The sequence below is a fragment of the Primulina tabacum genome, unplaced genomic scaffold (genome assembly GCF_025594145.1).
Source record: "Primulina tabacum isolate GXHZ01 unplaced genomic scaffold, ASM2559414v2 Contig557, whole genome shotgun sequence".
Lineage (NCBI taxonomy): Eukaryota > Viridiplantae > Streptophyta > Magnoliopsida > Lamiales > Gesneriaceae > Primulina > Primulina tabacum.
The window spans coordinates 1-71,025 of NW_027459785.1; the positions used below are offsets into that span (position 1 = coordinate 1).

General features: G+C 33.2%; 8 protein-coding genes, 1 long non-coding RNA gene and 2 pseudogenes across 12 annotated transcripts in view; 4 read left to right on the plus strand and 7 right to left on the minus strand.

The window, feature by feature from the left end:
- Positions 1–911: 911 nt before the first annotated feature.
- LOC142534514 (la-related protein 1C-like) lies at positions 912–5,247 on the minus strand (the record flags this gene model as incomplete). The annotated part of the gene is made up of 8 exons (XM_075641378.1): positions 4,858–5,247; positions 4,105–4,669; positions 3,878–4,028; positions 3,693–3,783; positions 2,950–3,021; positions 2,651–2,659; positions 1,081–1,174; positions 912–920 (listed from the first exon to the last, which is right to left on the minus strand). Coding segments are annotated over exons 1-8 (1,381 nt in total), but the record flags the coding sequence as incomplete, so codon positions are not given.
- A 4,333-nt stretch (positions 5,248–9,580) lies between these two features.
- LOC142534513 (uncharacterized) lies at positions 9,581–10,113 on the plus strand. Its single transcript, XR_012817076.1, has 3 exons — positions 9,581–9,642; positions 9,787–9,870; positions 9,958–10,113. It is a non-coding gene; the product is annotated as an uncharacterized LOC142534513 (long non-coding RNA).
- Positions 10,114–11,517: 1,404 nt separating this feature from the next.
- Positions 11,518–16,731, minus strand: LOC142534508 (la-related protein 1C-like). The gene is made up of 8 exons (XM_075641375.1): positions 16,342–16,731; positions 15,629–16,079; positions 15,372–15,517; positions 15,183–15,254; positions 14,441–14,512; positions 14,143–14,151; positions 11,828–11,897; positions 11,518–11,543 (listed from the first exon to the last, which is right to left on the minus strand). Exons 1-8 carry the CDS (start codon positions 16,729–16,731, stop codon positions 11,518–11,520), a joined length of 1,236 nt encoding a protein of 411 aa, XP_075497490.1.
- Positions 16,732–20,658: 3,927 nt separating this feature from the next.
- Positions 20,659–21,780, plus strand: LOC142534509 (NEP1-interacting protein-like 1; annotated as a pseudogene).
- Positions 21,781–32,863: 11,083 nt separating this feature from the next.
- On the plus strand, positions 32,864–34,846 carry LOC142534519 (NEP1-interacting protein 1-like). The gene is made up of 4 exons (XM_075641389.1): positions 32,864–33,232; positions 33,907–34,085; positions 34,230–34,313; positions 34,401–34,846. The coding sequence occupies exons 2-4, from the start codon at positions 33,927–33,929 to the stop codon at positions 34,512–34,514; spliced, it is 357 nt and encodes a 118-aa protein (XP_075497504.1). The 5' UTR covers positions 32,864–33,232; positions 33,907–33,926; the 3' UTR covers positions 34,515–34,846.
- Positions 34,847–38,582: 3,736 nt separating this feature from the next.
- Positions 38,583–41,238, minus strand: LOC142534510 (la-related protein 1C-like). Its single transcript, XM_075641376.1, has 7 exons — positions 41,150–41,238; positions 40,848–41,073; positions 40,097–40,631; positions 39,873–40,020; positions 39,684–39,774; positions 38,940–39,011; positions 38,583–38,651 (listed from the first exon to the last, which is right to left on the minus strand). Exons 1-7 carry the CDS (start codon positions 41,236–41,238, stop codon positions 38,583–38,585), a joined length of 1,230 nt encoding a protein of 409 aa, XP_075497491.1.
- A 3,937-nt stretch (positions 41,239–45,175) lies between these two features.
- On the plus strand, positions 45,176–46,310 carry LOC142534511 (NEP1-interacting protein-like 1; annotated as a pseudogene).
- A 10,222-nt stretch (positions 46,311–56,532) lies between these two features.
- On the minus strand, positions 56,533–59,320 carry LOC142534518 (F-box protein At4g35930-like). 2 transcript variants are annotated; one of them, XM_075641387.1, is made up of 5 exons: positions 59,174–59,320; positions 58,387–58,813; positions 57,466–57,540; positions 57,262–57,371; positions 56,533–57,135 (listed from the first exon to the last, which is right to left on the minus strand). In XM_075641387.1, the coding sequence occupies exons 2-5, from the start codon at positions 58,777–58,779 to the stop codon at positions 56,874–56,876; spliced, it is 840 nt and encodes a 279-aa protein (XP_075497502.1). In that variant the 5' UTR covers positions 58,780–58,813; positions 59,174–59,320; the 3' UTR covers positions 56,533–56,873. The 2 variants fall into 2 exon arrangements, with proteins under 2 accessions (XP_075497502.1, XP_075497501.1); XM_075641386.1 differs by having other exon boundaries at positions 56,536–57,135; positions 58,387–58,865; positions 59,174–59,319.
- A 1,299-nt stretch (positions 59,321–60,619) lies between these two features.
- LOC142534517 (rac-like GTP-binding protein ARAC6) lies at positions 60,620–63,495 on the minus strand. 2 transcript variants are annotated; one of them, XM_075641384.1, is made up of 8 exons: positions 63,389–63,495; positions 62,934–63,201; positions 62,515–62,602; positions 62,264–62,373; positions 62,082–62,145; positions 61,278–61,342; positions 61,081–61,146; positions 60,620–60,978 (listed from the first exon to the last, which is right to left on the minus strand). In XM_075641384.1, the coding sequence occupies exons 2-8, from the start codon at positions 63,030–63,032 to the stop codon at positions 60,877–60,879; spliced, it is 594 nt and encodes a 197-aa protein (XP_075497499.1). In that variant the 5' UTR covers positions 63,033–63,201; positions 63,389–63,495; the 3' UTR covers positions 60,620–60,876. The 2 variants fall into 2 exon arrangements, with proteins under 2 accessions (XP_075497499.1, XP_075497500.1); XM_075641385.1 differs by having other exon boundaries at positions 63,394–63,436.
- Positions 63,496–64,908: 1,413 nt separating this feature from the next.
- Positions 64,909–68,845, minus strand: LOC142534516 (3-dehydroquinate synthase, chloroplastic-like). Its single transcript, XM_075641381.1, has 8 exons — positions 68,334–68,845; positions 66,900–67,050; positions 66,641–66,808; positions 66,320–66,546; positions 65,886–66,009; positions 65,670–65,732; positions 65,308–65,451; positions 64,909–65,221 (listed from the first exon to the last, which is right to left on the minus strand). Exons 1-8 carry the CDS (start codon positions 68,678–68,680, stop codon positions 65,090–65,092), a joined length of 1,356 nt encoding a protein of 451 aa, XP_075497496.1. The 5' UTR covers positions 68,681–68,845; the 3' UTR covers positions 64,909–65,089.
- Positions 68,846–69,943: 1,098 nt separating this feature from the next.
- Positions 69,944–71,025, minus strand: part of LOC142534515 (protein ALTERED PHOSPHATE STARVATION RESPONSE 1-like) — a 4,081-nt gene continuing 2,999 nt past the window's right edge. For both annotated transcript variants that reach the window (XM_075641380.1, XM_075641379.1), the window contains exon 5: positions 69,944–70,978. In XM_075641380.1, coding sequence (XP_075497495.1) covers positions 70,198–70,978 — 781 coding nt within the window. In that variant the 3' untranslated portion in view covers positions 69,944–70,197. The remainder of the gene's footprint in view (positions 70,979–71,025) is intronic.

Consider the following 71,025-nt stretch of genomic DNA (forward strand, 5'->3'; position numbering starts at 1 on the left):
ATTCATGGTATTTTTCGATTTCAAGAAAATTCATGTTAAGTTTGTACAATTATTCCAAGGAAATGGGAATCATGCTGGCTGCGGATCAACTTTTGAAAACTAGATAGATATCGAGCACGTAATTAAACAGAATAAATGTTATAAAATATTTTGAAATATATTTGTACAGATGGATTTTATATATTTCGAGCATGTTTTAGTTTGATATTGAGCTTGAATAATGTTGGAGCTTGTTTTAGTTTGATATTTCGGAGTATATATCACCAAATAAATCATTTACTCTTGCTAATATACTATCCTCCAAAAATTAGATTTACTAGTGTTGATCCATTATATATATAATTTCAAAAATCATACTCGGCTCAAAACCAAAACGTACGTAGTAAACTAATTTTGAGTATGATTCAAACTATTTTCACCGTAACAATTTATATTATAACAAAAAATATATTATTTAATGCTCGTGGCCACACATTAATCGCTATGTGGGTTAGATGAAATATTTTCTTTAGTCTTACTTTATAGATTTTCAAATATATTTTATTGAAAATATCTATAATTTTCGCAGTGATAAAGATGCAATTAGTAAAAATAAATCACATAAAAACCAAACAGAAAATATTCATATCCAATATTTCAATATTATAAGATGTTTCTGGGGAAAAAAAATAAAAAAAAGAGAGGCAATAGACTCTGGACAATCACGAATCCAACTAAATTACCAACGACTATAAGAAATAAGTGGAAGTAAACCAATATCTTCCGACGGTGGCTAAAATATAGCTAGAAATTGTGTTAGTCTTTTTATCATGTATATGCAGATTAGAAATATTGAGAGATTGAGGACTTGATCCTGTAGAATACAGGATAGTTGGCATTATCCATTTTCTCCAGTAACCCTTCCTACTCACCTATTCTACCTGCAAGAGTAAGAAAAAAATCGCCTAGATGAGTTAGAGACCACCACAAACTCTGAAAAGCAGCCTAAAATATAGAGTTGTTGTGTGTTCAAAGTCCCCACCTATGATAATAGTATCGCTAGAAACTACGTGTTTGTCTTTTCATCATGTATATGCAGACTAGAAATATTGAGAGAATGAGGACTTGATCCGTAGGAAACATGATGGTTGGAATTATCCATTTTCCAGTTACCCTTCCTCCTCACCTTTCCTCCCTGCAAGAGTAAGAAAAAAATCGCCTAGATAAGTTAGAAAGCACCGATGCTCTATCTAAAGTGCATGTTGTGGGATGAAATGTCTACAAAATACCCAAAGGATATAGATATATAGAACAAGACGGATGAGAAAGCTGAAAAGGGGATATTAACAGATTTTGCTCATAAGTTAATCTAATTTTTGGAGGATAGTATATAATGGATAAATACTAGTAAATCTAATTTTTGGAGGATAGTATATTAGCAAGTATATGATTTATTTGGGTGATATATTCTCCGAAATATCAAACTAAAACATGCTCCCACATTATTCTTATACTCAAAAATATCAAACTAAAACATGCTCGAAATATATAAATAAATCCATCTGTATAAATATATTTCAAAATATTTTATAACATTTTATTCTTGTTTAATTATGTGCTCGATATCTATCTAGTTTTCAAAAGTTGATCCGCAGCCAGCATGATTCCCATTTCCTTGGCATAATTGTACAACACTTAACATTGAATTATCTAGAAATCGAAAAATACCATGGATTGCCCCAATTTAGGCTATCTTCGATTAGTTTCAATTTGAGTAAAAAAATAAAAAACATATAATACATAATTATTTGAATTAATACAAAAATTAAATAAATTCAAAATTGAATTAAATGAATTGATATAATCAATGCAAACAATAATTAAAGTGATCATTTATTACAGTACACACACATATAATTAATTTTGATATCCTGCACACCTACCGTACACACTTTTGTGAGCACCGACGAGGTGTCACTCATCTATTGGATGTGATGAAATATAGAAAAATTACACATCGAATGGATGAGTGACACCTCATCGGTGCTCACAGAGGTGTGCACGTAGGTGTGCAGGATATCAAAATATATATATATATATATATATATATACATTATATATCATTTGTGTTTAAAATTTATTTATACAGTTTGTAATAAAAATTAAATAATCATAGTAACACAAATCATATCACAAATTAAATTGATTGATATAATCAATGTAAAAATTTTTAATTTAGTTTATATTTTCAATAAAGTTTAGTTTCAATTTGAATAAAAATATATAATATATAAATTATATTTGAATTAATATAAAAATGAATTAAATTCAAATTTGAACTAAATGAATTGATATAATCAATACAAACAATAATTGAAATTATCATTTATTGTAGTACATATATTTCAATATTAATGATATATCTTTTCTTTTTTAGAAATAACATTTTGACGGAAAATTAATATTTTTGGCAAAATATTAGTACTTGGTAAAAGGACATCGTAAAATGCACAATTGTATTTTAAAAAAACCACTAAAGAACCAGTTGTTTCCTCGTTCAATGATTTTACTTCTTAACCTATATTGCTCATTAAAGAAATTGAGGACTTGATCATGTAGAATACAAGAAGGTTGGCATTATCCATTTTCTCCAATTACCCTTCCTCCTCACCTTTTCTCCCTGCAAGAGTAAGAAAAAAAATCGCCTAGATGAGTTAGAAACCACCAATACTCTATCTAAAGTGCATGTCGTGGGATGAAATGTCTACAAAATACCCAAAGGATAACAAGTCTATAGATATATAGAACAAGTCGCATGAGAAAGCTGAAAAGGGGATATTAACAGATTTTGCTCATAAGTTAATCGCATATTCACTTGTTTTTTCAGTAAAATTTTGGACTACACTACTAGTAAAAGATTTACTATAAGAAAAGTGGTATTGCGAAGATCAAATATGCGATACATTTCACCTGTATTTCCACCACATTCGAAGCTCGCAAAGCATCCAATATAAGTTGGACATTGTCTGTCAGCTCCCTAATCTGAAAAATTGAGAATGTATAATATTAGTATTCATAGTTAAGTCTCATCGTAATAGGTGGCAAATCATTTAAAAAGTTTGATATGATCAGCCATAAAATATCCAGCTGCCTCTGTGACTATGATAAGAGGTTAAATGGCAGCACTAACAGTCGATTTGGTGTTTCAAATCATGGCAGGCAAGATTTTCAGCCAGAGATTTTGATCCGATCAGGCATCTCCAAATTCCACTCCAAAGACAACTTACATGAATAACTAACCCGTCCAAGCTACTTCATTCTCAAAATAGTATCATTGTTACCTAATGAAACCAACTAAAAAGAGTGTACCATGATTCTAATGTGCATTCTTGGTCATACAAATTTACCATTTCCATATCAATATAAATCTTCTGATAAACTCAAGCGTATTACAGTTAGATATCAATTGTCATTTTATTTCATCCAAGAATAATCTAACAAAACCGAAACATTTCAAAATTCTTAACCTATATTGCTCACTAAATTCCAATTAAAGAATCAAGCTTTTGATATTTTCAACTTTCTGATCTAGAGCCTCAAAATTTCTCTTCTATGTACCAACAATCAAAAAAGAATCGCAAGTTTAAGTTTAGATAAAATGGATAAAGAAATAAGCATAAGCAGGAAATTTTTCATTAATTTGACCGACTTACTTTCTTAAAGCTTGCTATTAAGTTTATGGGAACCCATCCATCCACATCCATTTTCTGGCGCAAATATGTGTCCTTCACCAAATTATCATCACTGCAAGATACATGTGAAAATCCAAGCGTTGATACCATGCGCAAATAGACAGCAATGAGCGGATGAATCATTTAGTATGCATAACAAAAATAACATACCAAAAATAATATCTATCTGTTTCACAATTTTGGAAGGCAAGTGAGGATCAGGTATGGGAGACGACATTGGTGCATATGGAAACATAGGCATGTGCCCGGGTGAACCTGGGTGGGGTCCAAGAGCAAAATACGTAAAAGATGAAGCATCTGCAAATTGAAACAAAATATAATTAGCACGCAAGATAATCTACAGAAGCAAGTATCTCAAAGCAGCAAACCTCACCATTGTAGAACACTGGGGGACCATAGGGCCGCGCACCCACAGGGGGAGGTGGAGGAATAAAAGGAGCACTTGAAACTGGACCACGTATGAAGGGCCGAGAGGCGACACTCTGCTGGGGTGCAAGGTTTACTCTGCTGCCAAAAGATTGATGGTTATAGCTCCAATCATCAATCCAACGTTCCTGGTATCGTTTGCTACCATGGCCATGATTAGAAGAACCATTCCCTTGAAGTTGCGGTCCACTGTTGTTCCTTCTAAAAGGACCACGCGGATGGTGTGGCTCATGCCCACTGTGAGATCCTCCTCTCTGTCCAACATCCCAACGTGTGTTGTCCCTAGGAGATACCCCCGAAGAGATGCTGGACTTCACTGGCTTAAAAGGAGACGCTTCAACCACAGAACTGTGTGAATTTGGTGCTTGAGAAAAGCTGCCGTTGGCTGTTATGTTTCTGTGACTTGTCCTGTCACCACCTAGCTCCGGAGAACACTGGCGGATAGGAGATTCATGGTTCGAAGCTGAATTTGTTGCTACTTCCTGTGAAGACCAAGAGTCAACTGACGTCCCCTATTATTCACAAAAAGAAAATTTCGTAAGGAAAGCAGTCTAACTTGTACGAAAACTTGATCATCGAGTTCATAATAGCACTAGAAGCATATATAATAAAACCCAAGCAACTAAGAACATCAGATAAATTGAACAGGTAGATTAAAAGGGCCAAAATATAGAGAACAACAATGACAGAAATAATAAACCTGTGACAGAATGATTGGTTCGTGAGAGAGTTCTTCAAGAGAATCAGTCGAACTCGAAGAAGCCTTCGTGGAAGCACGAGCTGATTTGGAGAAATCAGGCCAAGATGCTGTCCCCATCAAAGCACCAACCTGCGGAGCAACACCATTAGCAGGATTGTTCCAAACACACTTCTTGGTTACACCAACATTCTCACTTCCCTCAGCCTGACCATCCTCGGCCAAGAAACTAGCAGGTGGTGCGATTAATTGGTTTAGGAAAATTTCAGAAGGCAAAACGTGCTTCTGATCAGAGATACTCGAACATGAACAAGGCGACGCGAGCCGTGAATGGCGATCAATAACAGAATTTACAGATTGAACAGAGGCGGAGGAGTCAGAAGCAGTAGCCATTGCAGAAAACAAAAAAATAGGTCAGGCAACTGAACATCAAACCCACCAACACAATCGAATCGATTAAAGAAAACCCAAAAATTCCCACTCGAAATCGAAATCGCCTATCTCCGCCCGTTTTCTTGTTCGGAAGCAAATAAAAGTGCAGTGTTCTAGTCTCCCCGTATATATAGCAATGAAGCGGGGAATTAGTTTCCTACGACAAATATAATTACAGCTCGGATTTAATTAGGATATACGTATTTAGTATCAAGATAAAAAGATAAAGGTTAATTTTATTTATTTTATATCGGAACAAATAATATTTTATATCTCGAAAAAAAAAAAACAAGAAGTAAAATAATCGATATTTAAAATCCGATATCTTTTATTTATAAAACAAAGCCTATGTTTTTAAAAATCGAAAAATCTTTAATGATTTATAAGGTGATTTATATCAAGTTTTACTTTTAAAATTTTGACATATGGTGATGATATAATTTATCTCCAAATTATCATTAAGAAGATCTTATCTTTGTATTTCAAATTGTTTCACATTAACTTTTTGCTAGAAAATTTTGATAGAATTAAATAAAACTCAAATACAAGATTAGATAAGAAAACAAAAAACTTACTCTAAAATTACTAAAAAATAAATAATCTAAATAAGAATAAAATTTACTATTGTCATATTAATTTTTCCTAAAAAAATAGCCGATTTATCTTTAATACCATACTTTAAATAAATAATAATTAATGTATAACATAACTATACTTTCAAAAATATAGATAAGGATTGGATGTTCAAAATTTGAAAATATGGTGAGAATAAGAACATGAGTGTTACTTCTGTTCTTAGATAATATAGAGATTATAATTTGCTTTAATCATTCTAAATCAATTGACAAAAATATTCTTTTAATTAAATAAAAATCATGATAGAAATCTACGTTAAACTAAATAGATTTTTTTTGTCAATTGACATGTAATAATTGTTCTAAATAATTTATGTACTAATTGATTCAAGCCCAAAAAATTATTAGAAAAATTGGCTCTACAAGTATTTGTCACTAGTTCAACCCTAAGAATTATTATTATGGTCTGATTCATCTATGCACTGCTATCTAGAATATAGAGGTGATTTCAACATGTTCAAGAGTTGATTTTTGTCGTATAAGATTATTCATGGTACACACGTAGCATTTTGTTCTAAATATCACTTATTTTTTTGTGTTCCTGTTGATGATTGTATCTAATATTATTCTATCACATCTCATGCACATGTAAACGCCACAACATAACGAACTCTTATATCAACTAACAAATACTTCGTATTTGCTCTTATTTTATGAAAATGGCAAAACCGATTTTTTATAAGAGTGCATTTTATGTCATTATAAACTCATTTAAGTGTTCAATTTTCTATATAAGAAGAAATATCAAAGACATGTTTTCAGAAGTCCTCAATAAGCTCATCCATTTAAAAATTTAGCGGTGGTAATATTTTTATTAAATATTGTATATTTGTCCCGGAATCATGAAATACAAAACCTAAAGTGCCTCTTAAAACAAAATATAAACCGTACCGTTATCATAGCACAATTTTAGTACAAGGAAATGAATCCCTCTCTCTGTATTCTTAGGTAAATGAAAATGTTCTTTGTTTATGGAAAATCAATTTAAAATAGGAAAGGTTCAAAGTATATTCTAAGGGTGTGTTTGGTTGAGTGGATTAAACAATGATAGATTAATAGTCAAACACTTATCCAATATTTGGTTAAAATTTTAAGATGTTTTAATAATCATTTTGATCCGATTTAAGATCCAATTTTTTAGATAACTATTTGATTATTAATCTAACAAATCAAGTGAGATACACTATCAAAACTTAATAAATTACATTTTTCTCCTCTTATTTCTTAGAGTGTTAAGTTATTTATTGAATAAAGTGAGTCTTATGTGAGACCGTCTCACGGATCTTAATCTGTGAGACGGGTCAACCCTACTCATATTCACAATAAAAGTAATACTCTTAGCATAAAAATAATACTTTTTCATGGATGACCCAAATAGAGATCCGTCTCAAAAAACGACCCATGAGACCGTCTCACACAAGTTTTTGCCTTGAATAAAAAATTTATTTTAGAATGTTGTACGTTAGATGTCGATCCTGATATTTAATATATATTATTATTTAATTTGATTTAAACTTTAAAAAATATAAAGATATATTTTTATTTTGAAAAAAATAATTTATTTGATATATTTTAATAAAATTAAAAACTAAATTTTAATGTTGGTTATGCTTATCAATAATATTTTTATTTTTATTATATTTAATTTTATGATATTTACACATATTAATTCAAGATTATTAATATCGTCATTATTAACATTATTATTATTATTATCTAATATTATGTATTGCTTTGAGCACAACAAATAAGTAAACTTAACAAGGGTATAATATTAAATTTATTAATACGCAAAAACTTGTGTGAGACGGTCTCACGGGTCGTATTTGTGAGACGGATCTCTTATTTGGGTTACCCATGAAAAAGTATTACTTTTTATGCTAAGAGTATTACTTTTTATTGTGAATATGGGTAGAGTTGACCCGTCTCACGGATTATGATCCGTGGGACGGTCTCACATGAGACTCACTCAATATTTAAAAGCTAATCACATATTCAAAATGTTGAACCAAACAATCTTAATAGTATCACATAATGTTTGATTATCTATAGCATAATTAATCATTTATTTATCTCATCACTTGTACCAAACACACCCTAATAGAATAAGAAAACATGAAATGAAATAAATATTTTAAAGATTCGTCTTGTCTTATTAACCAGTTGAAATCGACTACTGTGTTAGATCTATTGTCCCTACTAATGCACTAGCACATTATAATCGGTTGGGAGAATTCAGAATCGATTGGGCAATATCTTTGTTAGATGACTTCCGAAGAAGTTTTTTTTTTGAAAACCTCTTTCTCCAAATCCACTAAGATTGGACGTTGATGCAGGATTTGATGTATCCTGGAACCAGTTCGACGTTGGTGCAGTAGTTGGTGATCCACAGGATGTTTTAGACTGTTCAAACAGTAATTCAACGATCAAGATGATATTTAAGTTCTAGAAGTTCAACCACTTATTGATTCGGCGGATTTCCTATGACAACAGAATCTTTAGGCCCCAAAATTCACAAGCACCTAAACTGACTAGAAAAATTTCACCAGGCGGGCCTACTCCAAATCTCCAGAAACTATACCAAAAGCAATCATGCCAATGTTCTAGCTATACACATATATGGAACAAAAATAATACCAGAAAACAGCAAAAATCAACGAAGATTGTTTTGCGCAACCGCTTGGCACAGTTCATCCTCGTAGAATAGGGCTCTATTAGAAGCCAAGGATTTGCAGACAGGTTTCGGCAAAAAGGATGGCACCAAACATTTTGAAGAAAATGGGGATTCTTGGAAGAGAACAGCTGCAATTTGGCGCATCTCAGTGCATTTTAGACGAGAAGGGGGACGAGGGCCATGCTTAGGTGCCTTGGGTGAGTGAGGACTGCCAATCCACACTCCTTTTCCACCTCCCTTGCTGCAAATGGTTCCAATATGTTTCAACATTTTTTGTTTGCAGTAGACTTCTTAAGTACAAACACATATTGGAACCATTTGGTTTGAGTGGTTGTAGATTCAATTTCTTGATTTTGGTTTGATCGTACGCTTCTAATGCAGGTGGGTTATCACGATTCAAGGGGTTTGGTGGTTTCACCCACCCCATAATTATAATGTGTTTTTTCCTTAACATTGATTTGTTCTCCCGTGGTTTTTATTGTTTTAGGGTTTAGGTTTTTGCTATGTCCCGCAAATTGGGGGTTTTCAGCATATTTGGGGATTTAGAACATTTAAAGAAATTATAATTTTAGGCTATGTTTGGACCTTGGGTGACAGAGAATGTGAAGAAAACCATCATTCATACTGAGAACCCCAAGGATGCAGTTTTCATTTTCTTTGTGATTGTGTGGTGTAGGATTTTGGATGTGAATTTTGTGCTGTATAGGTTTTTGGAGTTGATTAAAGGTGATTTTTCAATCACCTTATGATTATTTTTTTCAGAAACGTCTCACGCAGCGACTACCGAATTTTAGAGGGATGTTGATCTTTAGTAGTACTTTCTCTCGAATTATTCTTTATGCTAATGAAGGAGCTGTCCCTGCTATGCAGTTGGTACCATATTGGGAGCAATGACTGGAGCGCTTATTGGCCAAGAGACAGAAAGTGGATTTGTTAGAGGGGCTTCGGTTGGTGCCATATCCGGTGCTGTTTACTCCATCGAAGTCTTTGAATCATCACTTTTTGTGGCAGTCCGATGAATCTGGGATACAGTGTCTCCTGTATTTGGTAAGTCTTATCTATTGAATGGATTAATAATCTTGAGTCAATACTATTCAATTGCAGACGTGATAATTCTGGCATTCAATCTTCGAGATTTATAGCATGTTTAGTAATCTGATTGAGTTTGGAGCTAATAATCTGACTGTACAGATTGATGTGATAGTGAGCCTTCTAAGTGGCAGACTTGTCCGCGAGCGTATTGGTCCAGCTATGCTAAGTGCCGTGCAAAGTCAGGTATTATGCTGCTCGATTGCTTTTCTTTGAAATAGGGATGACAGTATTTTTACTTTTTTGACTTTAGAATTTTTCTTCGTTAATCAGATGGAACATGTAGAAACAACATTTGAAGACGTTCCCGACATTTTTGACACCGGTGGGGCAAATGGTTTGTTAGTAGACACAGTTGAAAAGTTCCCAGATATATACTCTTGCTAATATACTATCCTCCAAAAATTAGATTTACTAGTGTTTATCCATTATATATATAACTTCAAAATATCGTACTCAGCTCAAAATCAAAACGTAGTAAACTAATTTTAAGTATGATTCAAACTATTTCATCGTAACAATTTATTTATAACAAAAAATATTATTTAATGCTTGTGGCAACACATTAAACGGTATATCGGTTAGATTAAATATTTTCTTTAGTCTTACTTTATAGATTTTCAAAGATATTTTATTGAAAATGTCTATAATTTTTGCAGTGATAAAGATGCAATTAGTAAAAATAATCACATTAAAAACACATTTTTTCATACTGCAATTCAATTTTTATAATATATATATATATATATATATATATCAAAACATTTTTTCATACGCATAAAGTCTCAACTAAAATAAAACATTATCCTGTCATCAAATATTAAGTATCAACCAAAAACCAAACAGAAAATATTCATCCAATATTTCAATATAATATAAGATGTTTCTGGGGAAAAAAAAGAGAGAGAGGTAATAGACTCGAGACAATCACGAATCCAACTAAATTACCAACGACTATAAGAAATAAGTGGAAGTTAACCAAAATCTTCAGACGGTGACTAAATGAAGAAAGGAAGAACAGAAAAACTTTTAGCAAACCAAATCTAGTAAACATTCTCTATCCAAAAATCCATGATTAGGGGGACTAAAATGTAGAAAACAAAAAAAATGTGCCGATGTTTCAAGATAGCCGTTGATGACTTCACCGCACAAGCTCGGAAAAGCAGCCTAAAATATAGAGTTGTTGTATGTTCAAAGTCCCCACCTATGTATCGTTAAAAACTATGTGTTTGTCTTTTCATCATGTATATGCAGACTAGAAATATTGAGAGATTGAGAACTTGATCATGTAGGATACAAGATGGTTAACATTATCTATTTTCTACAGTTACCCTTCCTCCTCACCTTTTCTCCCTGCAAGAGTAAGAAAAAAATCGTCTAGATGAGTTAGAGACCACCACAAGCTCGAAAAAAAGCCTAAAATAGAGTTGTTGTGTGTTCAAAGTCCCCACCTATGATAATAGTATCGCTAGAAACTACGTGTTTTCTTTTCATCATGTATATGCAAACTAGAATATTGAGAGATTGAGGACTTGATCCTATAGGATACATGATGGTTGGCATTATCCATTTTCTCCAGTTACCCTTCCTCCTCACCTTTTCTCCCTGCAAGAGTAAGAAAAAAAATCGCCTAGATGAGTTAGAGACCACCACAAGCTCGGAAAAGCAGCCTAATAGAGTTGTTGTGTGTTCAAAGTCCCCACCTATGATAATAATATCACTAGAAACTACGTGTTTGTCTTTTCATCATTAATATGCATACTAGAAATATTGAGAGATCGAGGACTTGATCCTGTAGGATACATGATGGTTGGCATTATCCATTTTCTCCGGTTACCCTTCCTTCTCACTTTTTCTCCCTGCAAGAGTAAGAAACAAAATCACCTAGATGAGTTAGAGACCACCAATACTCTATCTAAAGTGCATGTCGTGGGCTGAAATGTCTACAAAATACCCAAAGGATAACAAGTATATATATATAGATAAGGCGCGTGAGAAAACTGAAAAGGGGACATTAACAGATTTTGCTCGTAAGTTAATAGCATATTCACTTGTTTTTTCAGTAAAATTTTGGACTACACTACGTAAAAGATTAACTATTAGAAAAGTGGTATTACGAAGATCAAACATGTTAATCATTCACCTGTATTTCCACCACATTCGAAGCTCGCAAAGCATCCAGTATAAGTTGGACATTCTGTCAGCTCCCTAATCTGAAAAATTAAGAATGTATAATATTAGTATTCATAGCTAAGTCTCATCTTAATAGGTGGCAAATCATTTAAACAGTTCGATATGATCAGCCATAAAATATCCAGCTGCCTCTGTCACTATGATAAGAGGTTAAATGGCAGCACAACCATCCTGTATCCTACAGGATCAGGTTCTCAATCTCTCAATATTTCTAGTCTGCATATACATGATGAAAACAAACATAGTTTCTAGCGATACATAAGTGAGGACTTTGAACATACAAAAACTCTATATTTTAGGCTGCTTTTCCGAGCTTGTGCGGTGAAGTCATCAACGGCTATCTTGGCACATCGGCACAGTTTTTTTGTTTTCTACATTTTAGTCCCCCTAATAATGGATTTTTAGATAGAGAAGGTTTACTAGATTTGGTTTGCTAAAAGTTTTTCTATTCTTCTTTTCTTCATATAGCCACCGTCTGAAAATTTTGGTTAACTTCGACTTATTTCTAGTCGTTGCTAATTTAGTTGGATTCGTGATTGTCCCGAGTTTATTACCTCTCTTTTTTTTTTTCAGAAACATCTTATATTATATTGAAATATTGGATATGAATTTTTTCTGTTGGGTTTTTGGTTGATACTTAATATTCTGATAACATGATAAGGTTCTTTATTTTAGTTGAGACTTTATGCTTAGAGAAAAATGCTTGGATATATTATAGATATATAGATATATATATATATATATTATAAAAATTGAATTGTGGTATGAATAAAATATGTTTTTTATGTGATTTATTTTTACTAATTGCATCATTACCACTGCAAAAATTATAGATATTTTCAATAAAATATCTTTGAAAATCTATAAAGTAAGACTAAAGAAAATATTTCATCTAACCCATATAGTGTTTAATGTGTGGACACGAGCATTTGAATAATATTTTTTTGTTATAATATAAATTGTTACGTTGAAAATAATTTGAATCATACTTAAAATTAGTTTACTACGTTTTGGTTTTAAGATGAGTATGATATTTTTGAAATTATATATATAATGGATAAATACTAGTAAATCTAATTTTTGGAGGAGTATATTAGCAAGAGTATATGATTTATTGGGTGATATTCTCCGAAATATCAAACAATAAACATGCTCCCATTATTCTTATACTCAAAAATCAAACTAAAACATGCTCGAAATATATAAATAAATCCATCTGTATAAATATATTTCAAAATATTTTATAACATTTTATTCTTGTTTAATTATGTGCTCGATATCTATCTAGTTTTCAAAAGTTGATCCACAGCCAGCATGATTCCCATTTCCTTGGAATAATTGTACAACACTTAACATTGAATTATCTAGAAATCGAAAAATACCATGGATTGCCCCAATTTAGGCTATATTCGATTAGTTTCAATTTGAGTAAAAAAATAAAAAACATATAATACATAAATTACATTTGAATTAATACAAAAATTAAATAAATTCAAAATTGAATTAAATGAATTGATATAATCAATGCAAACAATAATTAAAGTGGTCATTTATTACAGTACACACACACATATAATTAATTTTGATATCCTGCACACCTACCGTACACACTTTTCTGAGCACCGATGGTGTCACTCATCTATTGGATGTGATGAAATATAGAAAATTACGCATCGAATGGATGATGATATATATATATATATAAATTGCAATCATTTTGTTTAAAATTTATTTATACAGTTTGTAATAAAAATTAAATATCATAGTAACACAAATCATATCACAAATTAAATTGATTGATATAATCAATGTAAAAAATTTTTAATTTAGTTTATATTTTCAATAAAGTTTTTTCAATTTGAATAAAAAAATAATAAAAATATATAATATAATTATATTTTAATTAATATAAAATGAATTAAATTCAAATTTGAACTAAATGATTGATATAATCAATACAAACAATAATTGAAATTATCATTTATTGTAGTACATATATTTCAATATTAATGATATATCTTTTCTTTTTTAGAAAAACATTTTGACGGGAAATTAATATTTTTGGCAAAATATTAGAGTACTTGGTAAAAGGACATCGTAAAATGCACAATTGTATTTTAAAAAACCACTAAAGAACCAGTTGTTTCCTCGTTCAATGATTTTCTTCTTAACCTATATTGCTCATTAAAGAAATTGAGGACTTGATCATGTAGAATACAAGAAGGTTGGCATTATCCATTTTCTCCAATTACCCTTCCTCCTCACCTTTTCTCCCTGCAAGAGTAAGAAAAAAAATCGCCTAGATGAGTTAGAAACCACCAATACTCTATCTAAAGTGCATGTCGTGGGATGAAATGTCTACAAAATACCCAAAGGATAACAAGTCTATAGATTATAGAACAAGTCGCATGAGAAAGCTGAAAAGGGGATATTAACAGATTTTGCTCATAAGTTAATCGCATATTCACTTGTTTTTTCAGTAAAATTTTGGACTACACTACTAGTAAAAGATTTACTATAAGAAAAGTGGTATTGCGAAGATCAAATATGCGATACATTTCACCTGTATTTCCACCACATTCGAAGCTCGCAAAGCATCCAATATAAGTTGGACATTGTCTGTCAGCTCCCTAATCTGAAAAATTGAGAATGTATAATATTAGTATTCATAGTTAAGTCTCATCGTAATAGGTGGCAAATCATTTAAAAAGTTTGATATGATCAGCCATAAAATATCCAGCTGCCTCTGTGACTATGATAAGAGGTTAAATGGCAGCACTAACAGTTTTGGTGTTTCAAATCATGGCAGGCAAGATTTTCAGCCAGAGATGATTTTGATCCGATCAGGCATCTCCAAATTCCACTCCAAAGACAACTTACATGAATAACTAACCCGTCCAAGCTACTTCATTCTCAAAATAGTATCATTGTTACCTAATGAAACCAACTAAAAAGAGTGTACCATGATTCTAATGTGCATTCTTGGTCATACAAATTTACCATTTCCATATCAATATAAATCTTCTGATAAACTCAAGCGTATTACAGTTAGATATCAATTGTCATTTTATTTCATCCAAGAATATCTAACAAAACCGAAACATTTCAAAATTCTTAACCTATATTGCTCACTAAATTCCAATTAAAGAATCAAGCTTTTGATATTTTCAACTTTCTGATCTAGAGCCTCAAAATTTCTCTTCTATGTACCAACAATCAAAAAAGAATCGCAAGTTTAAGTTTAGATAAAATGGATAAAGAAATAAGCATAAGCAGGAAATTTTTCATTAATTTGACCGACTTACTTTCTTAAAGCTTGCTATTAAGTTTATGGGAACCCATCCATCCACATCCATTTTCTGGCGCAAATATGTGTCCTTCACCAAATTATCATCACTGCAAGATACATGTGAAAATCCAAGCGTTGATACCATGCGCAAATAGACAGCAATGAGCGGATGAATCATTTAGTATGCATAACAAAAATAACATACCAAATAATAATCTATCTGTTTCACAATTTTGGAAGGCAAGTGAGGATCAGGTATGGGAGACGACATTGGTGCATATGGAAACATAGGCATGTGCCCGGGTGAACCTGGGTGGGGTCCAAGAGCAAAATACGTAAAAGATGAAGCATCTGCAAATTGAAACAAAATATAATTAGCACGCAAGATAATCTACAGAAGCAAGTATCTCAAAGCAGCAAACCTCACCATTGTAGAACACTGGGGACCATAGGGCCGCGCACCCACAGGGGGAGGTGGAGGAATAAAAGGAGCACTTGAAACTGGACCACGTATGAAGGGCCGAGAGGCGACACTCTGCTGGGGTGCAAGGTTTACTCTGCTGCCAAAAGATTGATGGTTATAGCTCCAATCATCAATCCAACGTTCCTGGTATCGTTTGCTACCATGGCCATGATTAGAAGAACCATTCCCTTGAAGTTGCGGTCCACTGTTGTTCCTTCTAAAAGGACCACGCGGATGGTGTGGCTCATGCCCACTGTGAGATCCTCCTCTCTGTCCAACATCCCAACGTGTGTTGTCCCTAGGAGATACCCCCGAAGAGATGCTGGACTTCACTGGCTTAAAAGGAGACGCTTCAACCACAGAACTGTGTGAATTTGGTGCTTGAGAAAAGCTGCCGTTGGCTGTTATGTTTCTGTGACTTGTCCTGTCACCACCTAGCTCCGGAGAACACTGGCGGATAGGAATTCATGGTTCGAAGCTGAATTTGTTGCTACTTCCTGTGAAGACCAAGAGTCAACTGACGTCCCCTATTATTCACAAAAAGAAAATTTCGTAAGGAAAGCAGTCTAACTTGTACGAAAACTTGATCATCGAGTTCATAATAGCACTAGAAGCATATATAATAAACCCAAGCAACTAAGAACATCAGATAAATTGAACAGGTAGATTAAAAGGGCCAAAATATAGAGAACAACAATGACAGAAATAAAACCTGTGACAGAATGATTGGTTCGTGAGAGAGTTCTTCAAGAGAATCAGTCGAACTCGAAGAAGCCTTCGTGGAAGCACGAGCTGATTTGGAGAAATCAGGCCAAGATGCTGTCCCCATCAAAGCACCAACCTGCGGAGCAACACCATTAGCAGGATTGTTCCAAACACACTTCTTGGTTACACCAACATTCTCACTTCCCTCAGCCTGACCATCCTCGGCCAAGAAACTAGCAGGTGGTGCGATTAATTGGTTTAGGAAAATTTCAGAAGGCAAAACGTGCTTCTGATCAGAGATACTCGAACATGAACAAGGCGACGCGAGCCGTGAATGGCGATCAATAACAGAATTTACAGATTGAACAGAGGCGGAGGAGTCAGAAGCAGTAGCCATTGCAGAAACAAAAAAATAGGTCAGGCAACTGAACATCAAACCCACCAACACAATCGAATCGATTAAAGAAAACCCAAAAATTCCCACTCGAAATCGAAATCGCCTATCTCCGCCCGTTTTCTTGTTCGGAAGCAAATAAAAGTGCAGTGTTCTAGTCTCCCCGCATATATATAGAGCAATGAAGCGGGGAATTAGTTTCCTACGACAAATATAATTACAGCTCGGATTTAATTAGGATATACGTATTTAGTATCAAGATAAAAAATAAAGGTTAATTTTATTTATTTATATCGGAACAAATAATATTTTATATCTCGAAAAAAAAAAACAAAGAAGTAAAATAATCGATATTTAAAATCCGATATCTTTTTTATAAAAACAAAGCCTATGTTTTTAAAAATCGAAAAATCTTTAATGATTTATAAGGTGATTTATATCAAGTTTTACTTTTAAAATTTTGACATATGGTGATGATATAATTTATCTCCAAATTATCATTAAGAAGATCTTATCTTTGTATTTCAAATTGTTTCACATTAACTTTTTGCTAGAAAATTTTGATAGAATTAAATAAAACTCAAATACAAGATTAGATAAAAACAAAAAACTTACTCTAAAATTACTAAAAAAATAATAATCTAAATAAGAATAAAATATTTACTATTGTCATATTAATTTTTTCCTAAAAAAATAGCCGATTTATCTTTAATACCATACTTTAAATATAATAATTAATGTATAACATAACTATACTTTCAAAAATATAGATAAGGATTGGATGTTCAAAATTTGAAAATATGGTGAGAATAAGAACATGAGTGTTACTTCTGTTCTTAGATAATATAGAGATTATAATTTGCTTTAATCATTCTAAATCAATTGACAAAAATATTCTTTTAATTAAATAAAAATCATGATAGAAATCTACGTTAAACTAAATAGATTTTTTTTCAATTGACATGTAATAATTGTTCTAAATAATTTATGTACTAATTGATTCAAGCCCAAAAAATTATTAGAAAAAATTGGCTCTACAAGTATTTGTCACTAGTTCAACCCTAAGAATTATTATTATGGTCTGATTCATCTATGCACTGCTATCTAGAATATAGAGGTGATTTCAACATGTTCAAGAGTTGATTTTTGTCGTATAAGATTATTCATGGTACACACGTAGCATTTTGTTCTAAATATCACTTATTTTTTTGTTCCTGTTGATGATTGTATCTAATATTATTCTATCACATCTCATGCACATGTAAACGCCACAACATAACGAACTCTTATATCAACTAACAAATACTTCGTATTTGCTCTTATTTTATGAAAATGGCAAAACCGATTTTTATAAGAGTGCATTTTATGTCATTATAAACTCATTTAAGTGTTCAATTTTCTATATAAGAAAATATCAAAGACATGTTTTCAGAAGTCCTCAATAAGCTCATCCATTTAAAAATTAGCGGTGGTAATATTTTTATTAAATATTGTATATTTGTCCCGGAATCATGAAATACAAAACCTAAAGTGCCTCTTAAAACAAAATATAAACCGTACCGTTATCATAGCACAATTTTAGTACAAGGAAATGAATCCCTCTCTCTGTATTCTTAGGTAAATGAAAATGTTCTTTGTTTATGGAAAATCAATTTAAAATAGGAAAGGTTCAAAGTATATTCTAAGGGTGTGTTTGGTTGAGTGGATTAAACAATGATAGATTAATAGTCAAACACTTATCCAATATTTTTAAAATTTTAAGATGTTTTAATAATCATTTTGATCCGATTTAAGATCCAATTTTTTAGATAACTATTTGATTATTAATCTAACAATCAAGTGAGATACACTATCAAAACTTAATAAATTACATTTTTCTCCTCTTATTTCTTAGAGTGTTAATTATTTATTGAATAAAGAGTGAGTCTTATGTGAGACCGTCTCACGGATCTTAATCTGTGAGACGGGTCAACCCTACTCATATTCACAATAAAAGTAATACTCTTAGCATAAAAAATAATACTTTTTCATGGATGACCCAAATAGAGATCCGTCTCAAAAATACGACCCATGAGACCGTCTCACACAAGTTTTTGCCTTGAATAAAAATTTATTTTAGAATGTTGTACGTTAGATGTCGATCCTGATATTTAATATATATCATTATTATTTAATTTGATTTAAACTTTAAAAAATATAAAGATATATTTTTATTTTGAAAAAATAATTTATTTGATATATTTTAATAAATAATAAAAACTAAATTTTAATGTTGGTTATGCTTATCAATAATATTTTTATTTTTATTATATTTAATTTTATGATATTTACACATATAATTCAAAGATTATTAATATCGTCATTATTAACATTATTATTATTATTATCTAATATTATGTATTGCTTTGAGCACAACAAATAAGTAAACTTAACAAGGGTATAATATTAAATTTATTAATACGCAAAAACTTGTGTGAGACGGTCTCACGGGTCGTATTTGTGAGACGGATCTCTTATTTGGGTTACCCATGAAAAGTATTACTTTTATGCTAAGAGTATTACTTTTTATGCTAAGAGTATACTTTTTATTGTGAAATGGAGAGTTGACCCGTCTCACGGATTATGATCCGTGGGACGGTCTCACATGAGACTCACTCAATATTTAAAAGCTAATCACATATTCAAAATGTTGAACCAAACAATCTTAATAGTATCACATAATGTTTGATTATCTATAGCATAATTAATCATTTATTCTCATCACTTGTACCAAACACCCCTAATAGAATAAGAAAACATGAAATGAAATAAATATTTTAAAGATTCGTCTTGTCTTATTAACCAGTTGAAATCGACTACTGTGTTAGATCTATTGTCCCTACTAATGCACTAGCACATTATAATCGGTTGGGAGAATTCAGAATCGATTGGGCAATATCTTTGTTAGATGACTTCCGAAGAAGTTTTTTTGTTTGAAAACCTCTTTCTCCAAATCCACTAAGATTGGACGTTGATGCAGGATTTGATGTATCCTGGAACCAGTTCGACGTTGGTGCAGTAGTTGGTGATCCACAGGGTGTTTTAGACTGTTCAAACAGTAATTCAACGGTCAAGATATATTTAAGTTCTAGAAGTTCAACCACTTATTGATTCGGCGGATTTCCTATGACAACAGAATCTTTAGGCCCCAAAATTCACAAGCACCTAAACTGACTAGAAAAATTTCACCAGGCGGGCCTACTCCAAATCTCCAGAAACTATACCAAAAGCAATCATGCCAATGTTCTAGCTATACACATATATGGAACAAAAATAATACCAGAAAACAGCAAAAATCAACGAAGATTGTTTTGCGCAACCGCTTGGCACAGTTCATCCTCGTAGAATAGGGCTCTATTAGAAGCCAAGGATTTGCAGACAGGTTTCGGCAAAAAGGATGGCACCAAACATTTTGAAGAAAATGGGGATTCTTGGAAGAGACAGCTGCAATTTGGCGCATCTCAGTGCATTTTAGACGAGAAGGGGGACGAGGGCCATGCTTAGGTGCCTTGGGTGAGTGAGGACTGCCAATCCACACTCCTTTTCCACCTCCCTTGCTGCAAATGGTTCCAATATGTTTCAACATTTTTTGTTTGCAGTAGACTTCTTAAGTACAAACAACATATTGGAACCATTTGGTTTGAGTGGTTGTAGATTCAATTTCTTGATTTTGGTTTGATCGTACGCTTCTAATGCAGGTGGGTTATCACGATTCAAGGGGTTTGGTGGTTTCACCCCCCCATAATTATAATGTGTTTTTTCCTTAACATTGATTTGTTCTCCCGTGGTTTTTATTGTTTTAGGGTTTAGGTTTTTGCTATGTCCCGCAAATTGGGGGTTTTCAGCATATTTGGGGATTTAGAACATTTAAAGAAATTATAATTTTAGGCTATGTTTGGACCTTGGGTGACAGAGAATGTGAAGAAAACCATCATTCATACTGAGAACCCCAAGGATGCAGTTTTCATTTTCTTTGTGATTGTGTGGTGTAGGATTTTGGATGTGAATTTTGTGCTGTATAGGTTTTTGGAGTTGATTAAAGGTGATTTTTCAATCACCTTATGATTATTTTTTTCAGAAACGTCTCACGCAGCGACTACCGAATTTTAGAGGGATTTGATCTTTAGTAGTACTTTCTCTCGAATTATTCTTTATGCTAATGAAGGAGCTGTCCCTGCTATGCAGTTGGTACCATATTGGGAGCAATGACTGGAGCGCTTATTGGCCAAGAGACAGAAAGTGGATTTGTTAGAGGGGCTTCGGTTGGTGCCATATCCGGTGCTGTTTACTCCATCGAAGTCTTTGAATCATCACTTATTTTGTGGCAGTCCGATGAATCTGGGATACAGTGTCTCCTGTATTTGGTAAGTCTTATCTATTGAATGGATTAATAATCTTGAGTCAATACTATTCAATTGCAGACGTGATAATTCTGGCATTCAATCTTCGAGATTTAGCATGTTTAGTAATCTGATTGAGTTTGGAGCTAATAATCTGACTGTACAGATTGATGTGTAGTGAGCCTTCTAAGTGGCAGACTTGTCCGCGAGCGTATTGGTCCAGCTATGCTAAGTGCCGTGCAAAGTCAGGTATTATGCTGCTCGATTGCTTTTCTTTGAAATAGGGATGACAGTATTTTTACTTTTTTGACTTACGAAATTTTCTTCGTTAATCAGATGGGAGCTGTAGAAACAACATTTGAAGACGTTCCCGACATTTTCTTCGTTAATCAGATGGGAGCTGTAGAAACAACATTTGAAGACGTTCCCAACATTTGAGCTCTTTGTATATAGACTTCTTTTATCGACAAGTTGAACTGATTTAGAAGAATCTGTCCCATGCTTTAAATATACGCAGGACTTTCAGCTAGGGGAGACCGTGCGAAGTTTACCTCATTGTCACCACTTGTTTCATCTACCTTGCATCGACTCTTGGCTGGGGAGACACGGTTCTTGCCCGTTGTGTAGAAGAGTATTTGATGCTCTTTTTGTACGGCGAGAAACACCAGCTTGATGAATCCTCTTACTCGTATACGGCCTCTCTATTTGTTCAAATAAATCCGTAGTTTTAGATTGGCTAGTGCAGCTCTATGTATGTAGTTTCTGAGCAACATCTTTCGTGTTCGGTCCTCTGCGTTGATCACGATTTTTGTAAAGAAAATTTTGAGGTGTGGTTTGTATTCCTCACAGATCCTACGTACACACAATGTTTGTTTGCTATTAGTATTTTCTTATCACTCTACTAGTTGTGTTGTTACATGGCATTGTATCGTATCCAGCTTGTATGACGTGGATAATTTGACTATTCCTATAAATCATCGTAAATTAGGCAAATTAGTACAGGCGCTAATATATTTTCATTACTTATTCATTTAAATATTGTTGCCATAGTTTATTTATCAATAAAGTTCAATTTTTCTTGCTTGATTTTTCACTTCATTCACACCATGCTTTGCAATTTCTAACCATTTTAATTTTAACGCTCATCTGGTGTAACTCTTTGTTCTTGTTTTTTTTTAAAAAAAAAATCTATTAAGTGTAAGTATTTTAATTTATAACATCGGATTTCAGCTATCTTTTTATGACAATCGAAATCACCTGTTTACCATGTAATGAAAAAAATCTTCTCACACTCCAATGGCTAACAAGAAAGTGAGCAATCAAACTACCATTTCAATTCAATCAATGAAAATTGAGAATTCTAAATTGGCTACAAGTCCGTGAGAAAGCTAGTTTTTTTAAAGAACTTTCCTAAGCTAAAGAGATAAAATGAAAGTACTTTTTATGATTATCAATGAGAATGGAGAGTCCTCCTCCCAATCCATACATACATGATCGATAGAATACTACGTAAGTAGGACAGTCAACTTTATACTGTTTACTTTTTGGATTTGAAAAAATGCATTATCATTCATTTTGCAATAATTTCTTTAAAAAAAGTATATTCATCTTATTAGCGGTTCTTTTTTTTTTTTTTTTTCAAGGAATCGAAAATAAAAATTAGGAGAAAATTATCTCAACTACATTTTCTGAACCAAAACAAATTAAGGCTCGGCTGAGCAAATATTTTTAGTATTTTACAAATAAAAAATAAAAGCATGTGTTTGGATAAATTTTTTGTGAAATATTTTAAAAAGGTGTTCTACAAAGAACAATTGAGAGTTTTTTTTTATATTTTTAGAAATAAAGGTAACGATAAAAAGAAACATACTACTTTTTAATTATAAAAACGATTTTAAAATATATGTCCAAATGCATATTTGTTCTTAAAACAACTTCAAATCTTTATGGTATCGAGACGTTGAAATTATTTTTTACTTTCACAAAATATGCATAGTACGCAATTACTTCTGTATGAAGGTCCAAAATACATGTCATTGATAAGACCAAAACTAATTCAATCTTTTCAAAAAAAAATAATAATAATAATTCAATCTTTACAAAAAAAATTCGGTATTGTTAGCAATTTATTTGAAGTTATACTAAAGTAAAATTTTAAATATTTAGTCGATCAAAACTCAAAATGTAACAAGTTAATAGATCGAAAAGTTTATTTTTTTCCCTACAAAAAAAATGACCGATTTCAAACTTTAAAATCTTTCTTGATTCAAATTTCAGTTCCATACTGAAATATGAACTAAGAACCACCGTGAAATCCAAAACAAACGTGTTTAGCAAGGGCAATATAGGTATTTCGCGAGAGATACACGACAAAAGACCCAAACAATCATCCATGCACGATGATAGAAGAACATGCTACCCACTCAACTCATTCCCCTCTCTACTCTTGAATAGTCCCAACATTTAACAATTCTTAAATCTCAAAGCCGACAGCCAAAATGGGTTTCATTACAGGAAACGAAAAAAACCTCTATCTCGAATCGTCGTGAAAAAACTTTTCCAACGATCATCATCCGATCACGAAAGCGATTCTAGTATTGTGATTGTGCACAACACAACAAAAGGAAGATTCAGCAATGAAATAAGCAACATCTTGTATGAAGAGACTATGGGTACAGATTTCTTGTCAAGAGAAGATATGGTTGTCTTACTTATTCGCGGCAAACATATATATATAGAGAGAATTTTGTTAGAAAAGACGAAAATGATCTTGTAATTGGCTTGAATTGAAATTTGATTATTTTATGAGTCAAATTTGTTCTTAATGTAATAACTTGTCTTCCTTTGTATCTCATAACATAGTATTGAATATTATCCATACGTTTGAAAACATGGCAGCACTCAGGCGAAAAAATATGATTCCAAATACGGACAATGACAAATTATTTTAGTAATTCCTACTTTTAATAAACAGATAATCAAATCTATTTTTGGTCAGACTTATTGGACAAACATGCCCTAAACCATATATTACTTATGATAACATAATGCATGTTTGCATATATTTATACAGGCTCGAAAGGCATTCAGAAAAGTCTGGTGAAGTTGCAAGCCCTCGTTCGAGGGGTTATCGTCCGAAGACAAGCACGCTTAGCCTTGCAATGCACGCACGCACGCACGCACTTGCCCAGTGCACCTCACTGTTCACGCTCGAAAGCTTCTCGTTAAACCGACTAGTCGAATATAGCCTAAATGGGAGCAATTCATGGTATTTTTTCGATTTTCATAGAAAATTCAATGTTAAGTGTTGTACAATTATTCCAAGGAAATGGGAATTCCTGTTGGCTGCGGATCAACTTTGAAAACTAGATAGATATCGAGCACGTAATTAAACAAGAATAAATGTTATAAAATATTTTGAAATATATTTGTACAGATGGATTTATTATATATTTCGAGCATGTTTTAGTTTGATATTGAGCTTGAATAATGTTGGAGCTTGTTTTAGTTTGATATTTCGGAGTATATATCACCAAATAAATCATTTACTCTTGCTAATATACTATCCTCCAAAAATTAGATTTACTAGTGTTGATCCATTATATATATAATTTCAAAAATATCATACTCGGCTCAAAACCAAAACGTACGTAGTAAACTAATTTTGAGTATGATTCAAACTATTTTCACCGTAACAATTTATATTATAACAAAAAATATATTATTTAATGCTCGTGGCCACACATTAATCGCTATGTGGGTTAGATGAAATATTTTTCTTTAGTCTTACTTTATAAATTTTCAAATATATTTTATTGAAAATATCTATAATTTTCGCAGTGATAAGATGCAATTAGTAAAAATAAATTACATAAAAACCAACAGAAAATATTCATATCCAATATTTCAATATAATATAAGATGTTTCTGGGGAAAAAAAATAAAAAAAAGAGAGGCAATAGACTCTGGACAATCACGAATCCAACTAAATTACCAACGACTATAAGAAATAAGTGGAAGTAAACCAATATCTTCCGACGGTGGCTAAAATATAGCTAGAATTGTGTTAGTGTCTTTTTATCATAGTATATGCAGATTAGAAATATTGAGAGATTGAGGACTTGATCCTGTAGAATACAGGATAGTTTGGCATTATCCATTTTGCTCCCAGGAACCCTTCCTACTCACCTATTCTACCTGTGCAAGAGTAAAGAAAAAAAATCGCCTAGATGAGTTAGAGACCACCACAAACTCTGAAAAGCAGCCTAAAATATAGAGTTGTTGTGTTCAAAGTCCCCACCTATGATAATAGTATCGCTAGAAACTACGTGTTTGTCTTGTCATCATGTATATGCAGACTAGAAATATTGAGAGAATGAGGACTTGATCCGGTAGGAAACATGATGGTTGGAATTATCCATTTTCTCCAGTTACCCTTCCTCCTCACCTTCCTCCCCTGCAAGAGTAAGAAAAAAATCGCCTAGATAAGTTAGAAAGCACCGATGCTCTATCTAAAGTGCATGTTGTGGGATGAAATGTCTACAAAATACCCAAAGGATATATAGATATATAGAACAAGACGGATGAGAAAGCTGAAAAGGGGATATTAACAGATTTTGCTCATAAGTTAATCTAATTTTTGGAGGATAGTATATAATGGATAAATACTAGTAAATCTAATTTTTGGAGGATAGTATATTAGCAAGAGTATATGATTTATTTGGGTGATATATTCTCCGAAATATCAAACTAAAACATGCTCCCACATTATTCTTATACTCAAAAATATCAAACTAAAAACATGCTCGAAATATATAAATAAATCCATCTGTATAAATATATTTCAAAATATTTTATAACATTTTATTCTTGTTTAATTATGTGCTCGATATCTATCTAGTTTTCAAAAGTTGATCGCAGCCAGCATGATTCCATTTCCTTGGCATAATTGTACAACACTTAACATGAATTATCTAGAAATCGAAAAATACCATGGATTGCCCCAATTTAGGCTATCTTCGATTAGTTTTCAATTTGAGGTAAAAAAATAAAAAACATATAATACATAAATTACAATTTGAATTAATACAAAAATTAATAAATTCAAAATTGAATTAAATGAATTGATATAATCAATGCAACAATAATATTAAAGTGATCAATTATACAGTACCACACATATAATTAATTTTGATATCCTGCCCCACCTACCGTACACACTTTTGTGGCACCGACGAGGTGTCACTCATCTATTGGGCTGTGAGAAATATAGAAAAATTACACATCGAATGGATGAGTGACACTCATCGGTGCTCACAGAGGTGTGGCACGTAGGTGTGCTGAGGATATCCCAAAATCTATATATAAGATAATATATATATATACTATATATATATATATAACATTTTGTAATCATTTGTGTTTAAAATTTATTTATACAGTTTGTAATAAAAATTAAATATATCATAGTAACACAAATCATATCACAAATTAAATTGATTGATATAATCAATGTAAAAATTTTTAATTTAGTTTATATTTTCAATAAAGTTTAGTTTCAATTTGAATAAAAATATATAATATATAAATTATATTTGAATTAATATAAAAATGAATTAAATTCAAATTTGAACTAAATGAATTGATATAATCAATACAAACAATAATTGAAATTATCATTTATTGTAGTACATATATTTCAATATTAATGATATATCTTTTCTTTTTTAGAAATAACATTTTGACGGAAAGTTAATATTTTTGGCAAAATATTAGAGTACTTGGTAAAAGGACATCGTAAAATGCACAATTGTATTTTAAAAAAACCACTAAAGAACCAGTTGTTTCCTCGTCAATGATTTTACTTCTTAACCTATATTGCTCATTAAAGAAATTGAGGACTTGATCATGTAGAATACAAGAAGGTTGGCATTATCCATTTTCTCCAATTACCCTTCCTCCTCACCTTTTCTCCCTGCAAGAGTAAGAAAAAAAATCGCTTAGATGAGTTAGAAACCACCAATACTCTATCTAAAGTGCATGTCGTGGGATGAAATGTCTACAAAATACCCAAAGGATAACAAGTCTATAGATATATAGAACAAGTCGCATGAGAAAGCTGAAAAGGGGATATTAACAGATTTTGCTCATAAGTTAATCACATATTCACTTGTTTTTTCAGTAAAATTTTGGACTACACTACTAGTAAAAGATTTACTATAAGAAAGTGGTATTGCGAAGATCAAATATGCGATACATTTCACCTGTATTTCCACCACATTCGAAGCTCGCAAAGCATCCAATATAAGTTGGACATTGTCTGTCAGCTCCCTAATCTGAAAAATTGAGAATGTATAATATTAGTATTCATAGTTAAGTCTCATCGTAATAGGTGGCAAATCATTTAAAAAGTTTGATATGATCAGCCATAAAATATCCAGCTGCCTCTGTGACTATGATAAGAGGTTAAATGGCAGCACTAACAGTCGATTTGGTGTTTCAAATCATGGCAGGCAAGATTTTCAGCCAGAGATGATTTTGATCCGATCAGGCATCTCCAAATTCCACTCCAAAGACAACTTACATGAATAACTAACCCGTCCAAGCTACTTCATTCTCAAAATAGTATCATTGTTACCTAATGAAACCAACTAAAAGAGTGTACCATGATTCTAATGTGCATTCTTGGTCATACAAATTTACCATTTCCATATCAATATAAATCTTCTGATAAACTCAAGCGTATTACAGTTAGATATCAATTGTCATTTTATTTCATCCAAGAATAATCTAACAAAACCGAAACATTTCAAAATTCTTAACCTATATTGCTCACTAAATTCCAATTAAAGAATCAAGCTTTTGATATTTTCAACTTTCTGATCTAGAGCCTCAAAATTTCTCTTCTATGTACCAACAATCAAAAAAGAATCGCAAGTTTAAGTTTAGATAAAATGGATAAAGAAATAAGCATAAGCAGGAAATTTTTCATTAATTTGACCGACTTACTTTCTTAAAGCTTGCTATTAAGTTTATGGGAACCCATCCATCCACATCCATTTTCTGGCGCAAATATGTGTCCTTCACCAAATTATCATCACTGCAAGATACATGTGAAAATCCAAGCGTTGATACCATGCGCAAATAGACAGCAATGAGCGGATGAATCATTTAGTATGCATAACAAAAATAACATACCAAAAATAATAATCTATCTGTTTCACAATTTTGGAAGGCAAGTGAGGATCAGGTATGGGAGACGACATTGGTGCATATGGAAACATAGGCATGTGCCCGGGTGAACTGGGTGGGGTCCAAGAGCAAAATACGTAAAAGATGAAGCATCTGCAAATTGAAACAAAATATAATTAGCACGCAAGATAATCTACAGAAGCAAGTATCTCAAAGCAGCAAACCTCACCATTGTAGAACACTGGGGGACCATAGGGCCGCGCACCCACAGGGGAGGTGGAGGAATAAAAGGAGCACTTGAAACTGGACCACGTATGAAGGGCCGAGAGGCGACACTCTGCTGGGGTGCAAGGTTTACTCTGCTGCCAAAAGATTGATGGTTATAGCTCCAATCATCAATCCAACGTTCCTGGTATCGTTTGCTACCATGGCCATGATTAGAAGAACCATTCCCTTGAAGTTGCGGTCCACTGTTGTTCCTTCTAAAAGGACCACGCGGATGGTGTGGCTCATGCCCACTGTGAGATCCTCCTCTCTGTCCAACATCCCAACGTGTGTTGTCCCTAGGAGATACCCCCGAAGAGATGCTGGACTTCACTGGCTTAAAAGGAGACGCTTCAACCACAGAACTGTGTGAATTTGGTGCTTGAGAAAAGCTGCCGTTGGGCTGTTATGTTTCTGTGACTTGTCCTGTCACCACCTAGCTCCGGAGAACACTGGCGGATAGGAGATTCATGGTTCGAAGCTGAATTTGTTGCTACTTCCTGTGAAGACCAAGAGTCAACTGACGTCCCCTATTATTCACAAAAAGAAAATTTCGTAAGGAAAGCAGTCTAACTTGTACGAAAACTTGATCATCGAGTTCATAATAGCACTAGAAGCATATATAATAAAACCCAAGCAACTAAGAACATCAGATAAATTGAACAGGTAGATTAAAAGGGCCAAAATATAGAGAACAACAATGACAGAAATAATAAACCTGTGACAGAATGATTGGTTCGTGAGAGAGTTCTTCAAGAGAATCAGTCGAACTCGAAGAAGCCTTCGTGGAAGCACGAGCTGATTTGGAGAAATCAGGCCAAGATGCTGTCCCCATCAAAGCACCAACCTGCGGAGCAACACCATTAGCAGGATTGTTCCAAACACACTTCTTGGTTACACCAACATTCTCACTTCCCTCAGCCTGACCATCCTCGGCCAAGAAACTAGCAGGTGGTGCGATTAATTGGTTTAGGAAATTTCAGAAGGCAAAACGTGCTTCTGATCAGAGATACTCGAACATGAACAAGGCGACGCGAGCCGTGAATGGCGATCAATAACAGAATTTACAGATTGAACAGAGGCGGAGGAGTCAGAAGCAGTAGCCATTGCAGAAAACAAAAAAATAGGTCAGGCAACTGAACATCAAACCCACCAACACAATCGAATCGATTAAAGAAAACCCAAAAATTCCCACTCGAAATCGAAATCGCCTATCTCCGCCCGTTTTCTTGTTCGGAAGCAAATAAAAGTGCAGTGTTCTAGTCTCCCCGCATATATATAGAGCAATGAAGCGGGGAATTAGTTTCCTACGACAAATATAATTACAGCTCGGATTTAATTAGGATATACGTATTTAGTATCAAGATAAAAAGATAAAGGTTAATTTTATTTATTTATATATCGGAACAAATAATATTTTATATCTCGAAAAAAAAAAAACAAAGAAGTAAAATAATCGATATTTAAAATCCGATATCTTTTATTTATAAAAACAAAGCCTATGTTTTTAAAAATCGAAAAATCTTTAATGATTTATAAGGTGATTTATATCAAGTTTTACTTTTAAAATTTTGACATATGGTGATGATATAATTTATCTCCAAATTATCATTAAGAAGATCTTATCTTTGTATTTCAAATTGTTTCACATTAACTTTTTGCTAGAAAATTTTGATAGAATTAAATAAAACTCAAATACAGATTAGATAAGAAAAACAAAAAACTTACTCTAAAATTACTAAAAAATAAATAATCTAAATAAGAATAAAATATTTACTATTGTCATATTAATTTTTTCCTAAAAAAATAGCCGATTTATCTTTAATACCATACTTTAAATAAATAATAATTAATGTATAACATAACTATACTTTCAAAAATATAGATAAGGATTGGATGTTCAAAATTTGAAAATATGGTGAGAATAAGAACATGAGTGTTACTTCTGTTCTTAGATAATATAGAGATTATAATTTGCTTTAATCATTCTAAATCAATTGACAAAAATATTCTTTTAATTAAATAAAAATCATGATAGAAATCTACGTTAAACTAAATAGATTTTTTTTGTCAATTGACATGTAATAATTGTTCTAAATAATTTATGTTACTAATTGATTCAAGCCCAAAAAATTATTAGAAAAAATTGGCTCTACAAGTATTTGTCACTAGGTTCAACCCTAAGAATTATTATTATGGTCTGATTCATCTATGCACTGCTATCTAGAATATAGAGGTGATTTCAACATGTTCAAGAGTTGATTTTTGTCGTATAAGATTATTCATGGTACACACGTAGCATTTTGTTCTAAATATCACTTATTTTTTGTGTTCCTGTTGATGATTGTATCTAATATTATTCTATCACATCTCATGCACATGTAAACGCCACAACATAACGAACTCTTATATCAACTAACAAATACTTCGTATTTGCTCTTATTTTATGAAAATGGCAAAACCGATTTTTTATAAGAGTGCATTGTATGTCATTATAAACTCATTTAAGTGTTCAATTTTCTATATAAGAAGAAATATCAAAGACATGTTTTCAGAAGTCCTCAATAAGCTCATCCATTTAAAAATTTAGCGGTGGTAATATTTTTATTAAATATTGTATATTTGTCCCGGAATCATGAAATACAAAACCTAAAGTGCCTCTTAAAACAAAATATAAACCGTACCGTTATCATAGCACAATTTTAGTACAAGGAAATGAATCCCTCTCTCTGTATTCTTAGGTAAATGAAAATGTTCTTTGTTTATGGAAAATCAATTTAAAATAGGAAAGGTTCAAAGTATATTCTAAGGGTGTGTTTGGTTGAGTGGATTAAACAATGATAGATTAATAGTCAAACACTTATCCAATATTTGGTTAAAATTTTAAGATGTTTTAATAATCATTTTGATCCGATTTAAGATCCAATTTTTTAGATAACTATTTGATTATTAATCTAACAAATCAAGTGAGATACACTATCAAAACTTAATAAATTACATTTTTCTCCTCTTATTTCTTAGAGTGTTAAGTTATTTATTGAATAAAGAGTGAGTCTTATGTGAGACCGTCTCACGGATCTTAATCTGTGAGACGGGTCAACCCTACTCATATTCACAATAAAAGTAATACTCTTAGCATAAAAAATAATACTTTTTCATGGATGACCCAAATAGAGATCCGTCTCAAAAAATACGACCCATGAGACCGTCTCACACAAGTTTTTGCCTTGAATAAAAATTTATTTTAGAATGTTGTACGTTAGATGTCGATCCTGATATTTAATATATATCATTATTATTTAATTTGATTTAAACTTTAAAAAATATAAAGATATATTTTTATTTTGAAAAAAATAATTTATTTGTATATATTTTAATAAAATAATAAAAACTAAATTTTAATGTTGGTTATGCTTATCAATAATATTTTTATTTTTATTATATTTAATTTTATGATATTTACACATATTAATTCAAAGATTATTAATATCGTCATTATTAACATTATTATTATTATCTAATATTATGTATTGCTTTGAGCACAACAAATAAGTAAACTTAACAAGGGTATAATATTAAATTTATTAATACGCAAAAACTTGTGTGAGACGGTCTCACGGGTCGTATTTGTGAGACGGATCTCTTATTTGGGTTACCCATGAAAAAGTATTACTTTTTATGCTAAGAGTATTACTTTTTATTGTGAATATGGGTAGAGTTGACCGTCTCACGGATTATGATCCGTGGGACGGTCTCACATGAGACTCACTCAATATTTAAAAGCTAATCACCTATTCAAAATGTTGAACCAAACAATCTTAATAGTATCACATAATGTTTGATTATCTATAACATAATTAATCATTTATTTATCTCATCCTTGTACCAAACACACCCTAATAGAATAAGAAAACATGAAATGAAATAAATATTTTAAAGATTCGTCTTGTCTTATTAACCAGTTGAAATCGACTACTGTGTTAGATCTATTGTCCCTACTAATGCACTAGCACATTATAATCGGTTGGGGAGAATTCAGAATCGGTGGGCAATATCTTTGTTAGATGACTTCCGAAGAAGTTTTTTTGTTTGAAAACCTCTTTCTCCAAATCACTAAGATTGGACGTTGATGCAGGATTTGATGTATCCTGGAACCAGTTCGACGTTGGTGCAGTAGTTGGTGATCCACAGAGTGTTTTAGACTGTTCAAACAGTAATTCAACGATCAAGATGATATTTAAGTTCTAGAAGTTCAACCACTTATTGATTCGGCGGATTTCCTATGACAACAGAATCTTTAGGCCCCAAAATTCACAAGCACCTAAACTGACTAGAAAAATTTCACCAGGCGGGCCTACTCCAAATCTCCAGAAACTATACCAAAAGCAATCATGCCAATGTTCTAGCTATACACATATATGGAACAAAAATAATACCAGAAAACAGCAAAAATCAACGAAGATTGTTTTGCGCAACCGCTTGGCACAGTTCATCCTCGTAGAATAGGGCTCTATTAGAAGCCAAGGATTTGCAGACAGGTTTCGGCAAAAAGGATGGCACCAAACATTTTGAAGAAAATGGGGATTCTTGGAAGAGAACAGCTGCAATTTGGCGCATCTCAGTGCATTTTAGACGAGAAGGGGGACGAGGGCCATGCTTAGGTGCCTTGGGTGAGTGAGGACTGCCAATCCACACTCCTTTTCCACCTCCCTTGCTGCAAATGGTTCCAATATGTTTCAACATTTTTTGTTTGCAGTAGACTTCTTATGTACAAACAACATATTGGAACCATTTGGTTTGAGTGGTTGTAGATTCAATTTCTTGATTTTGGTTTGATCGTACGCTTCTAATGCAGGTGGGTTATCACGATTCAAGGGGTTTGGTGGTTTCACCCACCCCATAATTATAATGTGTTTTTTCCTTAACATTGATTTGTTCTCCCGTGGTTTTTATTGTTTTAGGGTTTAGGTTTTTGCTATGTCCCGCAAATTGGGGGGTTTTCAGCATATTTGGGGATTTAGAACATTTAAAGAAATTATAATTTTAGGCTATGTTTGGACCTTGGGTGACAGAGAATGTGAAGAAAACCATCATTCATACTGAGAACCCCAAGGATGCAGTTTTCATTTTCTTTGTGATTGTGTGGTGTAGGATTTTGGATGTGAATTTTGTGCTGTATAGGTTTTTGGAGTTGATTAAAGGTGATTTTTCAATCACCTTATGATTATTTTTTTCAGAAACGTCTCACGCAGCGACTACCGAATTTTAGAGGGATGTTGATCTTTAGTAGTACTTTCTCTCGAATTATTCTTATGCTAATGAAGGAGCTGTCCCTGCTATGCAGTTGGTACCATATTGGGAGCAATGACTGGAGCGCTTATTGGCCAAGAGACAGAAAGTGGATTTGTTAGAGGGGCTTCGGTTGGTGCCATATCCGGTGCTGTTTACTCCATCGAAGTCTTTGAATCATCACTTATTTTGTGGCAGTCCGATGAATCTGGGATACAGTGTCTCCTGTATTTGGTAAGTCTTATCTATTGAATGGATTAATAATCTTGAGTCAATACTATTCAATTGCAGACGTGATAATTCTGGCATTCAATCTTCGAGATTTATAGCATGTTTAGTAATCTGATTGAGTTTGGAGCTAATAATCTGACTGTACAGATTGATGTGATAGTGAGCCTTCTAAGTGGCAGACTTGTCCGCGAGCGTATTGGTCCAGCTATGCTAAGTGCCGTGCAAAGTCAGGTATTATGCTGCTCGATTGCTTTTCTTTGAAATAGGGATGACAGTATTTTTACTTTTTTGACTTTAGAATTTTTCTTCGTTAATCAGATGGAACATGTAGAAACAACATTTGAAGACGTTCCCGACATTTTTGACACCGGTGGGGCAAATGGTTTGTTAGTAGACACAGTTGAAAAGTTCCCAGATATATACTCTTGCTAATATACTATCCTCCAAAAATTAGATTTACTAGTGTTTATCCATTATATATATAACTTCAAAAATATCGTACTCAGCTCAAAATCAAAACGTAGTAAACTAATTTTAAGTATGATTCAAACTATTTTCATCGTAACAATTTATATTATAACAAAAAAATATTATTTAATGCTTGTGGCAACACATTAAACGGTATATCGGTTAGATTAAATATTTTCTTTAGTCTTACTTTATAGATTTTCAAAGATATTTTATTGAAAATGTCTATAATTTTTGCAGTGATAAAGATGCAATTAGTAAAAATAAATCACATTAAAAAACACATTTTTATTCATACTGCAATTCAATTTTTATAATATATATATATATATATATATATATATATATCAAAACATTTTTTCATACGCATAAAGTCTCAACTAAAATAAAGAACATTATCCTGTCATCAAAATATTAAGTATCAACCAAAAACCAAACAGAAAATATTCATATCCAATATTTCAATATAATATAAGATGTTTCTGGGGAAAAAAAAGAGAGAGAGGTAATAGACTCGAGACAATCACGAATCCAACTAAATTACCAACGACTATAAGAAATAAGTGGAAGTTAACCAAAATCTTCAGACGGTGACTAAATGAAGAAAGGAAGAACAGAAAAACTTTTAGCAAACCAAATCTAGTAAACATTCTCTATCCAAAAATCCATGATTAGGGGGACTAAAATGTAGAAAACAAAAAAAATGTGCCGATGTTTCAAGATAGCCGTTGATGACTTCACCGCACAAGCTCGGAAAAGCAGCCTAAAATATAGAGTTGTTGTATGTTCAAAGTCCCCACCTATGTATCGTTAAAAACTATGTGTTTGTCTTTTCATCATGTATATGCAGACTAGAAATATTGAGAGATTGAGAACTTGATCATGTAGGATACAAGATGGTTAACATTATCTATTTTCTACAGTTACCCTTCCTCCTCACCTTTTCTCCCTGCAAGAGTAAGAAAAAAAATCGTCTAGATGAGTTAGAGACCACCACAAGCTCGAAAAAAAGCCTAAAATATAGAGTTGTTGTGTGTTCAAAGTCCCCACCTATGATAATAGTATCGCTAGAAACTACGTGTTTGTCTTTTCATCATGTATATGCAAACTAGAAATATTGAGAGATTGAGGACTTGATCCTATAGGATACATGATGGTTGGCATTATCCATTTTCTCCAGTTACCCTTCCTCCTCACCTTTTCTCCCTGCAAGAGTAAGAAAAAAAATCGCCTAGATGAGTTAGAGACCACCACAAGCTCGGAAAAGCAGCCTAATAGAGTTGTTGTGTGTTCAAAGTCCCCACCTATGATAATAATATCACTAGAAACTACGTGTTTGTCTTTTCATCATTAATATGCATACTAGAAATATTGAGAGATCGAGGACTTGATCCTGTAGGATACATGATGGTTGGCATTATCCATTTTCTCCGGTTACCCTTCCTTCTCACTTTTTCTCCCTGCAAGAGTAAGAAACAAAATCACCTAGATGAGTTAGAGACACCAATACTCTATCTAAAGTGCATGTCGTGGGCTGAAATGTCTACAAAATACCCAAAGGATAACAAGTATATAGATATATAGAATAAGGCGCGTGAGAAAAGACTGAAAGGGGACATTTAACAATTTGCTCGTAAGTTATAGCATATTCACTTGTTTTTTTTCAGTAAAATTTTGGACTACACTACTAGTAAAGATTAACTATTAGAAAAGTGGTATGACGAAGTCAAACATGTTAATCATTCACCTGTATTTCCACCACATTCGAAGGCTCGCAAGCATCCAGTATAAGTTGGACATTCTGTCGCTCCTAATCTGAAAATTAAGAATGTATAATATTAGTATTCATAGCTAAGTCTCATCTTAATAGGTGGCAATCATTTAAACAGTTTCGATATGATCAGCCATAAATATCCAGCTGCCTCTGTCACTAGATAAGAGGTTAAATGGCAGCACTAACCATCCGTATCCTACAGGTCAGGTTCTCAATCTCTCAATATTTCTAGTCTGCATATACATGATGAAAGACAAACACATAGTTTCTAGCGATACATAAGTGAGGACTTTGAACATACAAAAACTCTATATTTTAGGCTGCTTTTCCGAGCTTGTGCGGTGAAGTCATCAACGGCTATCTTGGCACATCGGCACAGTTTTTTTGTTTTCTACATTTTAGTCCCCCTAATAATGGATTTTTAGATAGAGAAGGTTTACTAGATTTGGTTTGCTAAAAGTTTTTCTATTCTTCTTTTCTTCATATAGCCACCGTCTGAAAATTTTGGTTAACTTCGACTTATTTCTTATAGTCGTTGCTAATTTAGTTGGATTCGTGATTGTCCCGAGTTTATTACCTCTCTTTTTTTTTTTCAGAAACATCTTATATTATATTGAAATATTGGATATGAATTTTTTCTGTTGGGTTTTTGGTTGATACTTAATATTCTGATAACATGATAAGGTTCTTTATTTTAGTTGAGACTTTATGCTTAGAGAAAAATGCTTGGATATATATATAGATATATATATATATATATATATATATATTATAAAAATTGAATTGTGGTATGAATAAAAATATGTTTTTTTATGTGATTTATTTTTACTAATTGCATCATTACCACTGCAAAAATTATAGATATTTTCAATAAAATATCTTTGAAAATCTATAAAGTAAGACTAAAGAAAATATTTCATCTAACCCATATAGTGTTTAATGTGTGGACACGAGCATTTGAATAATATTTTTTTGTTATAATATAAATTGTTACGTTGAAAATAATTTGAATCATACTTAAAATTAGTTTACTACGTTTTGGTTTTAAGATGAGTATGATATTTTTGAAATTATATATATAATGGATAAATACTAGTAAATCTAATTTTTGGAGGATAGTATATTAGCAAGAGTATATGATTTATTTGGGTGATATATTCTCCGAAATATCAAACTAAAACATGCTCCCACATTATTCTTATACTCAAAAATATCAAACTAAAACATGCTCGAAATATATAAATAAATCCATCTGTATAATATATTTCAAATATTTTATAACATTTTATTCTTGTTTAATTATGTGCTCGATATCTATCTAGTTTTCAAAAGTTGATCCACAGCCAGCATGATTCCCATTTCCTTGGAATAATTGTACAACACTTAACATTGAATTATCTAGAAATCGAAAATACCATGGATTGCCCCAATTTAGGCTATATTCGATTAGTTTCAATTTGAGTAAAAAAATAAAAAACATATAATACATAAATTACATTTGAATTAATACAAAAATTAAATAAATTCAAAATTGAATTAAATGAATTGATATAATCAATGCAAACAATAATTAAAGTGGTCATTTATTACAGTACACACACACATATAATTAATTTTGATATCCTGCACACCTACCGTACACACTTTTCTGAGCACCGATGAGGTGTCACTCATCTATTGGATGTGATGAAATATAGAAAAATTACGCATCGAATGGATGAGTGATATATATATATATATATAACATTGCAATCATTTGTGTTTAAAATTTATTTATACAGTTTGTAATAAAAATTAAATATATCATAGTAACACAAATCATATCACAAATTAAATTGATTGATATAATCAATGTAAAAAATTTTTAATTTAGTTTATATTTTCAATAAAGTTTAGTTTCAATTTGAATAAAAAAATAATAAAAAATATATAATATATAAATTATATTTTAATTAATATAAAAATGAATTAAATTCAAATTTGAACTAAATGATTTGATATAATCAATACAAACAATAATTGAAATTATCATTTATTGTAGTACATATATTTCAATATTAATGATATATCTTTTCTTTTTTAGAAATAACATTTTGACGGGAAATTAATATTTTTGGCAAATATTAGAGTACTTGGTAAAAGGACATCGTAAAATGCACAATTGTATTTTAAAAAAACCACTAAAGAACCAGTTGTTTCCTCGTTCAATGATTTTGCTTCTTAACCTATATTGCTCATTAAAGAAATTGAGGACTTGATCATGTAGAATACAAGAAGGTTGGCATTATCCATTTTCTCCAATTACCCTTCCTCCTCACCTTTTCTCCCTGCAAGAGTAAGAAAAAAAATCGCCTAGATGAGTTAGAAACCACCAATACTCTATCTAAAGTGCATGTCGTGGGATGAAATGTCTACAAAATACCCAAAGGATAACAAGTCTATAGATATATAGAACAAGTCGCATGAGAAAGCTGAAAGGGGATATTAACAGATTTTGCTCATAAGTTAATCGCATATTCACTTGTTTTTTCAGTAAAATTTTGGACTACACTACTAGTAAAGATTTACTATAAGAAAAGTGGTATTGCGAAGATCAAATATGCGATACATTTCACCTGTATTTCCACCACATTCGAAGCTCGCAAAGCATCCAATATAAGTTGGACATTGTCTGTCAGCTCCCTAATCTGAAAAATTGAGAATGTATAATATTAGTATTCATAGTTAAGTCTCATCGTAATAGGTGGCAAATCATTTAAAAGTTTGATATGATCAGCCATAAAATATCCAGCTGCCTCTGTGACTATGATAAGAGGTTAAATGGCAGCACTAACAGTCGATTTGGTGTTTCAAATCATGGCAGGCAAGATTTTCAGCCAGAGATGATTTTGATCCGATCAGGCATCTCCAAATTCCACTCCAAAGACAACTTACATGAATAACTAACCCGTCCAAGCTACTTCATTCTCAAAATAGTATCATTGTTACCTAATGAAACCAACTAAAAAGAGTGTACCATGATTCTAATGTGCATTCTTTGGTCATACAAATTTACCATTTCCATATCAATATAAATCTTCTGATAAACTCAAGCGTATTACAGTTAGATATCAATTGTCATTTATTTCATCCAAGAATAATCTAACAAAACCGAAACATTTCAAAATTCTTAACTATATTGCTCACTAAATTCCAATTAAAGAATCAAGCTTTTGATATTTTCAACTTTCTGATCTAGAGCCTCAAAATTTCTCTTCTATGTACCAACAATCAAAAAAGAATCGCAAGTTTAAGTTTAGATAAAATGGATAAAGAAATAAGCATAAGCAGGAAATTTTTCATTAATTTGACCGACTTACTTTCTTAAAGCTTGCTATTAAGTTTATGGGAACCCATCCATCCACATCCATTTTCTGGCGCAAATATGTGTCCTTCACCAAATTATCATCACTGCAAGATACATGTGAAAATCCAAGCGTTGATACCATGCGCAAATAGACAGCAATGAGCGGATGAATCATTTAGTATGCATAACAAAAATAACATACCAAAAATAATAATCTATCTGTTTCACAATTTTGGAAGGCAAGTGAGGATCAGGTATGGGAGACGACATTGGTGCATATGGAAACATAGGCATGTGCCCGGGTGAACCTGGGTGGGGTCCAAGAGCAAAATACGTAAAAGATGAAGCATCTGCAAATTGAAACAAAATATAATTAGCACGCAAGATAATCTACAGAAGCAAGTATCTCAAAGCAGCAAACCTCACCATTGTAGAACACTGGGGGACCATAGGGCCGCGCACCCACAGGGGGAGGTGGAGGAATAAAAGGAGCACTTGAAACTGGACCACGTATGAAGGGCCGAGAGGCGACACTCTGCTGGGGTGCAAGGTTTACTCTGCTGCCAAAAGATTGATGGTTATAGCTCCAATCATCAATCCAACGTTCCTGGTATCGTTTGCTACCATGGCCATGATTAGAAGAACCATTCCCTTGAAGTTGCGGTCCACTGTTGTTCCTTCTAAAAGGACCACGCGGATGGTGTGGCTCATGCCCACTGTGAGATCCTCCTCTCTGTCCAACATCCCAACGTGTGTTGTCCCTAGGAGATACCCCCGAAGAGATGCTGGACTTCACTGGCTTAAAAGGAGACGCTTCAACCACAGAACTGTGTGAATTTGGTGCTTGAGAAAAGCTGCCGTTGGCTGTTATGTTTCTGTGACTTGTCCTGTCACCACCTAGCTCCGGAGAACACTGGCGGATAGGAGATTCATGGTTCGAAGCTGAATTTGTTGCTACTTCCTGTGAAGACCAAGAGTCACTGACGTCCCCTATTATTCACAAAAAGAAATTTCGTAAGGAAAGCAGTCTAACTTGTACGAAAACTTGATCATCGAGTTCATAATAGCACTAGAAGCATATATAATAAAACCCAAGCACTAAGAACATCAGGATAAATTGAACAGGTAGATTAAAAGGGCCAAAATATAGAGAACAACAATGACAGAAATAATAAACCTGTGACAGAATGATTGGTTCGTGAGAGAGTTCTTCAAGAGAATCAGTCGAACTCGAAGAAGCCTTCGTGGAAGCACGAGCTGATTTGGAGAAATCAGGCCAAGATGCTGTCCCCATCAAAGCACCAACCTGCGGAGCAACACCATTAGCAGGATTGTTCCAAACACACTTCTTGGTTACACCAACATTCTCACTTCCCTCAGCCTGACCATCCTCGGCCAAGAAACTAGCAGGTGGTGCGATTAATTGGTTTAGGAAAATTTCAGAAGGCAAAACGTGCTTCTGATCAGAGATACTCGAACCATGAACAAGGCGACGCGAGCCGTGAATGGCGATCAATAACAGAATTTACAGATTGAACAGAGGCGGAGGAGTCAGAAGCAGTAGCCATTGCAGAAAACAAAAAAATAGGTCAGGCAACTGAACATCAAACCCACCAACACAATCGAATCGATTAAAGAAAACCCAAAAATTCCCACTCGAAATCGAAATCGCCTATCTCCGCCCGTTTTCTTGTTCGGAAGCAAATAAAAGTGCAGTGTTCTAGTCTCCCCGCATATATATAGAGCAATGAAGCGGGGAATTAGTTTCCTACGACAAATATAATTACAGCTCGGATTTAATTAGGATATACGTATTTAGTATCAAGATAAAAGATAAAGGTTAATTTTATTTATTTATATATCGGAACAAATAATATTTTATATCTCGAAAAAAAAAAACAAAGAAGTAAAATAATCGATATTTAAAATCCGATATCTTTTATTTATAAAAACAAAGCCTATGTTTTTAAAAATCGAAAAATCTTTAATGATTTATAAGGTGATTTATATCAAGTTTTACTTTGTAAAATTTTGACATATGGTGATGATATAATTTATCTCCAAATTATCATTAAGAAGATCTTATCTTTGTATTTCAAATTGTTTCACATTAACTTTTTGCTAGAAAATTTTGATAGAATTAAATAAAACTCAAATACAAGATTAGATAGAAAAACAAAAAACTTACTCTAAAATTACTAAAAAAATAAATAATCTAAATAAGAATAAAATATTTACTATTGTCATATTAATTTTTTCCTAAAAAATAGCCGATTTATCTTTAATACCATACTTTAAATAAATAATAATTAATGTATAACATAACTATACTTTCAAAATAGAGATAAGGATTGGATGTTCAAAATTTGAAAATATGGTGAGAATAAGAACATGAGTGTTACTTCTGTTCTTAGATAATATAGAGATTATAATTTGCTTTAATCATTCTAAATCAATTGACAAAAATATTCTTTTAATTAAATAAAAATCATGATAGAAATCTACGTTAAACTAAATAGATTTTTTTTGTCAATTGACATGTAATAATTGTTCTAAATAATTTATGTACTAATTGATTCAAGCCCAAAAAATTATTAGAAAAAATTGGCTCTACAAGTATTTGTCACTAGTTCAACCCTAAGAATTATTATTATGGTCTGATTCATCTATGCACTGCTATCTAGAATATAGAGGTGATTTCAACATGTTCAAGAGTTGATTTTTGTCGTATAAGATTATTCATGGTACACACGTAGCATTTTGTTCTAAATATCACTTATTTTTTTGTGTTCCTGTTGATGATTGTATCTAATATTATTCTATCACATCTCATGCACATGTAAACGCCACACATAACGAACTCTATATAAACTAACAATACTTCGTATTTGCTCTTATTTTATGAAAATTGCAAAAACCGATTTTTTATAAGAGTGCATTTTATGTCATTATAAACTCATTTAAGTGTTCAATTTTCTATATAAGAAGAAATTAGCAAAGACATGTTTTCAGAAGTCCTCATCAGCTCATCCATTTAAAATTTAGCGAGTGGTAATATTTTTATTAAATATTGTAGATTTGTCCCGGAATCATGAATACAAACCTAAAGTGCCTCTTAAAACAAAATATAAACCGTACCGTTATCATAGCACAATTTTAGTACAAGGAAATGAATCCCTCTCTCTGTATTCTTAGGTAAATGAAAATGTTCTTTGTTTATGGAAAAATCAATTTAAAATAGGAAAGTTCAAAGTATATTCTAAGGGTGTGTTGGTTGAGTGGATTAAACAATGATAGATTAATAGTCAAACACTTATCCAATATTTGGTTAAAATTTAAGATGTTTTAATAATCATTTTGATCCGATTTAAGATCCAATTTTTTAGATACTATTTGATTATTAACTAACAAATCAAGTGAGATACACTATCAAACTTAATAAATTACATTTTTCTCCTCTTATTTCTTAGAGTGTTAAGTTATTTATTGAATAAAGAGTGAGTCTTATGTGAGACCGTCTCACGGATCTTAATCTGTGAGACGGGTCAACCCTACTCATATTCACAATAAAAGTAATACTCTTAGCATAAAAAATAATACTTTTTCATGGATGACCCAAATAGAGATCCGTCTCAAAAATACGACCCGAGACCGTCTCACACAAGTTTTTGCCTTGAATAAAAAATTTATTTTAGAATGTTGTACGTTAGATGTCGATCCTGATATTTAATATATATCATTATTATTTAATTTGATTTAAACTTTAAAAAATATAAAGATATATTTTTATTTTGAAAAAAATAATTTATTTGTATATATTTTAATAAAATAATAAAAACTAAATTTTAATGTTGGTTATGCTTATCAATAATATTTTATTTTTATTATATTTAATTTTATGATATTTACACATATTAATTCAAGATTATTAATATCGTCATTATTAACATTATTATTATTATTACTATTTGTATTGCTTTGAGCACAACAAATAAGTAAACTTAACAAGGGTATAATATTAAATTTATTAATACGCAAAAACTTGTGTGAGACGGTCTCACGGGTCGTATTTGTGAGACGGATCTCTTATTTGGGTTACCCATGAAAAAGTATTACTTTTTGCTAAGTATTACTTTTTATGCTAATATTACTTTTTATTGTGAATATGGTAGAGTTGACCCGTCTCACGGATTATGATCCGTGGGACGGTCTCACATGAGACTCACTCAATATTTAAAAGCTAATCACATATTCAAAATGGAACCAAACAATCTTAATAGTATCACATAATGTTTGATTATCTATAGCATAATTAATCATTTATTTATCTCATCACTTGTACCAAACACCCTAATAGAATAAGAAAACATGAAATGAAATAAATATTTTAAAGATTCGTCTTGTCTTATTAACCAGTTGAAATCGACTACTGTGTTAGATCTATTGTCCCTACTAATGCACTAGCACATTATAATCGGTTGGGAGAATTCAGAATCGATTGGGCAATATCTTTGTTAGATGCTTTCCGAAGAAGTTTTTTGTTTGAAAACCTCTTTCTCCAACATCCACTAAGATTGGACGTTGATGCAGGATTTGATGTATCCTGGAACCAGTTCGACGTGGTGCAGTAAGTTGGTGATCCAGCAGGGTTTTTAGACTGTTTCAAACAGTAATTCAACCGGTCAAGATATATTTAAGTTCTAGAAGTTCAACCACTTATTGATTCGGCGGATTTCCTATGACAACAGAATCTTTAGGCCCCAAAAATCACAAGCACCTAAACTGACTAGAAAAATTTCCCAGGCGGGCCTACTCCAAATCTCCAGAAACTATACCAAAAGCAATCATGCCAATTGTCTAGCTAGTACACATATATGGAACAAAATAATACCAGAAAACAGCAAAAATCAACGAAGATTGTTTTGCGCAACCGCTTGGCACAGTTACATCCTCGTAGAATAGGGCTCTATTAGAAGCCAAGGATTTGCAGACAGGTTTCGGCAAAAAGGATGGCACCAAACATTTTGAAGAAAATGGGGATTCTTGGAAGAGAACAGCTGCCAATTTGGCGCATCTCAGTGCATTTTTAGACGAGAAGGGGGACGAGGGCCATGCTTAGGTGCCTTGGGTGAGTGAGGACTGCCAATCCACACTCCTTTTCCACCTCCCTTGCTGCAAATGGTTCCAATATGTTTCAACATTTTTTTGTTTGCAGTAGACTCTTAAGTACAAACAACATATTGGAACCCATTTGGTTGAGTGGTTGTAGATTCAATTTCTTGATTTTGGTTTGATCGTACGCTTCTAATGCAGGTGGGTTATCACGATTCAAGGGTTTGGTGGTTTCACCCACCCCATAATTATAATGTTTTTTTTCCTTAACATTGATTTGTTCTCCCGTGGTTTTTATTGTTTTAGGTTTAGGTTTTTGCTATGTCCCGCAAATTGGGGGTTTTCAGCATATTTGGGGATTTAGAACATTTAAAGAAATTATAATTTTAGGCTATGTTTGGACCTTGGGTGACAGAGAATGTGAAGAAAACCATCATTCATACTGAGAACCCCAAGGATGCAGTTTTCATTGTCTTTGTGATTGTGTGGTGTAGGATTTTTGGATGTGAATTTGTGCTGTATAGGTTTTTGGAGTTGATTAAAGGTGATTTTTCAATCACCTTATGATTATTTTTTTCAGAAACGTCTCACGCAGCGACTACCGAATTTTAGAGGGATGTTGATCTTTAGTAGTACTTTCTCTCGAATTATTCTTTATGCTAATGAAGGAGCTGTCCCTGCTATGCAGTTGGTACCATATTGGGAGCAATGACTGGAGCGCTTATTGGCCAAGAGACAGAAAGTGGATTTGTTAGAGGGGCTTCGGTTGGTGCCATATCCGGGGCTGTTTACTCCATCGAAGTCTTTGAATCATCACTTATTTTGTGGCAGTCCGATGAATCTGGGATACCAGTGTCTCCTGTATTTGGTAAGTCTTATCTATTGAATGGATTAATAATCTTGAGTCAATACTATTCAATTGCAGACGTGATAATTCTGGCATTCAATCTTCGAGATTTATAGCATGTTTAGTAATCTGATTGAGTTTGGAGCTAATAATCTGACTGTACAGATTGATGTGATAGTGAGCCTTCTAAGTGGCAGACTTGTCCGCGAGCGTATTGGTCCAGCTATGCTAAGTGCCGTGCAAAGTCAGTATTATGCTGCTCGATTGCTTTTCTTTGAAATAGGGATGACAGTATTTTTACTTTTTTGACTTACGAAATTTTCTTCGTTAATCAGATGGGAGCTGTAGAAACAACATTTGAAGACGTTCCCGACATTTTCTTCGTTAATCAGATGGGAGCTGTAGAAACAACATTTGAAGACGTTCCCAACATTTGAGCTCTTTGTATATAGACTTCTTTTATCGACAAGTTGAACTGATTTAGAAGAATCTGTCCCATGCTTTTAAATATACGCAGGACTTTCAGCTAGGGGAGACCGTGCGAAGTTTACCTCATGGTCACCACTTGTTTCATCTACCTTGCATCGACTCTTGGCTGGTGAGACACGGTTCTTGCCCGTTGTGTAGAAGAGTATTTTGATGCTCTTTTTGTACGGCGAGAAACACCAGCTTGATGATATCCTCTTACCTCGTATACGGCCTCTCTATTTGTTCAATAAATCCGTAGTTTTAGATTGGCTAGGTGCAGCTCTATGTATGTAGTTTTCTGAGCAACATCTTCGTGTTCGGTCTCTGCGCTTGATCACGATTTTGTAAAGAAATTTTGAGGTGTGGTTTGTATTCCCTCACAGATCTACGTACACACAATGTTTGTTGTGCTATTAGTATTTTCTTTATCATCACTAGTTGTGTTGTTACATGGCATTGTATCGTATCCATCTTGTATGGACGTGGATAATTTGACTATTCCTATAAATCATCGTAAATTATGCAAATTAGTACAGGCGCATAATATATTTTCATTCTTATCATTTATAAATATTTGTTCCATAGTTTATTTATCACTAAAGTTCAATTTTTCTTGCTTGATTTTCACTTCATTCACACACCATGCTTTGCACTTTCTAACCATTTTAATTTAACGCTCATCTGGTGTAACTCCTTGTTCTGTTTTTTTTTTTTAAAAAAATCTATTAAGTGTAAGTATGTAATTTATAACATCGGATTTCAGATTATCTTTTATGACAATCGAAATCACCTGTTTACCATGTAATGAAAAAAATCTCTCACACTCCAATGGCTAACAAGAAAGTGAGCAATCAAACTACCATTTCAATTCATCATATGAAAAATTTGAGAATTCTAAAATTGGCTACAAGTCCGTGAGAAAGCTAGTTTTTTTAAAGAACTTTTCCTAAGCTAAAGAGATAAATGAAAGTACTTTTTTATGATATATCAATGAGAATGGAGAGTCCTCCTCCCAATCCATACATACATGATCGATAGAATACTACGTAAGTAGGACAGTCAACTTTATACTGTTTACTTTTTGGATTTGAAAAAGAATGCATTATCATTCATTTGCAATAATTTCTTTAAAAAAAGTATATTCATCTTATTAGCGGTTCTTTTTTTTTTTTTGTTTTTTTCAAGGAATCGAAATAAAAATTAGGAGAAAATTATCTCAACTACATTTTCTGAACCAAAACAAATTAAGGCTCGGCTGAGCAAATATTGTTAGTATTTACAAATAAAAAAATAAAAGCATGTGTTTGGATAAATTTTTGTGAAATATTTTTAAAAAGGTGTTCTACAAAGAACAATTGAGAGTTTTTTTTTTATATTTTAGAAATAAAGGTAACGATAAAAATCGAAACATACTACTTTTAATTATAAAAACGATTTTAAAATATATGTCCAAATGCATATTTTGTTCTTAAAACAACTTCAAATCTTTATGGTATCGAGACGTTGAAATTATTTTTACTTTTCACAAATATTGCATAGTTACGCAATTACTTCTGTATGAAGGTCCAAAATACATGTCATTGATAAGACCAAAACTAATTCCATCTTTTCAAAAAAAAATAATAATAATAATTCAATCTTTACAAAAAAAATTCGGTATTGTAGCATTTATTTGAAGTTATACTAAGTAAAATTTTAAATATTTAGTCGATCAAAACTCAACAATGTAACAAGTTAAGTAGATCGAAAAGTTTATTTTTTTCCCTACCAAAAAAAATGACCGATTTCAAACTTTAAAATCTTTCTTGATTCAAATTTCAGTTCCATACCTGAAATATGAACTAAGAACCACCGTGAAATCCAAACAAAACGTGTTTAGCAAGGGCAATATAGGTATTTTGCGAGAGATACACGACAAAAGACCCAAACAATTCATCCATGCACGATGATAGAAGAACATGCTACCCACTCAACTCATTCCCCTCTCTACTCTTGAATAGTCCCAACATTTAACAATTCTTAAATCTCAAAGCCGACAGCCAAAATGGGTTTCATTACAGGAACCGGAAAAAACCTCTATCTCGAATCGTCGTGAAAAAACTTTTCCAACGATCATCATCCGATCACGAAAGCGATTCTAGTATTGTGATTGTGCACAACAACAACAAAAGGAAGATTCAGCAATGAATAAGCAACATCTTGTATGAAGAGACTATGGGTACAGATTTCTTGTCAAGAGAGAAGATATGGTTGTCTTACTTACTTCGCGCGCAAACATATATATATAGAGAGAATTTTGTTAGAAAAGACGAAAATGATCTTGTAAGTTGGCTGAATGAAATTTGATTATTTTATGAGTCAAAATTTGTTCTTAATGTAATAACTTGTCTTCCTTTGTATCTCATAACATAGTATTGAATATTATCCATACTGTTTGAAAACATGGCAGCACTCAGGCGAAAAAATGATTCCAATACGGACAATGACAATTATTTTAGTAATTCCTACTTTTAATAAACAGCATAATCAAATCTATTTTTGGTCAGACTTATTGGACAAACATGCCCTAAACCATATATTACTTATGATAACATATGGCATGTTTGCATATATTTATACAGGCTAGAAAGGCATTCAGAAAAAGTCTGGTGAAGTATGCAAGCCCTCGTTCGAGGGGGTTATCGTCCGAAGACAAGCACGCTTAGCCTTGCAATGCATGCACGCACGCACGCACTTGCCCAGTGCACCTCACTGTTCACGCTCGATAAGCTTCTGTTAAACGACTAGTCGAATATAGCCTAATGGGAGCAATTCATGGTATTTTTCGATTTCAAGAAAATTCAATGTTAAGTGTTGTACAATTATTCCAAGGAAATGGGAATCATGCTGGCTGCGGATCAACTTTTGAAAACTAGATAGATATCGAGCACGTAATTAACAAGAATAAATGTTATAAAATATTTTGAAATATATTTGTACAGATGGATTTATTTATATATTTCGAGCATGTTTTAGTTTGATATTGAGCTTGAATAATGTTGGAGCTTGTTTTAGTTTGATATTTCGGAGTATATATCCACCAAATAAATCATTTACTCTTGCTAATATACTATCCTCCAAAAATTAGATTTACTAGTGTTGATCCATTATATATAATTTCAAAATATCATACTCGGCTCAAAACCAAAACGTACGTAGTAAACTAATTTTGAGTATGATTCAAACTATTTTCACCGTAACAATTTATATATCAAAAATATATTATTTAATGCTCGTGGCCACATTAATCGCTATGTGGGTTAGATGAAATATTTTCTTTAGTCTTACTTTATAGATTTTCAAATATATTTTATTGAAAATATCTATAATTTTCGCAGTGATAAAGATGCAATTAGTAAAAATAAATTACATAAAAACCAAACAGAAAATATTCATATCCAATATTTCAATATATATAAGATGTTTCTGGGGAAAAAAAAAAAAAAAGAGAGGCAATAGACTCTGGACAATCACGAATCCAACTAAATTACCAACGACTATAAGAAATAAGTGGAAGTAAACCAATATCTTCCGACGGTGGCTAAAATATAGCTAGAAATTGTGTTAGTCTTTTTATCATGTATATGCAGATTAGAAATATTGAGAGATTGAGGACTTGATCCTGTAGAATACAGGATAGTTGGCATTATCCATTTTCTCCAGTAACCCTTCCTACTCACCTATTCTACCTGCAAGAGTAAGAAAAAAATCGCCTAGATGAGTTAGAGACCACCACAAACTCTGAAAAGCAGCCTAAAATATAGAGTTGTTGTGTGTTCAAAGTCCCACCTATGATAATAGTATCGCTAGAAACTACGGTTTGTCTTTTCATCATGTATATGCAGACTAGAAATATTGAGAGAATGAGGACTTGATCCGTAGGAAACATGATGGTTGGAATTATCCATTTTCTCCAGTTACCCTTCCTCCTCACCTTTCCTCCCTGCAAGAGTAAGAAAAAAATCGCCTAGATAAGTTAGAAAGCACCGATGCCTATCTAAAGTGCATGTTGTGGGATGAAATGTCTACAAAATACCCAAAGGATATAGATATATAGAACAAGACGGATGAGAAAGCTGAAAAGGGGATATTAACAGATTTTGCTCATAAGTTAATCTAATTTTTGGAGGATAGTATATAATGGATAAATACTAGTAAATCTAATTTTTGGAGGATAGTATATTAGCAAGAGTATATGATTTATTTGGGTGATATATTCTCCGAAATATCAAACTAAAACATGCTCCCACATTATTCTTACTCAAAAATATCAAACTAAAACATGCTCGAAATATAAATAAATCCATCTGTATAAATATATTTCAAAATATTTATAACATTTTATTCTTGTTTAATTATGTGCTCGATATCTATCTAGTTTTCAAAAGTTGATCCGCAGCCAGCATGATTCCCATTTCCTTGGCATAATTGTACAACACTTAACATTGAATTATCTAGAAATCGAAAAATACCATGGATTGCCCCAATTTAGGCTATCTTCGATTAGTTTCAATTTGAGTAAAAAAATAAAAAACATATAATACATAAATTACATTTGAATTAATACAAAAATTAAATAAATTCAAAATTGAATTAAATGAATTGATATAATCAATGCAAACAATAATTAAAGTGATCATTTATTACATACACCACATATAATTAATTTTGATATCCTGCACACCTACCGTACACACTTTTGTGAGCACCGACGAGGTGTCACTCATATTGGATGTGTGATGAAATATAGAAAAATTACACATCGAATGGATGAGTGACACCTCATCGGTGCTCACAGAGGTGGGCACGTAGGTGTGCAGGATATCAAAATTATATATATATATATATACATTGTAATCATTGTGTTTAAAATTTATTTATACAGTTTGTAATAAAATTAAATAATCATAGTAACACAAATATCACAACAAATTAAATTGATTGATATAATCAATGTAAAAATTTTTAATTTAGTTATATTTTCAATAAAGTTTAGTTTCAATTTGAATAAAAAATATATAATATATAAATTATATTTGAATTAATATAAAAATGAATTAAATTCAAATTTGAACTAATGAATTGATATAATCAATACAACAATAATTGAAATTATCATTTATGTAGTACATATATTTCAATATTAATGATATATCTTTTCTTTTTTAGAAATAACATTTTGACGGAAATTAATATTTTTGGCAAAATATTAGAGTACTTGGTAAAAGGACATCGTAAAATGCACAATTGTATTTTAAAAAAACCACTAAAGAACCAGTTGTTTCCTCGTTCAATGATTTTACTTCTTAACCTATATTGCTCATTAAAGAATTGAGGACTTGATCATGTAGAATACAAGAAGGTTGGCATTATCCATTTTCTCCAATTACCCTTCCTCCTCACCTTTTCTCCCTGCAAGAGTAAGAAAAAAATCGCCTAGATGAGTTAGAAACCACCAATACTCTATCTAAAGTGCATGTCGTGGGATGAATGTCTACAAATACCCAAAGGATAACAAGTCTATAGATATATAGAACAAGTCGCATGAGAAAGCTGAAAAGGGGATATTAACAGATTTTGCTCATAAGTTAATCGCATATTCACTTGTTTTTTCAGTAAAATTTTGGACTACACTACTAGTAAAAGATTTACTATAAGAAAGTGTATTGCGAAGATCAAATATGCGATACATTTCCCTGTATTTCCACCACATTCGAAGCTCGCAAAGCATCCAATATAAGTTGGACATTGTCTGTCAGCTCCCTATCTGAAAAATTGAGAATGTATAATATTAGTATTCATAGTTAAGTCTCACGTAATAGGTGGCAAATCATTAAAAGTTTGATATGATCAGCCATAAAATATCCAGCTGCCTCTGTGACTATGATAAGAGGTTAAATGGCAGCACTAACAGTCGATTTGGTGTTTCAAATCATGGCAGGCAAGATTTTCAGCCAGAGATGATTTTGATCCGATCAGGCATCTCCAAATTCCACTCCAAAGACAACTTACATGAATAACTAACCCGTCCAAGCTACTTCATTCTCAAAATAGTACATTGTTACCTAATGAAACCAACTAAAAAGAGTGTACCATGATTCTAATGTGCATTTCTTGGTCATACAAATTTACCATTTCCATATCAATATAAATCTTCTGATAAACTCAAGCGTTATTACAGTTAGATATCAATTGTCATTTTATTTCATCCAAGAATAATCTAACAAAACCGAAACATTTCAAAATTCTTAACCTATATGCTCACTAAATTCCAATTAAAGAATCAAGCCTTTTGATATTTTCAACTTTCTGATCTAGAGCCTCACAAAATTTCTCTTCTATGTACCAACAATCAAAAAAGAATCGCAAGTTTAAGTTTAGATAAAATGGATAAAGAAATAAGCATAAGCAGGAAATTTTTCATTAATTGACCGACTTACTTTCTTAAAGCTGCTATTAAGTTTATGGGAACCCATCCATCCACATCCCATTTTCTGGCCGCAAATATGTGTCCTTCACCAAATTATCATCACTGCAAGATACATGTGAAAATCCAAGCGTTGATACCATGCGCAAATAGACAGCAATGAGCGGATGAATCATTTAGTATGCATAACAAAAATAACATACCAAAAATAATAATCTATCTGTTTCACAATTTGGAAGGCAAGTGAGGATCAGGTATGGGAGACGACATTGGTGCATATGGAAACATAGGCATGTGCCGGGTGACACCTGGGTGGGGTCCAAGAGCAAAATACGTAAAAGATGAAGCATCTGCAAATTGAACAAAATATAATTAGCACGCAAGATAATCTACAGAAGCAAGTATCTCAAAGCAGCAAACCTCACCATTGTAGAACACTGGGGGACCATAGGGCCGCGCACCCACAGGGGGAGGTGGAGGAATAAAAGGAGCACTTGAAACTGGACCACGTATGAAGGGCCGAGAGGCGACACTCTGCTGGGGTGCAAGGTTTACTCTGCTGCCAAAAGATTGATGGTTATAGCTCCAATCATCAATCCAACGTTCCTGGTATCGTTTGCTACCATGGCCATGATTAGAAGAACCATTCCCTTGAAGTTGCGGTCCACTGTTGTTCCTTCTAAAAGGACCACGCGGATGGTGTGGCTCATGCCCACTGTGAGATCCTCCTCTCTGTCCAACATCCCAACGTGTGTTGTCCCTAGGAGATACCCCCGAAGAGATGCTGGACTTCACTGGCTTAAAAGGAGACGCTTCAACCACAGAACTGTGTGAATTTGGTGCTTGAGAAAAGCTGCCGTTGGCTGTTATGTTTCTGTGACTTGTCCTGTCACCACCTAGCTCCGGAGAACACTGGCGGATAGGAGATTCATGGTTCGAAGCTGAATTTGTTGCTACTTCCTGTGAAGACCAAGAGTCAACTGACGTCCCCTATTATTCACAAAAAGAAAATTTCGTAAGGAAAGCAGTCTAACTTGTACGAAAACTTGATCATCGAGTTCATAATAGCACTAGAAGCATATATAATAAACCCAAGCAACTAAGAACATCAGATAAATTGAACAGGTAGATTAAAAGGGCCAAAATATAGAGAACAACAATGACAGAAATAATAAACCTGTGACAGAATGATTGGTTCGTGAGAGAGTTCTTCAAGAGAATCAGTCGAACTCGAAGAAGCCTTCGTGGAAGCACGAGCTGATTTGGAGAAATCAGGCCAAGATGCTGTCCCCATCAAAGCACCAACCTGCGGAGCAACACCATTAGCAGGATTGTTCCAAAACACACTTCTTGGTTACACCAACATTCTCACTTCCCTCAGCCTGACCATCCTCGGCCAAGAAACTAGCAGGTGGTGCGATTAATTGGTTTAGGAAAATTTCAGAAGGCAAAACGTGCTTCTGATCAGAGATACTCGAACATGAACAAGGCGACGCGAGCCGTGAATGGCGATCAATAACAGAATTTACAGATTGAACAGAGGCGGAGGAGTCAGAAGCAGTAGCCATTGCAGAAAACAAAAAATAGGTCAGGCAACTGAACATCAAACCCACCAACACAATCGAATCGATTAAAGAAAACCCAAAAATTCCCACTCGAAATCGAAATCGCCTATCTCCGCCCGTTTTCTTGTTCGGAAGCAATAAAAGTGCAGTGTTCTAGTCTCCCCGCATATATATAGAGCAATGAAGCGGGGAATTAGTTTCCTACGACAAATATAATTACAGCTCGGATTTAATTAGGATATACGTATTTAGTATCAAGATAAAAAGATAAAGGTTAATTTTATTTATTTATATATCGGAACAAATAATATTTTATATCTCGAAAAAAAAAAACAAAGAAGTAAAATAATCGATATTTAAAATCCGATATCTTTTATTTATAAAAACAAAGCCTATGTTTTTAAAAATCGAAAAATCTTTAATGATTTATAAGGTGATTTATATCAAGTTTTACTTTTAAAATTTTGACATATGGTGATGATATAATTTATCTCCAAATTATCATTAAGAAGATCTTATCTTTGTATTTCAAATTGTTTCACATTAACTTTTTGCTAGAAAATTTTGATAGAATTAAATAAAACTCAAATACAAGATTAGATAAGAAAAACAAAAAACTTACTCTAAAATTACTAAAAAAATAAATAATCTAAATAAGAATAAAATATTTACTATTGTCTTATTAATTTTTACCTAAAAAAATAGCCGATTTATCTTTAATACCATACTTTAAATAAATAATAATTAATGTATAACATAACTATACTTTCAAAAATATAGATAAGGATTGGATGTTCAAAATTTGAAAATATGGTGAGAATAAGAACATGAGTGTTACTTCTGTTCTTAGATAATATAGAGATTATAATTTGCTTTAATCATTCTAAATCAATTGACAAAAATATTCTTTTAATTAAATAAAAATCATGATAGAAATCTACGTTAAACTAAATAGGATTTTTTTTGTCAATTGACATGTAATAATTGTTCTAAATAATTTATGTACTAATTGATTCAAGCCCAAAAAATTATTAGAAAAAATTGGCTCTACAAGTATTTGTCACTAGTTCAACCATAAGAATTATTATTATGGTCTGATTCATCTATGCACTGCTATCTAGAATATAGAGGTGATTTCAACATGTTCAAGAGTTGATTTTTGTCGTATAAGATTATTCATGGTACACACGTAGCATTTTGTTCTAAATATCACTTATTTTTTTGTGTTCCTGTTGATGATTGTATCTAATATTATTCCATCACATCTCATGCACATGTAACGCCACAACATAACGAACTCTTATATCAACTAACAAATACTTCGTATTTGCTCTTATTTTATGAAAATGGCAAAACCTATTTTTTATAAGAGTGCATTTTATGTCATTATAAACTCATTTAAGTGTTCAATTTTCTATACAAGAAGAAATATCAAAGACATGTTTTCAGAAGTCCTCAATAAGCTCATCCATTTAAAAATTTAGTGGTGGTAATATTTTTATTAAATATTGTATATTTGTCCCGGAATCATGAAATACAAAACCTAAAGTGCCTCTTAAAACAAAATATAACCGTACCATTATCATAGCACAATTTTAGTACAAGGAAATGAATCCCTCTCTCTTTATTCTTAGGTAAATGAAAATGTTCTTTGTTTATGGAAAATCAATTTAAAATAGGAAAGGTTTAAAGTATATTCTAATAGAATAAGAAAACATGAAATGAAATAAATATTTTAAAGATTCGTCTTGTCTTGTTAACCAGTTGAAATCGACTACTGTGTTAGATCTATCAGTCTCTACTAATGCACTTGCACATTATAATCAGTTGGGAGGATTCAGAATCGATTGGGCAATATCTTTGTTAGATGACTTCCGAAGAAGTTTTTTGGTATGAGACGCACTGAATTCTTCAAAACGACTTATCCCACATTGTGTTTGGAAACCTCTTTCTCCAAATCAGCTAAGATTGGGCGTTGATGCAGTATTTGATGTATCATGATTCATGTAACTAGTTCGACGTTGGTGCATTAGTTCGTGATCCACAAGGTGTTTTAGACTGTTCAAACAGTAACTCAATCGATTGAAAATCATGGTCCAGATGGTATTTTAGTTATAGAAGTTCAATCACTTCTTGATTCGGCAGATTTCCTGTCACTGCGGCAAACGAAGTCAGCATATTGTCTAGCTAGTGAAGCGCTATCTTCTTTATCGAATATTGAATGGTTCAATGGTGGTATTCCACCTTTGCTGTTTGAAGTTGTATCTAATGACTTGCTGAGACAATCTTGATGAATGTTGTATTTTTTTAAAAAAAAAATTCCTAAAAGCCATATTGCTAATAATTAATATGAAAAATTAGAAGTCGATACAAGGCGAGGCCTAATTTTTTATGATTATTATTATTTAAAGACATAGACCACGAGTCTACAAGAATGTATTGATTATAATGTGCATGCTAAGATAGTTGAAAATCCAATACTAAAATATAAAAAAATCCAAAAAAACTGTACATATTGCTAATATGTTACATTATTCACCTCAAGAACCAAATACTACTAACCAATCTAAATCTAACAGAATCTTTAGGCCCCAAAATTCACAAGCACCTAAATTGACTACAAAAATTTCACCAGGCCGGCCTACTCCAAATCTCCAGAAACTATACCAAAAGCAATCATGCCAATGTTCTAGCTATACACATATATGGAACAAAAACAATAACAGAAAACAACCATAGCAAAAATCAACGAAGATTGTTTTGCGCAACTGCTTGACACAGTTCATCCTCGTAGAATAGGGCTCTATTAGAAGCCAAGGATTTGCAGACAGGTTTCGGCAAAAACGATGGCACCAAACATTTTGAAGAAAATGGGGATTCTTGGAAGAGAACAGCTGCAATTTGGCGCATCTCAGTGCATTTTAGACGAGAAGGGGGACGAGGGCCATGCTTCGGTGCCTTGGGTGAGTGTGGACTGCCAATCCACACTCCTTTTCCACCTCCCTTGCTGCAAATGGTTCCAATATGTTTCAACATTTGGTGTTTATAGTAGACTTCTTAAGGGGAAACAAAATATTATCCATTGACCATGACTGATTTAAATTAAAAACAAAAAAGAAACAAACAAAGAAACCTCCGAAAGGGCCAATGATCAGTCGGTAGTGGAGTTGTTATTTTTAGCATCTCTTGCCTTGCTCTATCTGGAGTGGTGTAATTAAAGTGGAATTGCCTCGCTATAACGACCTGGACCAGTCAAATCATTAAATAGATGTCATCGTGTTACTTTAAAAATAAAGTGGCAGGGTAAAATAACAAAGTGTTATGGAATAGAACTTACTGCCTTCCTAATTTTTTCAGAGACATGGAAAACTGCTCTGAGTTGATCATGGTGGAGGTGGCAAAGTATTTTGACCTTCATGATAATATATACTAGTTAAACACAGATCCTTAGAAATTAAGAAACAGATGTTCAGGAACAGTAGATTACAACTAAGCTGATAAAAAAATGCACGGCAAAGGAAAATTCAGGAAATACTGATCCTAAAGAAACATGTATCTACTTGTTTGAGAGTCAAGATATCAATGTGCTTCCACGTCTTTAGAGAGAAGAGTTTCCGTAGTGCTTCGTTCTTTTATTTTGCAATTTCAGATTTTTTATAGAGTCAAGAAACACTTGTGGTAACTAGAAAACACTTTGGAGCAAGAAAGGGGATTCCAAATATGATTTGTTAAACAAATACATAAATTCCTCAAAAGTCGGGGTAACGTGCAATAGCTGTTTTTATTAACCATGCCAACTCAAAACATGTTTTCCGGAAATCTTAAGTATTTTTTAATTAGTGATCAGTCATCAACGACATATAAGCTCTCTCAGAGGAACATTTGCAAGTCTATTTAGTAAATCTGTACATCAGAAGTTTGGGGTTGTAAAACAATAACAAGACAAAGTATTTTGAAAAATGGCATTTAATCCAAAATGACAGAGTTATCCAAGTACAGCATTGTAAAATAGAACCAAAAGAATCAGCAAGTTCACAACTTTTGACTTCAAAGTGAAAATACATGACAAACAGCAATGGTCCAAGGAATCTGTATGCGCCGGTGAAGAAATTGGCAACTACTCTAACAGCCAACAAAGAGACTCTAACACTCCAACAAATAGACAGAAGGAATATGTCAGCAGAAAAACCTACATTGTCGAATATTTGCACAATTCACACATAGCATTGTTAAGCTAAAGAGTGAAGTTAATAGATACCAGTAAATCAATTGGAAGAGACTCCAGCCTTGACTCAAAAACATGTTCTGCGGCACAAGGCGTCTTTGGAGTTCTCTGTAAATTATTCTGATTAAGTACATCACTATGCCCATTTCCTGGAGCGAACTCGAATCTCTCAGGCGACAAAAGTTTGGGGCTTTTATCAATGTTCTTATTTAGAAGAATCTTGACATCATCGCCTGCAGTGTGCTTGGAATCTACAACCCCGACTCTTTTCTTCCCAAGGTCCATCCAAGACTTAGAAGCTGATGCCTTGCTATTTCTAAGCTGGGCAAGAGCCCCCGGCTTCAAATACTTATTGTTTGTATTTTTCGACTTTCTTTTCTGTCTCCCACTTCTGGACTGCCTTTCATTTGACGACACCTTCCCCATTGTTTGAATCTCTTACTTCTCAAGGATGATAACTCTCAAATTTAGATTACCTTTCATCGAACCATTCACAACCAAAATCAGCACCACTGAAATAACCAATTACAAAGCAAATTCTGAGACCCTCTATACAACAAAACTGAGAAACGGTACCCATTTCAGCTAAATCATTTTCTTCATCGCGTAAAAATCAAGCAGTCATAATCAGCAGGAAAAAAAAAAACTACACGTGATAGATACACGATAGGAAAGCCATTGCCACATGACAAACACAATCAAAACATACAACAAACATAACACAATCATCAGAATCCTAAATACATATTTTTGAAAAACACAGAGACCAATCAAATAAACTTAATCAAGCCAAAAAAAATCGAGAATTCAGATGAAAAACCTTCACTAATCCTTCTGAAAACAGAGCCATAAGCAGAAACCGAAGAAAAATTAAGAACAAAAAGAATATTTAAGGAAGAGAGGACGGGGAAAAAGGAGGGAAATGAGAGAGACGTAAGCAGCTTGGTTTTGTCACCCTTTTTGGGGGAAAATTTTTGAAATATATTTGTGCCCGCCAATTCTTTGGGGAACAATTTCGAATAACTGCATAAAGATAAACGTGGCGTGATATTATTGGTGGGACCTGAGCAGCATTTGGCGTAAATTGCGGAGGACAAAATATTAAATATTTTTTTTTATGCAAAATTCATTTATTTTTATTAATTTTTGTTTTTAGAGTTAGTTTCCTTTACTTTATTGGTTTGAATAGTTTTGGATTTTTTAAAATTAAATCTGGGTTTTATATTTCCACAATCTGGGTCAAATGCCCCTGGCTCTATTATTATTTTTATAAGTTCAATATCTCGTTTCAAATATCTTGATTTTTTTTTTTTTTGGATTGACATATGAATTTCAAATCAACACTATAAAATTTTAAATCATTTCAACAATAATTTTAGAAAATTTCAAATGCACCAAGCATAAATTGTTGTTTGAAATATATTCCAAAATATTTATCAAATCAAATATATTCTCCAAATTAAATACATCAATCAAAACACATAATAAGATCATATGAATTTCACATATTTCATGGAATCAGGGGAGATATACTCTATATTTAAAAATCCAAAAATCTTTATTTGAAAATTTTAAAATTACTAAAATAGTTTCTTTATATTTATCCAGAATTTTTGAATTTTTAAATGTGTGAAATTTTTTTATGAGAAGTTATAAAAAATTAAAATAATAATCTAAACAATATCACATTATGCCTGCAACGCATGTTTAGTGGCGCTAGCTAGGAGTACGGATAGAGGTAATTTTTTTTTATTTAAAAAAGTTATCTTTTGAAATCTGTACGGATAGGGTTTTAACCAAAATTGTCAGCAAAAAGTGTAATTAAATATTAAAAGTCAAAGGACTGAAATTGTAAATATAAGGGGCCACATGTGTTTGTTTGGGAATTAAGTATATCTAATATTATTTCGAGGCCTTAAAAGTTAAAACCGATGGAATTGTGACGAAATATAATCTAAAAAGTAGATTTGGACTCTCTCTCTTTTTTATGAAAAAGAAAGTGGTTGTGATCCACCAAGAATCTTATCCGACCAAACTTTATTCTGTTTCTCAAGAAAAGAGACATGTTGGCCAATGAAATGAAATACATAAACTATAAAGTAGTGCAGCCGGTCGGCGTCTTAGTGTGTAGGAAATAATAATAATAACAGATAAAATATATAAGTATGGCCAAAAAAATTGTACTATTTCGTTTCCATTCCCGTGAGTGGATAGCATGTCAAGCATTGGTCAAATAAGTGGTCAGCATGATCATGGTACAAAGGACGGATGCAAGAACAATTAACATTAACCACCAACTCAACAATTTTCTTGGTCCAGTTAACAAGAGAAAACAAATGAAAACACAATGGGCAAGTGACTAGATATGACTTAACAATTCGGGTTTAAGCCATCTATACGAATTGCTAGAACTTGGGGCAAGCGAAGGCAGACTACGGTTCCTACTTTGAGGAGGGAAAAGCACATGAAGTTGATGGAGGAGAAACAATGGTGGGTTATTGTCCTTATTGTGCCTAATGCTGATCACAATATAGAACAGGCCTTTTGAGCCTTATTCTTCTTTTTCTTTTGCTTGGGTGGCTGGAGCACGACTTTGATAGCAGCATCGAAAACTGCTTTGACATTCTGTTGGGAAAACATAATGGGGTAAATGAGTACAGAGCGTTGAAAGAGTGACGGGTACGAATAAAAGAAACTAGAAAGTTGAATATTGAATCTTGAGAATACCTGTTGTGTTTTTGAACTACATTCAATGTAAGCAGGAGAACCAATCATCTTTTTCAGCTCCTCCCCCTGCACGTTTGAGATATGGCATTATAATCATGTTCAGAAATAGGAAGAAGAAAAGATGATTTTAGTCTTTTTTTGTTTAGAATTAATCAGGAAAGTAGATGGCAAAGAGAGCAGCATAGGTGAAGCCTCACCTGTACGGTAGTGATCGGTACAGCGCCTGGATGGTCAACAAAGAACTGCTTGTCATCCCGAAGATCTGAATCCGACAAACTCATTCAATGATCAACAAATAAAATCTTCATTTAAAGTATAAGCAATATTCATTTTTGAACGAGTAACACAATTGTGCCATAAGAGAATCCTACAATTGTTTAACTTACACCATATAAGATCATAAAACACCATATGCAACAACCAAATACTCGCAAAAATACTTCTTATAGAGCTCTACAGACTCATTCAGAAAAGAGAAATCATAAACACAAAAGCATAGCACAAAATTGTCAAAAAACATTAACACAGCATCCAAGGAAGCACTGACAAAGCTCCCATAATTCCAATCAAGCTGTTTGTTTTCTTCTACGTGCAATTTAATCAGAGGGGGAGAATTTTTTTAAAAGTAAACATTATGGATGGAAACATGGTATCTTGAAATTTTTAAAAGAACAAGAGCCTAAAATCTGAGCATCACTTAACTTGAAACTGACATCACAAAAAACAGTAATACAAACAATGAAAAAGGACAGAGCATAACTACTTCCTAATTTTCAGTACATTAATTTCCAAAGAATATAACGTATCACAACTAAAAGAACCTAGCCTACGAGAAATGCCGTAACCTTTTGTGCTATAGCTAAAGCATGGCAGCAACAGATCTACTACTAACTGCACCTACAAATTATGTCCACGACAGCATCTCTGTCCATTTTTATTTATTTGTAACTGTTGGGGTTGTTTGCTGAGGCAGGGAAGAGAGATAAACAAAGAAACCTTACCTAGTTTTGTACCAACGAGAACGATAGGGACACCGGGTGCATAATGCTTCAATTCGGGAATCCACTGGAAAAAAATTAACAGAATGATCTCAGAAAGCCAAGAAAAAGTGAAGCGCATAAAAGTAATGGTAAAGAAGGAAATGGAGTAAAAGAAAATCTTTAGAGAACATTCCATGAATTACCTTTTTGGAAACATTTTCGTAGCTGGCTTTGCTAATGAGAGAAAATGCTAAAATGAAAACATCAGCGCCACGATAACTCAAAGGTCTTAATCTGTTATAGTCTTCCTGTCCTGTTTCATAAAATGAAAATTGCAGGTTCATAAATTATAACAGCTATACTTCAAGATGGAAACATTTCTAAATTTCCGTATTGAACCCCGTGCATAAGAAATTTTGGAAGAATAGTTATCAAGAAAGATATATCTAGTTACCTGCAGTATCCCAGAGGCCTAGGTTAACAGTGCTCCCGTTAACGACCACATTTGCACTAAAATTGTCGAATACGGTGGGCACATAATCCTGTTTGATTTAAATAATAAAATAAAGATGTTAAACAGATTGCAAATCATACATTTAAAAATGTTATTCATTACCTATCTGAAATAATCTACATACGGAAAAAACCAACAAGCAACATTCAATCAAAACTGATCTGAGGTTCTCTTTCGAAGATTTAACAATACACATTCTTCCACAAGATGCAACGTCACAAGTAAGCAGATATCTTTCCTTCCCATCAACAGACAAGAAACGGAAACGCAAGCTCAGATTTTTTCACCTCATTTCACCAACTTCTCAAGATTTACTGAATGTCAAGAAACGATAAGGAACGAGAAAAGGGTGTACATACCGTGGGGAAGGTATTACTGGTGTAGGAAATCAAGAGACAGGTCTTGCCAACGGCACCATCGCCCACCGTCACACACTTGATGAATCTCGACGCACTCATTCTTCAGATGGAAAATCGCACCACCTTCCTTCACACACACACACACACACCGTCCACCTCTCAGATCTTCTCCAGAAGACCTGATGCCGCACGCGATTATCAATTTACACCCAATGACACATAATAAAAGACAACATAGATTCACAAGCTCCCCTTTCAATCGAAAAACCTGTCAACACACCGAGAAAAACTGTCAAATTCAAACCCTAACCCTAAGATCGGAAGAAGAAAACGAGAACCGTCGAGGGGAATGAGAGAACATGGGGGGATCGAGATCCAGAGAGAGAGAGAAAAATGGAGGTTCAATGGAAGTGAGAGAATTGAAAATGCGGGGAGAAATCTAGTGAAATGGCTACCTTACTTTAGCCGGGAAATGCTGTCATTGAATCGTTCTCCATTTTTCTAATTTCTATCCCCGATTTTCCAGCGGGGAAGAAAATATCACTGGGCCGATGGACCCGGAATAAACAGGCCTAAATTTGCCGTCGGGCTTAGGGCATTTGCATCTGCGTTAAGACTTCGTTTTTAGTTGGGCTATGACAATTGGGTCCGAACTTGTTCCAACTTTTATATCTTGGTGAACTGAGTTTTTTATATTTTAAATTTGAAATAGAGACACGTAAAACTACTAAAATATGCATTTCGAGTGAATTATTTTAATTATGTTCACTCTCGTACTTTGTAATAATTTTTAAATTTATGATTATATGAGATTCAAATAATTTGTTGTTAGTGAATTACGATAATATTGCTTTTTTCGATGACTAGTATAAGTAAACAGGGTATAATAAAAAACACATCATAACACCAAATAAATAAATAAGACAAAAAAACCATGTGAGAGAGATCTCCGATCCAATCCAATCTGATTTATGAAAAATATTAAATTTTATGTCCAACCTATTATTTTTCGCTGTAAAAACATTATTTTTTTGGTTAACAAAATTATGAAGAAATATTGCGTGAATTATTATTTTTTTATGTAAAAAATATATTGTATAATATATTTTATTCGAGTTAAAAGTATTACAATTCTATGCACACAAAAATTATTTTTGACTTCATGAAAGCCCCTGAATTCAACAATGCTCATAGAGGCTGAAGCCCAAAAACATTATAAATATCTCTATCATTTTATTATAGGACAAAAACTTGTGTGAGACAATTTCACGGGTCGTATTTTGTTAGACGGATATCTTATTTGGGTTATCCATAGGGATAACTCGTCTCACGGATAAAGATTCGTGAGACCGTATCACAAGAAACTTACTATTATTATAATCATTTGCTCTTCTTTTTTAAAGTTTTCATCGGATAATCGCTAACCTGAGCGTTTGAGAGCTTTCATCAGTATCCTGCATCTCCTAAAGCTTGCTCGTGACGTAGGTGAAGACCCATACAGCTAATTGTTTGGAGTTGTTTGAGTATTAGCTGAAGGCCGGAGATGCCAACTACTGGTCTCCTCAAATCGGATAATATCATTTTTTGACCGTATCAAGCACTAATTCCTCAAAGGACATTCATGCTTGTGATTAAAAATGGTATTAGAAACTGTCAATTTTGTATACGCGTTTCCTATTTTTATTTTCTTTTTTCAGGTATGGCAAATGTACATTTACCCACGGATTAATAGATAATTCATTACGGGGCCAATTTTAGGCAACCAAAATAAAAAGTAAATAGTCTAATGGACTTCCCCAATAGTGTGCGTATCTACATATACATATACATATACATATATGTGTGTATGTGTGCGCATACGCCCGTGCGACTTATAATATTTTGAAATTATTTTAAAAAATGAAAAATGAGATGTCTCAATTGGAATATAAAGTCTCTAGGCGAAAATTGATTGGTAACCATCAGCTAATTAGTCATCAATGAGAACATCTAATATTACAATACGTGAGGTCTTTTACACAAAACTCTCAGTAATGGCACAAGAAACACCTCATAAAGAAACAAGGAAAATGAGTTCACATAGAAGAATAGATGAAGTTGGCAAGCAAAATTACACACACAAGGACAATGGTTAAATAGCTACAAGCAAGATCAAATCAGGACTTGCAAAATGCACGCAACGTGTCGTCGAGGGCCTGCCTGTCGTACTCACCGGTGAAGACACAACTGCCGAGTGGACCTTTCAACAGAATAAGCCTTAACAAACCATCGGCTACCTTCTTATCCACCTGCATTTCATAAAGCAGCATTACACCAAGAACAAAAACGTGAATGTTAACGAGAGTTGTATGTGTTTGACTTTGTCCTTTCTTACCGCCATCACAGATTTAAACATGTCTACACTCATGGATTCTGCGGGGGCTGTGGGTAACTTGGCTCGTTGAAAGATATTATACACCCGTTTTACCAGTGAATCGTCAATCCAGCCGAGTCGGCGAGACATGTCAACTGCCATGACCTGAAATTGTAAAATATGGCATCCTTGAGCATAACCGCATAAATAAATTTGTAACCAACCAGTTAAAGCCAGTGGCGGAAAATTTGTTTTCTTGGGAGTTTCTAGGTTTGTATCATACAGGGGAGTAGGAGTTCATTCATGAGGCTAAAAAAAGAGCGCAAATCAATAATATGAAACTGTCATAGTCTATAGAAATTAGAAAGTAACAACCTACATACCGTGCCAGCAGCAACTGCTTCCCCGTGAAGCCACTGCCCATATCCCACACCAGTCTCAATAGCCTGTGAATATCAGTGGATATCTCATCAGAAAATGACTTAATGCATAAAATTTAGAATTCAGGAGTGTGGTGCATTTCACAAGGAAAATCACATGTCGTGACTGTATTTCTAAAAGTAAATATCATCCGTCAGATATCAAATTATCACACTCACGTGACCAAAAGTGTGACCCAAGTTCAATGTTGCCCTCAATCCACTTTCCTTCTCATCTAGGGACACAACCTCAGCCTTATTTTCGCACGACCGCTTGATAGCATAGGTAAATGCTCTGGAATCCCTGCAGACGAGATAGCCCTTTTATATTACAGGCCAAATCATCACAAAACGAAACCACATACTTACGGACAACAGATAAACAAATCTTCTATACAAAAAAATTATATATATATATATATTCTATACAAAAGCAGTGAGATTTTCATCTTTTTCACTCATTTTATGCAGCTACTCTTTGATTAACGTAGGTCTCAGTAATTTAGCGAGGTTTCATTCAACTATTTTTATTATTTCAACGTCCAACGAACAAATCACATCTTGCCGTTTTAATGGCAACATGAATATGCAACAAACGACTAAATAAATTATACCTTGCCATAAGTGCCTGCATGTTATTTTCCTGCCACTCAAAAAATTCGGCATCTCGAATAAGCCCATATTTAATAACTTCTGCAAGCCCAGATGCTAGTTCTCGATCCGGTAATGTGTTCAAAGTGTCAGTGTCTATGAGCACACATTGTGGTTGGTAGAATGCTCCAATCATATTTTTACCAAGTGGGTGGTTGATTCCAGTTTTACCCCCAACCGAAGAATCTACCTGAGGTGAGAAACATAGCAGAATAACAGTGAAAACTAAATGCTGTAAAATATGATGAACCATCCGAGATGCAATTAGTCTAACAGCGCCATACCTGTGCCATGACAGTGGTAGGAATCTGAATGAAATTTACTCCACGCAGGTAAGAAGCCGCGGCATAGCCACACATGTCACCAATGACTCCACCACCAAGAGCCACAAATGTACAGCGTCGGTCCATTCGTGACTCAATTGCTTTATCAAAAACCTTCATGAGAGTATCCTATGAAAACATAAAATAATGCCAATGCACCTAAGTTGCCGTTGATTAATTGATTCCAGATGACAGTGTCCTAAAAACATAGGATACTTACCATGTTCTTATATTGCTCTCCATCAGGCAAAATTACGCTCTCAACTTTGACATTAGGGTTTCGGTCAGTTAAAGCCCAAATTGTTTTATCAAGATACAACGGAGCGATAGTAGTGTTGGTGACCACCAGGACTTGCTTGCCATGAACATGCCTATAATGTAATAAGTGACTTAACAGTAATCTTATTGTAATGAGATAACAAAGCAAAATCCAAACTCGAATCCTCTTTACATGAGGCGAAAGAAATTGGAAAAAAGTAAAGAATAAAAAAATTGAGAGCAAAACACAAAGAATAGCGATGGAAAAATATTGATATATTATCATAGTGATACAATAGATACTAGATTATCATTTTTTTCACTTTGTCTTTTGGCGTAAGTGAATGCATGGAAGAAGCCATGCCACTAACTAGTGGGCTAGGTCTCTCGTCACAGTGGAACAATCCAGTAGCAAAGGAACTTATTTAGATGCTCAATACATAATTAAGAAGTTCATAATGAATCCCATGAACATAGGCAAATAACAAAGATGCATAAATAACAATCAGAAGGTGGTCTTAAAAGTAAAGGGCCAGTATAAACCAGATACTCTAACAATGAAAATCAATTGGAAGAAGATACAGACATCGAGCACTTTAGTTTTTATTTCTCCCCACTATGCTTCATGAATAAGATATGGACATTTACGGAAAAGAAGACGACAAAAGAAAAAGAATTCCATAATGAAGAGGAATGATATATATCATGGTAAACAGTTAGTTGTATAAAATTAGCAAAAGTTTATGACATTCTAACATATATAATAAAGCTGTTAATAAGTATAACTAAAACATTAAATCTGTGTTTTCACATTAAAATATTCAAAAAAATTCTGTGATATGGAACAAACAAGGGTTTTTTTATATCAAAATAATCACTATAGTTAAGTATTTTTCATGGGTTCATATTTTCCTGTTATTTTTTATATCAATTTTTATATAACATAATATTTACAGATGATATTTGGATTTGGACTGAAAATAAATTATGTCACTTCAAATAATTTATATTTCCTTGAACCAATCACTACAATAATTTTAGAACTCATATGCAGGGAAACTTAAGCAGGGAAATACTCGGGTGAACAGGGTTGAGGTGAATTACTTCAAATATCATCGATAATCCACATTATGCTAAGTTACTTACTAGCACAGCCTTTCAGAAACAATTTGAATCACTAAAAAACTAGTCAGTTCATCAATCAAGGGCCATTTTTCCTATTGTTTTTTCAGAGCTTTCTGACATAAACTAAACAAAAGGAGAAAATTCCACAATCCAAATAGACGGAAGACAAGAAAGAGAGGGAAAAACCCAAATCATGTGAACCAGCATTGATCACAAACCGATCACCCGTACATACGGATAATATCAAAGGAACGAAAGGAGAAGCAATTACTTCTGGAGTAGCTGGGGTTGATCGAGAAGGCCGGAGCCGATGTAAATCGGGTAGCTCCGATCGCCCAAATCTACCTCAACGATTGTAGAAACAGCAGGAGAGGAAGACGAGGTTTGATCCAGGACGGGAACAGCGGGAGTAGCCGAGGCCTTCAATCCAAACATGGCCACACGATTACCACTGCAATAAATATTAGATTCCGAAGATAGACAAGACGAGAAATAGCTTAAAGAACCGGAGGCAGGCAACCGGACGAGCGAATGACGCGAGCTGAGCTTGTTATGGCTGTGAGAAGGGGTTGGCAGAGGAAGCGTGTATTGGGAGCAGATGGAGGAAGAAGCCGCCATCGGATGTGGTTAGAAATGCGGGCGGCAGCACAACGGAGGCGGAGTAATAGGATTTGTAACGTCCGGGTGAAGTTGAATTAGATGGTTAGTTGGAGTTGTGTTTGGTGAGTTCTCCGTGGTGGTAGGTGACACTCACGCTCACCAGAGGAGACTTGGATTCAGACCCAGGCCTTATATATATATATATACACACACACACACACATATATATATTACTTAATAATTATGTAAAGTAATATTCTCAGGTTGATGAATGAATAATTAAAACGTAAAATTTAAAATATATTATCAAGTGGTCAGAAGGCAATTCAACATATAATACTAGGCATTGACTCAAATACAATATTAAGATCGATATTTTGGTCGAGCTCAATTCCAAACCAACTATTATAAATTATTCAAAGCTTAATGAATAGAGTAAATTCCCATAATAAGGACATCTCCAAATATCATTTTGACGCGGTCTTTCTTTTTCTAACGAGGGCTGTGCCAACCCCACTCCCCTGCGCCAAAACCAATTTGGCGCATGGTTTTTATTGTGAATATCGGTATGGTTGACATATCTCAAAGATAAAGATTCGTGAGACCGTCTCATAAGAGACCTACTTTTTATTTAATAATAAAAATTATTATTATAATATCTCACACTATTTAATAAATTAAGAAAATCTTTAAAAATAAAAACTGAATTTGTACACTTAAAGTGGTAGTACAAAATCAATCATCAAACTATGGCAAAAACTTGTGTGAGAAGATCTCACGGGTCATATTTTGTGAGACAGATATCTTATTTGGGTCATCCATGAAAAAATATTACTTTTTATGCTAAAAATATTACTTTTTATTGTGAATATCAGTAGGATTGATCTGTTTCACAAATAAAGATTCGTGGAGCGTCTCAAGAGAGAGCCACTTTCAAACTATATATAATCTTTGATAAAAACTCTTATTAAGTCATCTCATAATTCTATAAAACATATCTCTTACATGATTAAACTCATTAAATATACTATATTTTATGTCAAAACATTGATTTTTATTTTAAATATGAACCAGATCGATCAATCTATCATATATCTAAATTATCATAAATTTATATGATTATATACCAAAATCCTTATCTAAATTATAAAATAATTACGTTTAGCGACAAATATACAAAATATAAAATTAAATATACTTCATAATCTAACAAGCTGGGGAACAAGAATAATATCGAAGGGGAACTAGGGAGGAACATAAAATTATATAAGTAGACAAAAATATTCAATATCAAGCACAATCAATCCAGAATACGAGTAGGATTCTCTACACATGAATGTAAAGAGGAAAAAGTTAATATTACATTATAAACGATTCTTGAGCATGACCGTGGACGTCATTCTAGGCTTCTAGCACGAACCCGCATTACTCACATTCACCGAAGGCCGTAGAGCCTGAACCGGCGGGCGCAGGGTGATACACATCTGTACATGGGAGTCAAAATTAACGCTTGAAAATCCATCCTTCTCAGCTGTTCAAGGCAAAATCATTTTCACGTTATGCAAGTCATGGTTACTTTTGGCCTGATTGTGTATCAATTCGAACGCCTGTGTACACACGTTGGCAAAACCAGTCATAGCCTGAAACACATGTGGCAACCCCATCTGTAGGTTGTTCATCGTCATAGCCCTCGTCACACTGACTGATTTTTCGTGCTTAGCTTTTTCATCCTCTGCTTTTACCCGTGAATTCTCAACCTTGACTCTTTTCTCCTGCACCGGGTTTTTACTTGTTTCACTAGAGCAAACTGGTATTGTATATGGGCCGTATTTGTTTTCCAGTGATCTAAGCTCCGATCCCTTTTTCTCGAGATCTTTGAATGCCAAATCAGACCTCTTCTTTTGTTTCTGTTCTTCAGTTTGTTGCACTACAATGGCGTGGATGACAGTTAAGAAGCTCTTGATTCCCTCCGAGGCAACCCTGTCTGGGGCATTGTTTATGGCAAGCTGCCACTCTTCGCATAGTGAGTAAACGGCCGAATCTTGTTTCATTTTGTGAAGCGGATTGTTACCGACTTGAAATAGACTGAGGCGGAGCCAGCCAGTGAGCGACTGAACATAATCACGTTGAGCCTTCATAAGGTTACAGAAGGAGAGGTGCCATTGCTGAGCTTTGAACTCGAGTTGGAGTGTCGATTGTCGATGTATCTCAGAGGTGGGGCTGGAAGATGGGATCGAGCTAAGGTACTTGAGTTGCTGGACTATGTGCGTCTGCACCTGGTGGAACTCATACATGCTTCTCCACATGCACGTTAGCCTGGAAAAATCAAGTGGAAAAAAATTTAGGCAAGCTTAAATAAATAA

What these genes read in the sequence shown, in the direction of transcription:
- LOC142534518 (XM_075641387.1), bottom strand. Translation starts at nt 58,779, where the DNA reads ATGGGGAAGGTGTCGTCAAATGAAAGGCAGTCCAGAAGTGGGAGACAG. An exon ending in CTCTTCCAATTGATTTACTG is followed by an intron (nt 57,541 to 58,386) that starts GTATCTATTAAC and finishes ATTATCATGAAG; the next exon opens with GTCAAAATACTTTGCCACCT. An exon ending in CTGAAAAAATTAGGAAGGCA is followed by an intron (nt 57,372 to 57,465) that starts GTAAGTTCTATT and finishes TGACTGGTCCAG; the next exon opens with GTCGTTATAGCGAGGCAATT.
- LOC142534519 (XM_075641389.1), top strand. Translation starts at nt 33,927, where the DNA reads ATGACTGGAGCGCTTATTGGCCAAGAGACAGAAAGTGGATTTGTTAGA. An exon ending in TACAGTGTCTCCTGTATTTG is followed by an intron (nt 34,086 to 34,229) that starts GTAAGTCTTATC and finishes CTGACTGTACAG; the next exon opens with ATTGATGTGATAGTGAGCCT. An exon ending in TAAGTGCCGTGCAAAGTCAG is followed by an intron (nt 34,314 to 34,400) that starts GTATTATGCTGC and finishes TTCGTTAATCAG; the next exon opens with ATGGAACATGTAGAAACAAC.
- LOC142534517 (XM_075641384.1), bottom strand. Translation starts at nt 63,032, where the DNA reads ATGAGTGCGTCGAGATTCATCAAGTGTGTGACGGTGGGCGATGGTGCC. An exon ending in ACGAAAATGTTTCCAAAAAG is followed by an intron (nt 62,146 to 62,263) that starts GTAATTCATGGA and finishes ATTTTTTTCCAG; the next exon opens with TGGATTCCCGAATTGAAGCA. An exon ending in GTAGTTCAAAAACACAACAG is followed by an intron (nt 60,979 to 61,080) that starts GTATTCTCAAGA and finishes TTTTCCCAACAG; the next exon opens with AATGTCAAAGCAGTTTTCGA.
- LOC142534516 (XM_075641381.1), bottom strand. Translation starts at nt 68,680, where the DNA reads ATGGCGGCTTCTTCCTCCATCTGCTCCCAATACACGCTTCCTCTGCCA. An exon ending in CAACCCCAGCTACTCCAGAA is followed by an intron (nt 67,051 to 68,333) that starts GTAATTGCTTCT and finishes ATTACATTATAG; the next exon opens with GCATGTTCATGGCAAGCAAG. An exon ending in ATGCAGGCACTTATGGCAAG is followed by an intron (nt 66,010 to 66,319) that starts GTATAATTTATT and finishes TCTCGTCTGCAG; the next exon opens with GGATTCCAGAGCATTTACCT.
- LOC142534508 (XM_075641375.1), bottom strand. Translation starts at nt 16,731, where the DNA reads ATGGCTACTGCTTCTGACTCCTCCGCCTCTGTTCAATCTGTAAATTCT. An exon ending in TCCTCCACCTCCCCCTGTGG is followed by an intron (nt 15,518 to 15,628) that starts GTGCGCGGCCCT and finishes TTCAATTTGCAG; the next exon opens with ATGCTTCATCTTTTACGTAT. An exon ending in TAATAGCAAGCTTTAAGAAA is followed by an intron (nt 14,513 to 15,182) that starts GTAAGTCGGTCA and finishes TCAATTTTTCAG; the next exon opens with ATTAGGGAGCTGACAGACAA.
- LOC142534510 (XM_075641376.1), bottom strand. Translation starts at nt 41,238, where the DNA reads ATGGCTACTGCTTCTGACTCCTCCGCCTCTGTTCAATCTGTAAATTCT. An exon ending in TCCCCCAGTGTTCTACAATG is followed by an intron (nt 40,021 to 40,096) that starts GTGAGGTTTGCT and finishes TTCAATTTGCAG; the next exon opens with ATGCTTCATCTTTTACGTAT. An exon ending in TAATAGCAAGCTTTAAGAAA is followed by an intron (nt 39,012 to 39,683) that starts GTAAGTCGGTCA and finishes TCAATTTTTCAG; the next exon opens with ATTAGGGAGCTGACAGACAA.